A 71,387-nucleotide genomic window follows, 5' to 3' on the forward strand; every position below is an offset into this window, starting at 1 on the left:
TTTTTCCCATCCCTGTATTCCAAAATCCTTTTGAAACTCAGTGTTCTAAACAGAAACAGAACAGGCATGGGCAGTTCCAATGAGAGGCAATGCAGGTGGCCAGTGTGTGTTAGAGATGCTTGACCTCTCAGGTGAGAACAGAGGCAGACGGAAACATTGCAGAGACAGCATTGGTCACCATCACACTGGCGGTTCTTTAGTCAGGTGACAACCAGCCCTGGTGACAATGTAAGCAGGCAGAGGCTCCAGCAGATCCCCTGGAGGGAAGAGCGAAGGGACGCTCCTCTTCAGGAGAACAGGGTGCAGGACGCATCAAAGGGCCACAGATGCATCTCTTCCTCAGAAGATCTGATACTTACAGTTCATCCCATTAAAATCCTTACACACCTATTCAAAGATGCCTTTTCAAGGGTGTTCATCACAGCACTGGTTGAAACAGTCGGAATTAAGGCAACACTAATATTGATGTAGAGGGGATGGGGTCCATTCGTTCTGGTTCATGTGGATGAATGAATGCTGTTCAGTTGGAAAATTGGGTGCCCGGTCTAAACCCAACGTCAAGGAGGCCTCAGGGTGGAAGTATGCAGACCCAATCTCTGCATCCAGGGTCCCATCTGCACGACCACATGTGTGTGAAATCAATATAGATGGAAATTGATCTGATTGTGAGTGTGTGAGATACAGAGATGGAGAGAGACATACTGAGAGACACAGAGACTGAGACATAAGCACCAAATCATTCATGACAGACACCGCTGTGGGTGGGAATTACAAATCACTTCTTTTTTAGGCAATATTTCAATTTTTTGTACTGTGTCTGTATTACTCTACTAATTCTAAAAGGATTAAAATCCTATGCTAATGTGACCCATTCATTACTCATCTATGGAGTACTTAAAGTACATTAATCCTATTTTTAAAGGAATTTAAAGCCTTCTCAGGACTCAGTTCCATGTCAGCTCAGTGGAAGCAGAGGTTCTCCAGGAGGTCGTGTCTCTTCTGAATCAGCATCCAATAGAGGTGAGCAAGAAGTACCCGACTTGGACACTGAAGACTACAATAGATGAGAGAGTCTGTTGAGAGAAATGAAGACCTATATTCAAAGAGAATAATCCCATATTCATGGAGCACAAGGCTTCATTCTACTAAGATGACAAATGTCCACGAATAGATCTAAGGATTCAAAGAATGCCTACCCAAATCCCAGGTGGTATTTTGCAGGAATTGACAATCAATCTAAAATTCACGTGGAAAATCCAGGGGGTCAGAATACATGAGTGAATCTTGAAAAAGAAGAACAAAGTTCGAGGAATGGAAAGTCAGATGGAACCCACGGTTAATACAAAACCTCTTTAAGCTGAAGATAACTGAGATTCAAAAGATGCAGAAGAAAACCTGTCATGGAAGCCAATTCTCTCCTTTCCCCTTTCCCTATTAAGTTAGGTTGATAAAAAAAGCCTTTAACTTTCACCACTTAACGTGGTAGGTACTTTTCTGGTTGGCTCCTGCGTGTGCATAAATAAAACGTTTCTCTCGTTCATCTCCTCTTTACTTCTGTGGGCTCTTTGGGAGGGACTCTGGATTATGGGGACCTGCTCTTTTCTCACCTTCTTTAGTGACATCTTTTGTCCATGGTGAAGTTCTTAAAAAAAAAGAAAAGACTCATTGGCTTTGGGTCAGATTTGGAAAATATATACCTTTGGAGACCCCCTGGAGGAACAAGGGGGTTCAATACTGCCTGGAGAATTCACTTGTCAAAATGCCTAACAAGACGCTATTTGCAAGGTTTTTTTTTAAAGATTCGTATCCTAAAACAAATCCCCTATCTAAACCTCTTGGATGATCAAATATAAAGAAAAAGGAGAATCATGTCTGGCCTAACACTTGCTTAACGAAACGGAAGGACAGAATCAGTTTCAGACCAAAACTAAAAATGCATTTATACCATCAACCCTCCCACTCTTTTGTACACTGTCCTCATGTAATCTGCCAGATGGCCCCCTGGAGAAGGCCCTTTGCCCGGAACTCGTGCTCAATTTCAGAGCTCGGCCAAGCGGGAGGTTGGTCCCCAGGGCCTGAGAGGGGCTATGTGTGAAATCTTCTCTGCTGAGACCCAGTGGGCTGAAGGGAACTGTGTTCTCTGAGGGAGAGAGAGCACACCGAGCCTCTGTGGATGCATCTCTGAGATCCTCCCAAAGGCACACAGCTCTAACTCTGGACACGGGAATTTTTGATTGGCATCTTAGTTGGAAATCTCCTCCTGGATAGAAAGAAGCAGATTCAAGATGTTGCAATTGGATGGGCAGGTCGGCCTCTCGAATTAGTCAATGAGGAGGACACGCAATTCTCTGCAGAAGTAGGAACACCCATCCCTGCTCGGCTGACGTCATGTACAGAGAAACAGAGACACGACTCTAGGGGGAATTCAAAACCCACCAACCTTTCTTACCGACGTCAACGTCCACACTTTATTCTCCTGTCAGGTCTCTGCACAAAAACTGTGGCTCATCCCCAAATATCACATACCCATCACGCTGTACCACTCTGTGTCTGTGTCCAACTCGAGCATTAAGGCCTGTGACCGTTACTGTTAAATCGTGTCCCCCTTTCAGCCCGTCTCCCACCATCATCCCAGCCCAACCTCAGTGTCTCTCTCCAGGTCAGCAGCACTCTTCCCACTTGCTTCCCATCAGTTTACCTTGCCCTGCTTCCATTGCTTATTCCCCATACGTTACCCACAACGGTCTTATTAAAGTATGAATCAGATCAAGTTGTTCCGCTTTGCAAAATACTTTCGTGATTTTCCATTGTATTCAGAAGGATATCCAGTGTCCCTACCAAGGCCCTATGTGATCCGGGCCCTCACCGATCTCTGCAGCCTCAGCTCTCACCGTTCTGCTCCAGCCCATCTTCACCGCCCCGATGGTCCCCACCAGGACAGCTGCGTTTCTAACTCCAAGTCTAGTACTTACACTTCTTCCAGCCTGGGAGGTTTTTCTTGTCTGTTACCTACGTGGCTTATTCTTTTGCTTTATTCAGGACTTTGTTCAAATTATTTACCCTCAGAGAGGACTTACCTGACCAGATTATTTAAAATAGCACGCACATATTTCCTATTCAAACATTTTCTCTCCTAATATGCTTTATGTTTCTTTGTGGCAATTATTAGTACCTGGCAGTACATCATATATTTATTTCCTTACTGGTTTACTGTCTGTCTTTCTTACTAGACCTATATTCATGGAACCACAAATAACTGTTTTAACCAGTAACTTTCAAACCACCTTTAAATGAATTCTTTTATAAGATGAGAATTTCAGAGGCTTCCACGGGTTGCTTAGGGGAAAAAAGAAAAAGGATTCAGGTTGAACTAATTTATTAAGGACCTGGGAGTTGGTTATTTATTTTATACATAGTAGTGTGTAGCTGTTAATCCCAAACTCCTAATCTAGCAAAAGTCCTAGCTGACTACTATTTTTAAAAGAGTTTTTTTCTTTTTAAACTGGGGTTGTTTGAGATCTCTTTTCTTCTTCGTTATTTTTCTTTTTTTAAAGATTTTTTCTTATTATTTTTTTACATTGAGGTACCGCAAATTGAATCCAGCATGTACTCTACCCCTTGAAATATACCATCCCCTCCAAAGGGGATGAATTTGACAATAATTTGACAATACCATATTGAATTAAGATTTTTGTTCCATTTTCCCTTCATAGAGTTTATAACTGAGGGAGAGAGTCAGAGGAAGCCCTGGGCCAACCCTTCCTTCTCAGCGGGTCACTACACAGCAGAGGAGCTTGGCTGTCTCCAGGCCCAGCTCACCTTTCTGCTCTGAGGGCTGACTCAGGCCACTTCTCTTAAAAGTGGCGTGTTAGAAGCAGCAGAAAGCCAACTAGCGAGCAACAATGGCAAAACTGACCCACCTGCAGTTGGACATCATCTGCTTTGAAACGAACCTCTTAAATCTCTTCTTCATATTACTCGATGGTTTTCAAAAATATTCCCAAGGAGATGAATCTCACTGCATTTTTCTGGATTTCTTGGGTCTTCTATGACTTTAACTGCAGGTTTGATTTTCTGCACAACATCTGCAGGGAAGCCAGGCAGACCACGTGAACAGATCCTGCAGGCCGCGGCTGAGGCCTCCGGTCAAAGCATCCTTGTTGTGCAGAGCCTACGTTCATGGGACCAGTTTCATTACTGCTATAATTAGTTCTTATCCAAGTGTCCCACCGGAAATGTTTCTAGATAGAACGTGGCCTGACGCAGATGAGCAGTGGGGATGTGGGGTGCAGATGGCAGAGAGACTAGAAGGAGAAAAGGGAAATGTGTCTTCAGGCTTCAGTTTGGAAGATTTCTGATTTTTATATGAACATTAAACTTGGTCAGGCTGAAGCACCGTTTGCTCTAAGACGGGGTGATGTACACATATCCCTACAACTTCTAAAAAATATGTTGAAGCTGGGCGTGACAGCCTAGGGGACAGACAGCTTTGAGTGACACCTCCATTCCAGGATGCCTATGGTCTCGGGCTCACAAAGAGGAAAAGAATACACATATTTTGCCTCTGTAGTTCTATGTGAAATTATTTTGACCCTTGCCTGATGGTGTAAGATCAGAGAGCATGTAGTCTTTCTTACGTTGCAAAGACGACAATTCTTCTTGATGAGTCAGCACACTGTTTCCGATGGCCCGGGGTCTGTGCCAGACATTAGCTGTCTAGACAAATACCACACAGCCCCCCATCCCTCAAGGAGATCACAGTGTGTCGTGGAAGATACAAATTTAAATAGATTTTCAAAACAATGTGGTAAGAGTCACTTGGCATCATATATACTATATGTTCAGAGGTGCTCTTGCACTGCCTAGGGCTGTGTTCTAGAAGGTAGGGAAGGTGTCAGAGAGGAAATGCTTTCTGCACTGACATCTGACGGATTCCAGCAAATCTCTAGACCAGGAGAGTGCGTGGTGGGGACGGGATTCTCAGCAGCTTGCCTGTCTCGTGCAGACCCCTGGTCATGTCTAAGAGCACTTTGCACATAGGGAAGGAACGTCAGTGAGGCTAGAGGCTGTGAGGAACTAACGGAATCTGAGGCTGAAAAAAAGCAGCAACTAGGTGATGAGAAGGTGTGACGTTAAATCAGGGAGCATGGACTTCCTCACACACGCAGAGTGGAATTCTTTGGGGTTTTAAGGAGGAGAGTGACACAGATTAGTCATTATAAGTGAGCAAAGTGGATTGTTCACTCTAAAGAACAGCACTGGGGAGACTAGCAAGGGGTGTGATTTAATACAGTGGGAAGCAAGAAGCAGGGACATAGTTGGGGGACATTAAGTAATAGAATTGTAGTACTTATGGGGGTGAGGGAGTGGAAAAGTAAAGGAAAACTCCCAGATGTTTGGCACAGAAAAGAGATGGGACAGTGATGCCATTGTTTGAAAAAGTAAAACTAGTTCTGAGAGAGTGTAAATCCAGACAAACAGAGCTTGAGGTTTTTATGGGCTAATCAAATGGGAATGTCTACTTGTCAATTAGAAGTATATTTCTGGGACTGAACTGAGATGTCCATGCTGGAAAAGATTTGACAGTTAATCAGTGGACAGAGAGCAGTTGAAGCCACGGGAATAAATGCCACCCACTGACAGTTTACCAAAGAAAAAGGAAGGAGGGCACTTCTGGTTCAGAAAATATGGCAGACCAGAATCTTGTAGACCCACTCACTTAAGACACATAAAAACGTAGGACAAAATGCCGCCAGTGTTTTTCTGTTTTTTTTTAAGGGCACCTTTATTGTGGTATGATACCTGTACAATAAAATACACATATTTCACATGTACTACTTGGTGAATTTGATAAATGTCTACACCCAGAAAACTATCACCATGATCAAGATAGCTAACATTTCCATCACTCCCCAAGAGGGGCACTTTTCGAATCCCCATATTTATCCCTTCCCATCCCCTTCTCTCCCTGTGAACCATAAGTTTGTTTCTCTATGTCTGTGGATCTGTTTCTCTTCTGTATTTAAGTTCATGTGTGTCTTTTTTTGATTCCACATATAAGTGATATCATATGGCATTTTTCCCTTTTTCTTGTTTACTTCACTTAGAATGACTATCTCTACGTCCATCCATGTTGCTGCAAATGACATTATTTGTTTTTTCATGGCTGAGTAGTATTCCATTGTATAAATATACTACTACTTCTTTATCCAGTCACCTGTCAATGGACATTTGGGTTGTTGCCATATCCTGGCTATTATAAATACTGCTGCTGTGACATTGAGGTGCATGTGACTTTTTGAATTAAAGTTTTCTCCTGACATATGCCCGGGAGTGGGAAGGCTGGATCATGAGTTAAGTCCATTTTCAGTTTTTAAAGGAACCTCCACACTGACTTCTCTAGTGACAATGCAGCCCATCTTGTGAAAGCAGAGCCATGCTCAGAAAGTAACGGGTATTTCTAAGGGCCAGACATGATGCGCAGTGAGTGTGGCCTGTTCAAGAATCAGAGAGCAGTCTGCCAGGGCTGGAGGAGAGTGACAAGGGAAGTGTGGTACAGGTAGGAGTCAGACCATGTGGGGACATGGCAGGCTGGGATAAGGAGCCTGGACTTCGAGTAATCCCTTGGTAACCATGGGGCACTGGTTCCAGGACTCACCCTGAAGTCAACATCCATGGATGCTGACGCCTCTTGTATAAAATGACATAGGACTTGCATGGGACTCATGTACATCCTCCCATCTACTTTTATATATATATACAAACTATTTTTTATTGAGTTATAGTCATTTTGCAAAGTTGTATCAAATTCCAGCATACAGCACAAGTTTTCAGTTATACATGAATATACACATATATTTGTTGTCACTTTCTCTTTCACTGTGTCCTCCTGTGTACTTTAAATTATCTCTAGATTACTCGTGGTATCTAATACAACAAGAATGCTATGTAAGTAGTTGCCAGTGTATGGCAAATTCAAGTGTTGCTTTTTGAAACTTTCTGTTTTTTCAACAATATTTTCAATCCACCGTTAGTTGAATCTGCTGGATAGGGAGCCCCTAGATACGGAGAATCCCCAAGCTCCTCCTTCCCACATCCTATATTTTCACTGCAAGCACTGAAGGGGTCCAAACATAAAAGAGACCCATCTACCTGCTGGAAACCCTGAGAAATTCCGTCAGCGTATGTAGCGCAGGAGAGAAGGCTTAGGGCCAACTAGTGGGAAAGGAGGGCCTGCCTGGAGAGGATGGAGGAAGGACAGTAGTGGAAGCCATCACGTACTCTTACTGGAACTAGCTGACAGCAGTGAGGGACGCCAAGGAACTGGGTACACGTCACGTGTGGGGCGATCCTGGCCACCAGGTGCAGGGTTCACATAACTGGGACCCAGTTTGCAAGATCAAAATAACAAGGAGGCAAAGGGGCTGCCTCAGTCCCAGGATCCTGACAACGGCCACAGCGACGTGACCCCAGCTAATGCGGTTCCCCTAGTAAGCCAGAAAAACGAAACTCTGAGCCAAGATATTGCAGATTCCACTGCAGCCACACGGATAACTAGATCTCTAACCTGACAAAATGTAACCACCAGAAACAGGAATCTTTCCTTTTCTCTTCCTTTGGAACTTTGGACAGGGAGTCACAAATCTTTGACGGGAACCACCTATAAACAAATAGAGAGCTCACTTTTTCAGGAATAAGCATGGAGAAAAAGAGTGGGGTGATGGTTTAAAGCAGAAGTCAAAGTTGAAGCCAATCTGAGTAATGGTAAAAACATGCTACTCAATGAATTCGAGTTATGGCAAAAAGAAGGAGGAAGGTTAAGGAAATCTCTATTAATATCCATTCACCAAAAAAGAATAGCCAGCCATTAAAACACAGCACCTTAAATTAATAATGTTTTTTTTTTGGTGGTGAAAAACAGTGCCTTAATTTAAAACAAGGCTTGGGCCATCAACAACACTCTGAGAGATGTTGATGAGGAGAACATAAATCTGCATATAGATATGTAAGTTTTCCAAGTCCACCGCTCGAAAAAAATTAGTCAATCATGTGTCCAGTTGATTGGGAAATCCCAATAAGTAAATAACTCAAAAGTGGGAAAGACATGGGATTAAATAGTGGTAGTGAGCAATGAAATCCAAGATGTATATACCTATATTTTCTTTGTTAATGTAACAAACTTAAAGCAACTGTCTAAAAAGTAGTAACTGGAGCACACAAACACACACACACAATTTAGAACAACAGAGAGGTAAAATATGCTAAATTTATCATTATTGAGGAACAGGATCTAATAGATTATTTCATTTTTGAGACTCTTATAGGAATACTGGTCCAATTGCATAAAAATTTATGAACTTAGAGATGATTTATAAAGATTTAGAGAGAATTTTCTTTAAGAGGCAATATAGCTTCCAAATCACTGAAGAGAAAATTAACAATAAAAAAATTAATTAATCTAGGTAATATGGAGTAACACTGACCATATTTACCACCCTAAAATAAACCACAAAATGGATAAAATATATGAAGCAATGATTTTTAAGACACGTGGAAACGATCATCCACTAGGACCTTGCCTTGCCACCTCGATACCAAGGCTCCTAGGCCTCCTACTGCCATCACAAAGGATGTCCACCAGGAGGCGACATTTCCTTCCTCTGCTCCTACTGCAGAGCCAGTCCTGAGCAGTCCTTTTCCAGGTGTTGGCAGGCAGCTCCCAGAAGTGCTCTCGTGGGCCTTGGTCCCTTTTGGCCACCAGCAAAGGGATCAAGGATGAGCAGTGAGCCTCCTTCCTCATCCAAGACCTAGGAAACTCTGACTTCTGAGCAGCCCTTCACTCTTGTCTGCTGTCTGGTACTCTCCACCCGGCTTCCCGAGTCCCCGGGACGGGCAGCCTGCACGCTGGCCACAGCCCATCAGAATCTGTTCCCCCGCCAAGAGGCCACGCATGATCATGAGCAGGGCTCCAGGCCTCTGGAGCAGTGCGGCTTGGACTGGGTCCTGGCCCTGGGCGCGCGAGCTCCATGCCCTTGGTTGAGTCAGTCAACATCTCTAAGCTACAGTTTCCTCATCAGTAAAATGAGGACATAATCAATATGGAAAAAAAACAGAATCTGAGGGGGACTAAATTTCTGGTGATTGAAGATAATTTTAATTTTGATTTATACAGCAAAGGACATCATACAATTTTTACTACATCGTATTTCTAAAGGACAGCTTCTACTATTAAAAGTAATGCATGCAAGTACACACAAACACACGTGCAGACACACTGGCTCTGGTCCACATACATCCCCACGAGCACACACACATGGAGTCTTGTACCACCCACACACCCATAACATACACACAGCGACACACGTCCTCAGGTGCACACACACACATAACATACAGAACCACATACATCCCCAGGTGCAAGTGAGCACACACACACACAGTCATGTACCACACACATCCCCAGGTGCACGCGTGCACACACACACGTCTTAGACACTATGGTGTTATTCTAAATCAATTTACAATGAGGGTCACAGTGTCCCTTGTTTTATCCACTCAGAAGATCCTGACTTTGGAGCGTGAAGCAGGAGCCCCTCCTCTCTGGAGATGGTCTTTACCAATTACAGTCTCAGTAGAGCCAACATAACTGCTCTGGACCTTTGGAAGTGCAGGGCCAGAGCATACCTGGGAGCTCACATCCTATACATGTAAACATGTTAAGTGCAGTAGGTTCTAAAGTCCTGCCTTTACAAATAGACGTTCATTATAAGGTGGAAGGCCAGGTTCAAATTTAGAATTCCAAGACACAGTGGAGTCCAGCAAAGAAAGTGAGCGTGTGGTGAGAGCTGATTCCCAGTCTCTGACCACTTGCCTGACCCTTTTCTTCCCAATGCTGGGTCCATCCCTTGCCACAAGTGGCCTTGGATGTTCACAGGGGGACACTCAGAACTCACATCCGGGATCTGCTCATACCCTCCATACATACAGCTGCCCTTTGGCCTCTCTGTGAGTCCTGGGAATCTGAACTTCCAGGAGAGCCGATGCAGGCACTAGGAATTGGTCAGGGGCTGCTGAGACAGGGCGTCTGGGGTCCTGGGTTTCTAGAGCACGGGAAGGAGCCAATGACCCTGTCCCCTTGGCCCTGCTGACTCCACCCCATGGAGGGCGTGGCCAGAGGAAGTGTCAGGGCCAGAGGGACCCTCTGCAGTGCAGGACCCAGGGCAGCAGGCCCCCTTGCCGGGGCCTAAGAGCAGAAGGCCTAAGGAAAGGTCTGAAGAGGCTGTAAGGTATCTTCATTCCCATTAATTAAACAAAAATAAAAGCATACCACATGCGAGAGTGGAAAGGGATTTGTTAGAACAAGGGAAGGCACTTGCCAAGGTCTGGCCATAGAGGGCTGGTGGGCTTGCCAGGTTGATGAGGAACCAAGAGGCCGTTAGTCCCCTCTGGGTCTAAACACCTCCTGAATTCCTCCGGGTAACACTGAAATGCAGTGAGACATGGAACTCTCTTAAGTTGTTAAAATCTTCATGGTGAGCCATTCAACTCTCTCCTCATTCTTGGCAACGAAAGCACGATAAACACAGGCCAGAAACTCATCAGCCTGTTGGTTGGTTCACTATCCGTCTGGCGCCTCCTCTTGTAGGAGCCTTTATCACATCACCCAGGGCTGACCCGGCTCAGGATTATAGCTGATTTTCCACAGGTGGCATCACTTGCTAGTGACATGAAGCAGGCACGTTAGCCACGTCCCAAACACTGAGGCTCCTCCTGGGAGGAGCCTGCAGACCCCCAGTCCAGCCTCTGCACCACGATGTTCCTTAGTGTCACTACCGGTTTGCTGCCTTGGCCTCTAGCTTTGACCAGATCCTCGCCAGATTGTCGATAAATATCACCCATATACCACATCTAAGCTTGCGGTCCAGATGTGACCATGGTTCTTATTTTCTTCCCATCGATGGATTGTTTGATCTTCATGTAATCGTGTCGGCAGGAAGGCCAGTACCGCCCTCTTGAGGCCTCCCCGAGCCGCCTCTGTGTATAACTGTCCTAGCGCCCCAGGGGATCGGGTCTGAAGCCTGGCACTCAGACACGAGGATGTCAGCTGGAGAGACAGGAATCCACTCCTGCCGTGGCTTCTGCTGTGGCTCAATGTGGCCATAAAAACGGATCCCACAGGCCCTGACGTCACTTGACTCACTGCAGGGATGCTCCCACACTGCCGCGTTCCCCCCAGAGACCGAGGGCTTTTGGCTTGTTCTGGAAGGCCCCACCCCCGAGGGGACACTGGGTCCAGTGGAGCGTCCAGCCTGCTTCCCCGCCAGCCCTTAGGGCCTTGGTGGGGCCTGGAACATCAACTACCCTCCCCTTAGGGACTCCTTTGTCCTTTCCAGCCAACAGATCTAGGTCATAAGCACCTTAACTCACCTGAGGGTGTTTTCCTCACTTCAGGGGCAGTGAGGACTGGGCTTCTTCACACTCCTAGTGCCCCAGGTCTGGATGCAGTCTGGCTCTGCCGCCAGTCCTGCAGGTCCCGGCCACACCTCCTGCTGGTCACGGAGTCTGTGCTGTATTCTCTTCCAGGACAACAGGTGCACTCTGCCCCCCCGCCCCGTCCCCATCAGCGGTGGCAGAGGCGGCGGACAGGCGGGTGAGCTTGGGCCTGAGACAATGCCCGGAAACCAGTGCCCCAGAGGCCGCTGGTGAGTAGAGGGACCCCAGGGCAGAAGGCAGCATGGGATGGGAGGCGGAGGAAAGTTCAGGATAACGAGATGAAAGTGGGAACAGATAGCACCGTGAGGACCTCGACCATGAAAGGGAAGAAGATAGACAGTGGCAGCTGGAGCGGTGTTGGCGTTAAAAGCTGCGGGCTTTTTCATTTAATTTTATTAATTACCATTACATATAGTGACATATTTTTATTTGATTAAAGATTAGGTGCCATGTCATATAACAGGATATAGTATATTATTTATTAAATAATACATAATAGTAGATATACTAGCATGTTATGTTCTGTTTATTTATTATCAGATAGTATACAATACATATGTAGTTATTTATATACATAATATATAATTCATGTATCTATATAATATATAACACATAACAATGTAGGATTATGATTAATATGTTTTATAACAAGATTACATAACAATAATGATGTAATATTATCCATTGTATACCTTGGTTCATGACACATTCTCACCTAAGGTGCCTGTCAGAAGTATTTATTTATTAAAATTAATATTATAAGAAACAGTTGTGAACCTATAACCCAGCACCAGAACAGGACTATTGACAGTGACATACTGTGTCCTATCCTGCCCTAGGCCTCTTCTCACAGGAAGCAACCAGCATCCTGAATCCTGGCTTACACTTGCCTTGTGTTACTTTCACACACAATATTTAAGATCAGTTAAAACAAATGAACTGCAGGTACATGCAACGAAGTGGATGCATCATACACTCTATGTTAAATTGAAAAAGTAAGCCCAAGAAGGTAGCCTATAGTGTGCTAAGCTTTTAACTGTGTATATATATGTCAACTAAACTCACTAAATTAAGAACCACTACAGCTAGAGTCCAGGTGGGAGAGGGACAGATAAAAGGTGAGGTGAGCAGATTTGCTGCAGGTGAGCGAGTTCCTTTCCAGTAAGATGTCATTCTCTCTGAAGCAGGAGGCAAGGCCATCTGCTGGGAGTCAGGGAAGAGACAGAGGGAAGCTTAGAGGTGTGCAGAGAGCACAGAATGTTGACACCACTGTGTGGCAAGTGGTGAAATGTGCTCACTAGAGAAATCCTGGAGGATTGCCTGGCAGTGGCAACATGCTGGGCATTGATTTGTAGTCTTAGTAATCTGTGCTGGGAGAGCCTGCTGCCTGCAGGCTCAGAACAAATAGAGCTGGGTGAACTGAGATGGAGGTCGTCCTGGTGAGGAAATGAAAAGATCAAGGTTCAAGGGAGTTTTGTTTGTCATAAAGAGAGTGCTGACTGTGGATGCAGAGCTGGAAGGTGGGGAAGTGGAAGTAAGAGGAACGTGGACAGGTAGGAAATCAGAGGAGTCAGTGCATGATGCCCCAGTGAGGGTGAAGGAGGGCCAAGGAGGCTGGTGGAGAAGCAGCTGGATGGCTAGAGTTGGGCACATAAAGGAGAGAGGCTGGACCTGGGGTGGAGACACGCCCGGGTATGAGCCCGGGGGTAGGGTGAATGGGAGGTGTCTGGCTCAGGCTGACGGAGAAGAAGACCCTACAATGACCATACTGGGTGGTGGAGGGAGAATCAACATTGACGTCTTGATGGTAGGCGGTGAGGCAATACAGAGTTGGTGGTCCAGCTGCTCCTGACTGAGGCAGATGAGCAGGGAGGCCAGGGTGGCAGGCACTGCTAGGAATGGACTGGGTTTTCCAGGTGCTCCCAAGAGAGGAGGAGAAATCACCTCATGGGGGAAAGTGAGCACAAGGAGGTCAACCCAGGCTCCTGATCAAACGGAGGGTGTGATGGGGCAAATCGTCAACTCCAGAGATGGTGGCCCAGGAAGCAGGGACCATGGGTGAAGTGAGGGGACACTCAGAGAAGAGAGGGAGAAGAGTCTTCTGGGTGTAGGGGAAAGAAAGGCCCCAGGACAATGGAGCACATGGGCACAGTGATGAGGATGGACTGGTTCTGTTGTGACACTGCAGGAATGGCTGGATCTTTGTCCTGAGGGCTTAGTTTGGGGGGCTACTTGCCTCATGAGGGCCCCCCTCTCAGAAGCCTGGACAGATGCTCCCGCTCCTGATAGCTCTGTGGCCACCACTGTTCCCGGAAGGGCTCTGCCTCAATCTTCTATCAGACATTCCTGCCCAGTCCCCGACTGCCAGCGAGGGAGCCTGGGCCTCAAAGCCGTTTGCCGTGGAGGGACACAGGCTCCTTGGAGAAGCAGGCTGATCTTATTTTTCTCCGTAACCCACGGCCTAGCAAAGCGCCAGCCTATGGGTGGGCCATTCAGGGGCTCGGATACTTCTTAAATTAACTCAAAGCAGTAGAATAGCAGAGCTGGAGGAAGTGACCACTGAGCTCACAGAGTTCACTGCCAACACCCCCATTCTACAGATGAAGAAACAGAGGCCAAGCAGTGAAGCAGCCTTGGCCAAGGTCACGCTGCTCTTTAATGCTGGCCTGTGTTGGGCATACCAAGTGATAAGCTGCACTGAAGGGCCTGAGAGGGGGCTCTGGGGCCAGACAGCTTGGGTTCAAGTCCCACCCCTGCCATTTACTAGCTGTGTGATTAATGACTGTCCTTCCTGTAAAGTGCCACCTCATTGGTTTGTCATGAACACAGAGTTCCTGGAACAGCAGGACAGAATTCTTTAAAGGTTTGCTGTTGCTTTTGTTACTATTATCACCAAGTGAACCCTGAAATGAAGAACAAAGGCAGCAAGATTTTTTATTTTAAAAGATTTTAAAATATGATGATGACTGTTTGATTTAATCTATTCAAGTTTGCATTTGACACTTATTAACAACTACACAATGGATGACTTTTGAGGAAATGTTACTTCATGTCTTTATTTCTCACTAACTACACAGGCTATTCAACAGAAAGCAATTTTTTTCCAGGAAGAGGGACAAAAAGTTAACAATATCTCTGTACCTCTCGGTTCCCAGTGAGTTGGTTGTGATCTGTCAACCCAAATTTGGGGAAGTGCCCGCTCCTCCTGGGCCAGCTGCACTGCCCAGCGGCCTCCAGGGGGCGATTTACCCCCATACGAATCCAGTATCTTGGTTCATATCTTTGCTTCAGATCCCTCAAGGACTGCCCATGCACCAGGGCCCCATCTGCCCCGCCAGTCTCACCTGCTGGCCTCCAGGAAACTATCCTGGGTCTCAACCATCCTCTGTTCCTATGCCTGTCCCACTACTCTTCACTTTGTCCTTCAAGTGTGGGCCCCTGTGGCTCGCCACCAAGCAGGGGTCTCCCAGTCCTCCACCTTGGGGAACTGCATCGTCCTGCATGGTGCCTAGCGAACCTGTGTGGAGGCAGGAAGAATACAGAACAACAGGTGCTCAGAGGGGCTGCCTTTCCCACTACAGGGGCCCTGGAGGGCTTTCTCCCAGCTGGTTATTCACAGGCGCTGACGCTGTGGAATCTCGATCTTACCAATTTAAAGGGCATCATCACTAATTACAAAAGAAATCATTTTTTCAGTAGCAAAAGGAGAAAAGACTTTGTGCCCCGTGCCCCCATCTTTCTTCCTCCGCCTTCAGAGGTGATTCTCACTCTCTGGGCAAGGGTAGAAAGCAACAAACAGAATATTATTTTTCAATGATTCTTCTTTCCCACTCTGAAGATTGCATCCCAGGACCGATGAAGGCTAGGATGGTTTGGCTTCCCTGTACTGAGTATTCAGAGGCTCAGGGGGGAGGGGGTTAGGGAGATAATTCAGCAATATGGAACCAAACAGAGACATTAAAAAGTTCTACTCTAAACAGAAAGGAAGCAGGATGCTATAGAAATGGGAAAACCATCATTGGAAATGACATAACGAATTACAAGACAATAAACATGAAGATGTAAAAAAGAAAAAGTACATCAAAATACAAAATGGTGGGAAAGGGAGACGGTAGCAAGAAAAGATAGATTTTTTTTTCTTTCTTTTTCCTTTTTCTCATTATTCTTAGGATGTGTTGGAGCCTACGTGATTATCAGTCTAAAGGAAATAGATATGGTAATGGGTTGATATACTTGAAAAATAGGGTAACCACAAATCGAAAGGATATAATAGAGTTAAAAAAAAAAACCAAAAAAGAAACAAACTCTAAATGGCTTAAAGACTTAAACAGACAAGACGCTAAAAAACTCTCAGAAGAAAACATAGGCAAAACATTTTTTGACATATATCTCAGCAGGGTTTTCCTAGGGCAATCCACCCAAGCAACAGAAAATAAAAGCCAAATAAACAAATGGGACCTAGTTACACCTATCAGCTATTTCAAAGCAATAGAAACCATAAGCAAAACGAAAAGACAACCTATGGATTGGGAGAAAATATTTGCAAAAGATGAGACTGAACATGGCTTAACTTGTAGACTATAAAAATAGTTCATACAACTTAATAAGAAAAAAAAAACAACCCAATCCAAAAATGGGCAGAACAACTAAACAAGCAATTCTCCAATGAAGATATACAAATGGCCAATAGTCATATGAAAAAAAGGCACAATATCACTAATTATCAGAGAAATGCAAATCAAAACTACAATAAGTTATCATCTCACACTACTCAGTATGGCCACCATTCAAACATCCACTCACCATAGATGCTGGAGAGGCTTGGAGAAAAGGGAACCCTCCTACATTATCGCTTGGAATGTAGTTTGGTGAAGCCAATGTGGAAAACATTATGGAGATTCCTCAAAAGACTAAAAAAAGACATCATTTGATCCAGCAATCCCACTCCTGGGCATATATCCAGAGGGAACCTTAATTTCAAAATATACCTGCACCCCAATGTTCACAGCAGCATTGTTTTCAATGGCCAAGACATAGAAGCAACCTAAACGCCCACTGACAAATGACTGGATAAAGATGTAGTATTTATATATAAAAGAATATTACTCAGTTGTAACAAAGAAGGAAATAATGCCATTTACAGCAACATGGATGGACTTGGAGATTATCACACTAAAGTGAAATAACTCAGACAGAGAAAGACAAGTAACATATGATACCACTTATATGTGGAATTTTTAAAAAAGATACAAATAAACTTATTTACAAAACAAAAACAGACTCACAGACTTAGGAAACAAACTTAGGAGTTTGGGATTAACAATTACAAACTACTATATGTAAAACAGACAAACAGCAAGGATTCACTGTAGAACACAGGGGAAAATGTTCAGTATCTTGCAACCTATAATGGAAAAGAACCTGAAAAAGAATAGACTATGTATATGTACAACTGAATCACTATGCTGTATACCTGAAACTAACAAAACAGCTGTATATCTGAAACTAACTAAACATTGTAAATCAACCACATTTCAATTAAAAAATAGATAAGCTCTAAATAGCTGTATTCAAAGAAAATCTTCAAATCTTACCTCCTACAAAAAGTAAAATGGGAAGCTTGAGCAGGACCAAATTATACTGAATGAGAGGTTACATACCTTCTCCAGCACGTGGCCCATGGTACACATACATCGTGTTTTCCTTCAGGTAAGAATGGCCCTTAATGCCCTGGGAGCGAGTCCTGCTGGGACAAAGCCTCTGTGGCAGTGGCCTCCTTGTCACCGCTCCATCTCACCAGAAGGCCAGGGTTTTCAGAGGGGAGGGAACACAGAGCTCATACACTTCAGATATATTTCCTGAGAAAAATTGTGGAAAGACCAAATTCACCTGCAGTGCAGGAAACATGAGCACGGCCCCTAAGCAGACTGACAAGCCCGAAGCAAGACGGCCCGATGTTCACATCGGAACCAGAACAAAAACCGTCTGGCCCCAGTTAAACGATCACCATCTCACCTGCAATGAACTGTTCGTACTCAGTGTCAGGGATGTTTCTGTTGAGACTTCAGAGATCAAAAAAGTCAGACCAGGGAATCCGGACCTGGTGGATGTCCAGGCTCTACCAATGGTAGAGGCGGCCCCAAGGGGGTATCACCAGCACCGACTCCTCCATTTTCAGCAGGGTCTTCAGGAGGAAGGCGATATGGATACAGACGCCCCTACGGAGGCTGAAGCCCTCCGGAGGGTTGACATAACACAGAAGGTACCTGGGAGGGAGCAAAGGAGAGCGGGTCTTCAGGGCCAGGTCTCTGCACAGGAATCCCAGCTTAGATAGAACAGATACAATGGGAAGCTCTGCACAGCACATGGCCTAGACTCAAGACACGTTCAGCAGCTTCTGGTTTGTATAGTGGAGGCACTGCCCACCGATCTCTGTGTGGCCAATTATTTCGAGTCCGGGAGCACATGCAGAAGACATCTTGGCATCTGTCTATCAACGCTAAGCACCTGACTAGTACCTGAGCACCCGTTCTCCAGGGGCCCTCAAACTTCTTGGCCTAAAGACCCCTGTACACTCTTAATTACTGAGGACTTCAAAAGGCTGCTGTTTATGTAGGTTAAATCTATCAATAGTTCCTGTGTTAGAAGTTAAATAAGAACTTTAAAAAATGCTTATGAGTTCACTTAAAAATAATAACAACCTACTATATGTTACCATTAATACTCTTAAGCAAAAAATAAGTATATTTTTCTAAACAAAAATCATTAATGAGAGGAATAGTAGTGATTTTAATTTCTGAAAATCTCTTTTGGACTGGTGAGAGCTTAATTCTATCTGTCTCTACATTACCTGTTTTGTGATATCACAGACCAGGTTTTCCCTGGAAAATCCCACAGGAAACTCGGGAGTGCAAGAGTGTGCAAAAGGCAGGTGACTTCCCGGCGTTCCTACGAAAATAGTCTTGCATCTCAGGGGCCTCGGACTCACTTTGATAACTGCTGCCCTACCCTAGGCGAGACTCTCCTACACAAGAGCCAGGCAAGTGTCCTGGCTTCTTTAATGAGTTACCGCAGCAACACCCCTCCCTTCTCTGTGTTAATGTTTCCCACAACCTCCATTACTGCAGATGAGGATGTAATCCTCAACTGAGGCCTCTAATCCCAGAAGACTACCAACCTTGAAAGGGAGGGCCCATCTACCATCTCTACACCCCGCACAGTCTATTTTGAGTCAAGCCCTAGATAACTGCTAATTGACACTGACCCTTGTCTTACTCCTGAGTTTTATCGAAGGAGCCAACATCTGGATGGAACTGAAATTTCCCTGCTGATATACAAGGCTGATAAACCACCCTATTCCAACATCTGATTCTGGGGCTCTTCAAAACACGGGTAAGGCCCCGCTTCATAAAAGACGGGTCCTCCACCTGCCCTTCCCAGGGGTTCTGGGAGGCCGCGGCCACGCAGGGCTACCCGGACTCGCGGTCCAAGCCCCAGAGCCCGAGGGGGAGGAAAGCCGGAGGCTGTGCCCCAGCCCTGTCCCCCCCGCCCCAACCCGCTCCCCGGCACCACAGCCCTCCCCGGCCGCCACACCAACCCGGATCCCACCCCGGTCCATGTCCACTGGCCCCGCCAACGGCACGGCCGTACGTTTACCGTCTGTGAGACGCCGCCCCAGAAAGGATGTCGGCCGCCGACTGACGCGGCCAGAACTAGTGGCCCGGCCAAGCAAGCCGCCATCCCCAGCAGCAAACACCGCCATGGTCCCGGGCAGCTGCACACTTCCGGAGCCCGCTGCCTGCCCCAGAAGCGCACGCCGGCCCGCGAGGAGCGCGGCGTCTGTATCCATGGCAACGCCGCGGGGCCCTCCCCTAGCGCTTGCGTCTGCGTCCTCCCGAGGCTAGACGTGCGAGGGCAGAACTTTCGGAGCCAATGGGAGCCAGGGCGCGGCCAGGACGGGGGTGGGGGGAGGCTTATGGGGCAGCTGGGAGGGGCCGGGGCGGGCGGGGCCGCGCGGACGTCCTCACCTGCAGGTGGCACCGGCCGGAGGCTGGGGCAGTGCTGCCACCAGTGGGCGGGGCGGTGGGGCAGTGGGGCGGGGGCACCCTCACCTGTTTGTGTGCCGGGCTCAGCCTGGGCTCCGGGGCCTCCGCTTGAACCGGAAGTGGACCCAGGCTACCGGTGGGCAAGATAGAGGACTGAGCCCAGGCAGGCACGGCTGGCCAGGTAGGGCACCTGAAGTGCAGATCCGCCAGGCCGGCTGCCGGCCTTGAATACGCGCTGCTAGGCAGTTTCCAAGAAGACGGGATCTGTTCCAAGAGGGGAGGTAGGGCAGGGTGCCAGATGCCTGGTTGGGTGCGGTCTTACAGGAGAGCCACATTGAGAGGGTGCACAGCAGCCCCTGTGTTGGCGGGGCTAGGAATTTGGGGTATAGGGTGGGGATGATGTGTGCCATGCCCTGTGGTCTCCCAAAGAACTCGCACCCCCAAGCAAAGGACCCTGCTCCCTCCACCCTTCACTGCATCCCCTGCCTTCCCCAGCACCACCGCCCCTGCCCCCGGAGTGTCCCATGACCTCTCCCCACACCAGGCACTGTCCCTGTTACAGGTACTTATCTCCTGGTGGTTCCAGCCCAAGGGTGGGGGCTGTATGTGATCAGTTAGGATGCCTGGAGCCTTTGTATGAAACCTCAGACTATAATGCAGGCGTGCACAGAGGCCCCTCAAACAGGATTCCCTGCATTCCCTCCCCACCACGCACCCACACCGCAGCTGCCACACCAGGCCAAGCCTGCCGGAGGACCTCTGTTCCCTCTCCTCCTGTCCCTGATCAAGAGTGCACCGCCCACACTGCTGGGTATTTAGTGGGCCTTAGAAGAGCAGCTGGTATTTTCATGGACAAATATTTGCTCTTTTGGGAAGAGTTGAGTGCAAAGGGATGTAGGGTATGCCTTTTCTGTTGTCCTGGAACTGGTGACAAGGATGCAAACTTAAGTCAAAGCAGTTTTTAGAGAGAGCCGCAAAATATCTTACCCAAAGATCACTGTTCCCCAACAAAGGCAACACCACCTGGCGGGTGGGGTCCTGGTCCCTCTTTCTGGAGGTTGGGCTTTGCACCCTCCAGCTGGGACAGAGCCCGAAACAGCTCTGAACACGCTCCAACAGGCTTTCCCAGCACAAACTGCCTTTATTTTGAATCTGGCTGAAGGAAGCAGCTGAGAAATCTGGGTAAATCTTCCTGGGTGTAACCATGCCTTTTGTGCTGAATGAAAGAGCGGCTCTCCACATGCTAACAGCTTAGAACTGAATGTGTGTCGAAGCCTTCATGCATGTAGCATGTTGGGAACAGCGTTTCATGGTGAGGGGAACTCTATAACTTACATGTGTATGGGGAAGCCCTCACTCCAACAGGGTTTTCCTGCACAAACTGCCTTTATTTCGAAATTGGCTCTTGCTGAGAAATCTTGGTAAGTGTTCTTAGGTGTAGCCATGCCCATTATGCTGGATGAAAGAGCGGCTCTACACTTGTTCACATCTCAGAAGTGAATGTGTGTTGAAGCCGTCATTCATGTAGCGTGTTGGGAACACAGAATTTAGTGGTGAGAACTATGTAAATTACATGTCTATGATGAAGCACTCTCTCGAGCCGGGTATTCCAGTGCATACTGCCTTTATTTCGAAACTGGCTTCTCAGAAGCCCGTGGTCTCCACTGCAGGTCTGTCTCCAAACCCAGGGCCAGCATGGTAACTCTGCTCCCCCTGTCTATTCTGGAAGTTCTAGGTGTCCTCCATGGCCCTTCCACCATTATGTTTTTGGAAAACCCCGCAGATGGAATGGGCCTGAGAACAGGAGAGCTGGATGCCAGAAGTCACTGCCCAGTGTGTGGCTCCTGGGAGGGGCATCTCCTCTCCGTGGGCTCTGATCTAACCTCCCCACTCCCCCACCCCCACCCCTCTCCTCCTGCATTTCCTGATTGATCCCTGGATAATGGTCCATACCAGGAATGACCTGGGAGAGGTTTTATGAGTCTTTAAGTGGAAAAAAAAAAGAAATCTTTAGACAAGTTACTGAAAGTAACTTCCAGCTTTACCGGGAAAGTCCTCATTCCAATGTTTAAGGCTAGTTGACAGGGTGTCAAATTGCTTAACCACTCACAGCTGAGCAAGTGCTACCTCTCTCTCCAGCTCCCTGCAGCATCCACCTGTGGCAACTTGGCCCAAAGAAGGCAAGAAAGCTCTTTACCCTCGTTAGCACCAGCGTGGCTTTGGAGTCAGTGGAGGCTGAGAGAAAGGGCCCCGCCCTGAGGTTTGGGGGGCCTCCAGCCACAGCCAGAGGAGCGGGGGTTTTCAGAGTGGCCCAGCAGGGAAACCAGGCAAGGCCACCTGGCCCAAGTCTTCCCTGCCCAGAGAGCCTCATGAACTGCTTTGGGCCACACTCCCCGTTTGGGCCCCCTGCAAAAAGGTACCACGGGAGCCACACCTGAGAAGGCAGAAGGACAGCCCTTTAGCCTGGGGTCCCTGCAGGTGTGTCCTGTGAGACCTGTGGCCACATAAGTTCCTTGTCTCTCCAGGTCAGTGAAGGGACTGTGCTGGGCATCTTGGTGGTCAGGGACATGGGAACACCTCTAAACTCTGAAGAAGGACAGAGAGACTCTTCCTGGAAGCAAGGATTCCAGGGAGACACCTTGCCCAGACCTGGGGGACTGTGTCCTGAGTAGACCCCTGGGAGGCAATGTGGGGCTGTGGGGTCCTCTTCTGAGAAGGGAGCAGGTGTGTTTTCCGGGGGTGGGGTCCTGCTTTGTCCAGACATGTCCTTGTGTAAGACTCACAAACACCTCCAAGTCCACCTAGGGGTGGCCCCAGAGGTGGGGGTAGAGGAGGAGAGTGAAGGGTGCAGACTTAGGGCCCCCCGAGCCACCCAGGGAGCCAAGGGTCAGTGGGAACATCTTGGGAGTCTAGTGCAGGGGTGGAGGACGAGCACTAAGAACATGCCAAGTCATGCAATAAAGTGACCTGTGACCACGAGACACAGGTGGCCGTACACCAAAAGAGGCAGATAGAAATTTAGACCCAGGATCTGAGAACCTTGAGAGGGGCTGGAGGGTCCCAGGAACCCTCAGGAACAGCTCTTCTAGGGGCACAGACATCCCAATACACACATTTCTCATGGAAGCTTTTTGGGGTGCAAAGTGAGTTACCAGGATCCTGAACTTAGTATGGAATCCCACCCCCTTGTTCATCACGGTTCCTGGCAATAAATTGCTGTCATTTGTCCCTGGACATGCACAGGGGAGCTGACTGCTGTGGGGGTCACTGCAGGACTAGAATCTTCTGGTGTGTGCTCTGTGACCACAGAAACCCAGGGGGATTTCTCAACGGGAGAACCTGGAGACCATGCCTGCTAGGACCACCCTCATGGGATGGCCAAGGAGCTCGTGGTACCCAGGTCACCAAGTGACGAAGTTGTGAGGTTGCCTGGGGTATCCTGGGGCATGTAGATTTCTGAGGTCAGCACGTGGGCCCAGCACTGCTGGATGGTCTGCACAAAGAGGGGCCTGCCCTCCTGATGATGGCTCTTAACACCTGCAGGGAAACTGCTCTCAGGGCTCCTGGAGGTCCATATTGAGAGTGTCCTGCCAGCCTTTGGGGTCACCTTCCCCTGATGCAGAAGCAGACCTCTCTCCCTTGAGGCCCAGGGGACACCTGGTTCAGGTCCCACCTGTGTGCCCTGGACACGCAGAGCCCCAGAGCACTGGCACAGACTGGGTTGTGGTCGTGTCCGGGCAAAAAAGGCCCTGGGAAGGGGCTCATTCAAGGGCAGAGGCCACTCTGCAGGGATGCTGGACCTGGCAGCAATGCACTGCTTCAGTACTCCATTGGGTTGGGTTTCCAAGCTGTGGGATGGAAGGGCCTCTCCTTCCTGCGGTGCAGTCGGGGGAACTAGATCCATCGTCAAGGTCAGCCCTGAAAATGGAGGCTGCGCTACCTCCATTCCTGGAAAGAAAATCAGTCCCCTCCAGTCCAGGTGATTCAGAAAGTCATTCAGCAATGTTCGGGGCCCCCACTTTAGGCTTTGAATTAGAGCTGAGCGGCTTAGGAGGCCAGATCCCTGTCCGTGGCTCCAGGAGCAGGCTTTCTGCTGGGGGACAGGATCCTCACAAACACCTGTGTCTTTGTGGGACACTCCCCTCTGACAAGCTGGGAGGCAGGGTGCGGTTGTGGGAAATCGTGTTTACATGAGCAGAGGGCCACCATGTGGTGGCGGCACAGGAGACTGTGAGAATGAGTCCCACAGCCTTTCTGGAATCAAAAAACTGGCAAATGTGAAAAAGTGCATAATTTGTTTTATTGAACAGGCTGCTTATGTACGTTTGGAGGACCAGGTTCAAGGACTCAGCATCCCTCCAGGACAATAGCCTCAAGAGAAGAACAGACAGAGCAGGAGGAGATCTGGGGTTTCTCCCAGGAATGAGGTGGAACAGGGATTTCTGCAGATTTGCAAGGAGTCCCCGACCACTGAGCATGGGGTTACAGCCCCACGAGACCCCTGTCATGTTTGGCTTGGGCTCTGGCTCTGGCCTGCTCATGTATTCTTCCAGCAGAGTTCCAGAAACTCAGAGGGTGGACTTAGAGGGGCTGCGTTTGGAACCTAGTGAGGAGGTGGAGGGTCCTTTATATTGAGTCCCTTCATCCTAATCACCGTAGCTGAAGCCCAACACCCCCCAGGCCCCCATGGTTGCCGTGGAGGGAGAACAAGCCTGGAAGGCGACCTAGGGGTCCCACTACTGTGTCCTTCTCTTGTCTTCGTTCCCTTTCACCCCGGAAGGTGTGATTGTCTCGTGTCATGGTGGCCTCCACAATGTCCCTCCCAGTAATCTCTCTTCTCCATCAGGTGGGGTTCCCAACCCCTCTCAGCCTTCTCTTCATGGATGCTGAAGGATCAGGCCAACCTGAAGTTCTGAGCTTGAGCAGTAAGGTGGAAACAAAGAAACCAATGGAAAAAAGAAGCAAGTGATTGTGGCAAAGCTCCCCACCACAGAGAAGCTGCCCTGAGTGGAAGGGAGAGTGTGGGCATGCCCGTTTGCTTCCTGTCTCCCAGTGCTCTTAGCTTTCTTATTGCCTACCTGCATGGTTACAACAAAATGATCTGCAAAACTGAAATTATTTACTCTCTCGCTTTTACAGGAAAGGATGGCCAGCCTCTGGTCCGGTACCAGGCAAGAAATTGGAGTTCCTTTCCAGTTTGGAAACATTTTGGCAGGCCCAGGTTTGCAAAGGTCTGTAAGAGTAGTTACGGAGTTTTGCTTTTAAACTTTTTTTACGGCTGTGTATACTTGTGAGATGTGGTTGTGATGTGTAATTCTGAGCCGGGATTTTCTCAAACTGTTTCTCACTTCTTATACCAGACATTCCTAAATTCCAAGTGGAACTGCATATTAAGGAAGCCATGGAATTTAGCAAAAGGATACAGATCTCATTTCCTTTTAAGCATCGATGTACCTCCATCATGGCAGTATTTGTTATGTGTTATTGATAGGGGAACTAAGTAGTAAACAGATTAATAGAAAATAGGGGATTTTAGGTACACAGGTTCATCTTTTCAACATTGTTTGTAATATTTGCAGTTTAAGATGACCATTCCTGAGGAACAGGCAGCCTCTTAGAATGAAATAGCATTTCCTCTGAACCATAATTAATTTTTATTTTGTAGACAGCAGGAAGGGTAATAACACATCAAACATTTGGGGACGTCAAAGAGAAAATGTAACTTTCTGGGAGCGCAATCCCCCGCCTCCCCCTGCCCTTTTTACTGTCCCATTCTCTCTGGAAGGCTCTTTCTTATCTTCTGCTCATGGCTCCAGTAACTCTTTCTTCCTCCTTGTTCCTCAGCTGGTAACGTTAGTTTTATACTTTGAACAAGCAAACAAGCCAACAGAAGAGAAATTTCACAAGCAACTCCCAGCACATCCGCTCGCCTTCTGATGTCTGTGACCTTCACTCTCGGTGCCCCACTGCTTATTAAAAGTGGCATCGAAAGCCAGTTCCTCCAAAAGTCCCCGAGGCCCCATCCCTCCCATCTTCTCTGGGTTGTCACTCCCAAAACCATCCTCTCTTTCACTGCCTCATCTATTTTGTTCTCCTGCTAGTTGGCACCCATCAGTATATAAACGTCCATCCTCTTAAACAAACAGCTCTCCTTGACCCTAATTCACCCCCACCAATTGCCACCCTGTGTCTTTGCAGCAAATTTTAAGGAGTTGTTTAAACTCACTATCTGCATCTTCTCTTGAGCCATCCCCTTTTACACCCACTCTGGCTTTTCGCCTGATCCCTCGCTCTATGGAAACTGCCCCGTCAAGGCCATCAGTGACCCCATGTTGCTAAATATAGTGGTCAATTTTGACTCCTCATCATGCTTGGTCCCTCGGTAGCATTTGACCCAGCTCTTCCATCCTTCCTACCCCGTGTTCCTGCTTCACTCAACCTCCAGCCCATCACTCTGTCTGTTTCTGCTTTTGGCCTGCTGGCTGGTCCTTTGCCAATGTCTCCTGTTTTTTCCAAACATATACTGTGGGTGTTCCCCAGGGTTTGTTCCTGGGCCTCTCCTCTCTCTCTCTGCTATTCCTTTGGTGGAAGCAACCCAGCCTTGGAAATTGGCATGCCATCAATTTCTCGATTTCTCCAAAATTCCCTGATTTCCCCTTTCTATCTGAGCCTTTATCCCTGAGACTCACATCACATTCTTTTCCTTTCATTCATCTTGCTTTCTCATTCATACATATGTTCTACTATGTAATTACTTTTCCAAATTTTGAATCAGTACATATATATCATGTAAAATGCTCAAATATGTATTATTTCCACTAAGATGCTAATTCTACCTTAGAACATTTCTGCACTTCTGTATTTATTTGAATAAAGGGAATAGTATTTCTACAAGCCTCATAGTTAAACACTGTGTTAGTTTGGGGCTATTATGTAACATGAAATAATGGTACATGAACATAGTCGTTTTTCATTTATTTTTATGTAACACCGAGATGAGGTTTTTGCCCTGAAGACTGGTTTTATTGAAATTTTACCTACGTTACGGACAGTCAGTTTATGTGAAAGCCCTCATTTCTCCCCTTTTTTGATATATGTTCCATTTGGATATATATAACATATAACTTGGCATGAAGCAAAATTCCCAAATCATTCACATAATACAATTAATATGTTTAATTATATTTTTTAAATGTTAAAAAGAAAAAGAAAACAGATTCCTCTACCTATTAGGCACTTCTGTGGCAATATGTAACACACCCCTTAACCATGACATTGAAGAACTGAGCTGATACCAGCCCCTTTCCACCTGCTCAGCCCCACCTTTTCCCATCCCCTTTCCCATCCGGAGAGGACATCCCTCCCATTGTCCAGGCCCAGATGTTGGAACCATGTCCTTTCTCTCTCTTTCTTTTACACTCACAGACAGCAAATCCAGCTTGTTAGAAAATTCTGGATATTCTGTCTTAATTAAATACCTGCTCTCTGCTCCCCGCCCTCCTAAGAGCCACCTTCAGCCTTTCCTGGATACCAATAGCCTTCTGTTTCCATCTTTGCTTTCCTACAATCTCTCATCCACACAGAGTCAGAGGGAGCCTGTAAAAACATACATTGGGGGTGGTGGGTGTTGCTCAGTGGTAGGGCGCATGCTTAGCATGCTTGAGATCCTGGGTTCAATCACCAGCACATTCATTAAAATAAATAAATTACTTCCCCCCAAAAAACACAAACACAAAAGCATAAGTTGGACTACATCACCCCTCCCCTCAAAACTCACTAAACGGGTCACCATGTCATTAGGAGCCAAAGTCGTCACAAAGGCCTCAGGACCCGGCGTGCTCTGCCTCTCTGCCCACACTCTCCCCCTCACTCTGGGGGCCTCTGGCTCCGGCTCTTCCTTCTTCCTCCGGATCTATTCTGCTTCAAGTTCATTACTCCGTGAGATCTGCCAGGATTGCCTTATTCCCTCCTGTCTGCCTCCCACCCGACCGCCATCACCCGAGTTTGCTCATATCACTCTTTTTTAAAAATTTTTCCAAACTCTTGCTACCCCAACATGCTGCCTGTTTCCTCTGCTAAAATTCTGAGCCCCCAGTGATGGGGAGTCATGTCTACTTTGTTGACTGATAAAGCCCGAGTGCCTTGGGAACGGTCTAGTTAGGAGATTCCCGTATGTAGTAGGAGCTTATACACATTTGCTGAATGAATGTAGATGCCCTGGTCCAATCCGATGGAGCACTTCTGTGACGTGCTCAAAGAATAACTCTCCTTTCCACCTGAGAGGGAGTGACAACTTTCTTGGTGATTAAAGGCAAGAATTTTTTGCTTTATGCTGTTAACCTTAGGCGGGGAGTCTGGGGGATCTTCATATATATTTTTAAATTTGGTTCACTCTGCAGTTGGTCTTTGGTCTCTGTATAATTTTGAGAAACTCTTTATGAGTGATCATTCTTTGATCATATTGAACAGGTTCCAGGGGGAAGGACCAAGCCTGTCCCATCAGCCATCCTATGTGTCATGTCCTGGGACCCAGTGGATGCTCAGCATGTAAGTGAACCGACAGGAGTGAGTGAAGAGATGGGAGCATCTCATTATTGTGGCGGCTCTCTGTCCAATGCCTTGAGATTTGGGGAAGGGTTTACAAGTGCAGAAGGGAGAGGTCAGGTCCTCTGTGCTTTTCCTGAGTGCCCTGGCCTTACCCATTCCCCCAGCCCCCTCTGGGCAGCCAAGCCAAGGAGCTGGGCCACCAGTGGTTGTGCTGATCAATAATCCACCTTCACCCAAGTCCGGGGGTAGGTACACATTGTTGTAGACACTGGAGTCAGGTCCTTGGAGGAATTCCTCACCGAACTATGTTTTGGACCTTTTATTTTTCTCTAGAACCTCCAGCTGAAGAAGATTGTCTTAGACACATGAAAGTTGAGGACACCTTCTGTCCCCTCGCAACCCAGGTGGGGCTGGGAGTCTGCTGTTTCTATAGCCGGTGGGCTCGTGTTGATTTGGGCATCCCTGTGCCTGAATTCCTGCAGTACACTCGGTGGTAAGGATGGGGGTGCCTGGCAGGGAGGGAAGCGGGTCGGGAGACTGTGCTGGGCTGATGTTAACCTGGGGTGAGCGGGAGCCTGCTGATGCATGGCATCTCGGGGCAGGGAACTCTCCACACTCAAGAGGGGTTCCCACTCCCGCAGGGGCCCTTTGATCAGGGTGCTGGGCTGTCAGGGGACCACAGGGGTCCCAGTGAGGATTAGGGTGCCTTCAGGCAATGGGAAGTGTGGGGTCCAGCGGCAATTGAATTAACTGTGCACCCAAACCCAGCCCCCACCTCTTTCAGCCTATTTCCTAATCTGCAAAACTGGAATGTTATTAAACATCTCGCGGGGTCGTTGATGGGCTGGGACAGACTAGACTGTCAGGAGCTGGAATTCCTCTGTCCCCTGATTGTTTGCCTTCTTTCTGACTATTTGCTCTCACAAGCTCAGTCTCTCTGTCTCTCGCTCTTTCACTTCTAACTTTCTCTCATGCTCTGGTTTCATTTGATTTTCAACCACCGCCCCTCCCCTCCGCCAATCCCCAGATGAGTGAACTTGATTTCTATGTGTCAGTTCCAAATTCCCAGGAAAGATGCTCTGTCACCCTCTGGATCTGTTGTCCAACCCATGAGTTGTGGCCAGAGGAGCGAGTCCCTCTGGGACCTGCAGAGGGTCTCTGCCCAGCCTGCAGCCACCACTGTGGGAGCACATAGCTCTCCGTGGAGGAAGTACTGGCTGTGACCTTGTGTCACTAAGTGTGAATTTATGTCTTCTCTTGAACCACCTTCATCCTCCTAAACAAAGATGAAAATTAAACACTCCCGGGATTTGTGTCATGGAACACTCAGGGTGGGGGCTAATGGGGCTGGAATTTCTGCTGTATTTAAGGGGCTACACTGAATCCCCAACGAGAGCCTGCAAAGGGAACAGCACCGGCCCCACCCGGCACTTAGGGCGCTGAGTCTGCGTGACGTTGAGCCAGGCTTCTGACCACAGCTCAGGGGTCTGGTCTGACCAATTAGCCTTTGAAACCAACCAGCTTTGGATTCCTCAATCCCACCCTGAGGTTTTACCTGAACCATCAGCTTCTGTATCTCTGAAGACAGATGCTGAGGACCCTTCACGTAAGCCGTTCGCACAGCCCTGTTCAGGCCTTTGTGCTGCACGGTCTGCCCGGCGAGCTGACCGAGGTTGGTATTTTACTGATGTTAGAAGTAGTCTGGTTTCCCGATGTACTGTTTCACTGAGCAAGCAACAGAAGCCACTTCTCGCTGATAAAAGCAGAAAAGGGACATAATGTAAAGATACTGGGAGGGTGTGTGGAGTGGCCAGGACCGGAGCCAACCCAGGAGCTGTAGGAGGTGTTAGGGAGCCCCAGGCACCAGGCTGGGAGGGGTGCTACCGGGCCCCCTGCCACCCCAGAAGGGACCCCCCTCCACCCGACCCTCCACCTCACTCACTGCAGGGTCATGTCCCGGCAGGGCCAGGTCACACTGAAGCCACCAGCACACACCTCAGTGGGGGAGCTGGCCCCGTCTGAGCTGCGGGCGTGCCTGGTGTGGGGAGAGGCCCAGTTAGAGGAAGGCAGTTCCTCTACTGTTCCGAGTTAAGGTGCAAGTCAGTGCCCATCACTCAGGAGAGCCGGGCTGGACGGACCTCATTGTGACTGTCTGAGTTCACTTATTACTTTCTATGTTTGAAGGCCCTGGAGGGAGAAAAAGTGAAGGTTCTAGTACTTATTTTGTGTTTCCCACGTACCAGGTGTGGTAAGCAAGCCACTTCAGACAAGGCCCGGAGCAACCACGTAAATAGGCCACGGAGCAAGTCGTGCAGTCAGGCCTCTGTGGTCCCGAAACCCGTGTCCCCATCGGCTCCATAGTTACCAGTGGAAACTAGGCGGATTTATGGGACTGTGTGCTCCTGTGGGGGCTGGGATATGTGTGTTTAAGTCCACATCTTCAGAAACTCGGCTAGAACCACAGACACTGATTGCACAGAGGCAGAGGAAGGGAGGATTCCAGACTTTGGTCCAGCTCGTGTGGAGCTCAGAAGTTCTTCCTCCTGTCCTGAAAATAACACCAGATCTGAGGGAGCTGCAAACCCACTGCTCTTCTTAGATCCCAGAAAACTGAGGGGGAAAGCTGCTCCCAACCCAGAGAGGTTGCAAAGGGAACAGCGGGCAGGCTTGGAGAGTCACAGCTCCCAAGGCAGAACCAGATTTTGTAAGAACCCCGGGGGCAGGCAGATTTAACAGGTCCCTGAGGCCAGCAGGAGGCTCAGTGTGGGGATATCAGAGTGTGACAACTCCAGGGGGCCAGTCAGAGGGGCCCCATGCTCTTTTTCATGTATTTTACATCCAGGACCGTGTCCTGTTCTCAGAATGAAGGTCAAAGGATAACTCCTCATGCTTCCTGCCTGGAAAGGAGAAAATAACTGTATTGAAATACACCCAGAACATTCTGTTTCATTGGGGGAAGCTGTTTTTTGTTTGTTTGTTTGTTTAATGAGAAATAATTTTACCAGAGCCTAACCAACCTGGGAGAAGGGAAATCCCTTCTGTGTCACCCAAATTGGGGTGGGGGAAAAGAGACAAACTTGTAGAGGTCACAGCTCAGGGCACAGGCTCAATGAGAACTAATCACAGGACTGCAGATGCCCTGCTCTTTCCCGCTCCCCCAACACCTTACCTCCATGTCAGTAGGGCCCGTGTGTAATAACAGGAATAAAACTAAAAGAAGTAAATGTCTCAGGAGTGTCTAGGGAAAACCCAAAGACAGCGGGGAGATGAAAACAAGGACACACAGGCTGTTTTAGTCTCTCACACAATTAGCTGTAGCAAACTACACACAGCCCAGCCCCAGTAGATAAACAGACAACCTCACAGAAGAAATTATTTATTTTGGTTCTCTTACCCAGTGCATTCCATGGTGCATCCTCGCCTAGAATTGAGTGGAAACAAGTCCATCTCAGAAGGGACATAACTGAAGAGGGATGGCTTCCCAGACTCTGAGGGACAGAGACAGCACCAGCCTTGGTTAGAGAAAGGTGAGGGGTGGGGTAGGGTGTGGGCTGCCTTCCTACCCAAATAAGGAACCTTCCTGAGGCCAGCACAGTAGGAGGGAGGGCCATGGGGTGGAAGCAGCCAGACTTCATCCTGAGAACTGATGGGATGCCTCAAAGGGACAATTCAGGTGCCCAAACTGGGCCCTGAGTGTGGGAGCCAGTCGGTCTGACTCAGAGCCCAGGACTGAGGTGGGCGCACAGCAGGCCGGTCTTACTTGGCCGGATCCATTTCACTTCTCCGAAGCCCTGTGTAAAACATGAAGCGTGGACGGCCTGGTGAGCACAGCTCTGCCCTCAAGACCGGTTTCAACTCCTCTCTTCCCAGAGAACAGCATCTCTGAACTCGTCCTGGGTGACCTCACAGAGATCACCCTAGTGGCCCAGGCTAGTGACCGGGAACATGTACCTTCCTGCAGGCAACCCCTGACGTCCACTGATGCATCATATACTGGCAAAGAGTGAGTCACTGTGCATTGGTCTAACAGCAGAGACTCTGCCAAAGGCCCAAGAGGTGGTGTGTGGGTCATGCAGGGGTGCAGGAGTGTAAGCAGTGCAAAAGTGTAACTGCTGACAGGGGTGCAGGGGCTGTGGAGGGCGCAGGCATTTCAGGGGATGTGGGGGTGGAGGGATGCAGAATTGCAGAGTGTAGCAGGGGTTCAGAGGTGCAGGGAGTGTAGGGATGCAGGGAGGTGCTCAGGGACGTGGCCAGGATTAGAAGGCAAGTGCACATCCTTGCAGTCAGCCTGACCCAGGCAGGCTATTGCAATGCTTTAGGGCGGCGGCAGCGGCGGTGGGGGTGGCCGTTGGGAGGCTGCCCGGGCAAGCCGGTCGATTTCTTCTCTTCCCTGCAGCCTGGCCTGGGGTGGGGATTGGCCGCCGGAGATTCGCCAGATGTTGGACTCCAGGTAAGCTTGCTCCTGGTAGGTGGGGCGGTTAGGTCAGAGGGCGGTGGCAGCGGCAGAGGGGCGGAGCGGGCCTACCCCTGGCGAACGGGTGGAATAGCTGCTTTGTCCTGGCTGCTGGGCCTGGGAGCGGCCTCTGCTTCCCCAGGTCGCCGGACACTCCTGTCCCACTCAGCTTGCTGAGTGCGGAGTGGGGGCGGGGCCGTTAAGGTGCGGGGCCCACGGGGGGAGGGGGGCTGCCGCGTGGGAGCCGGTCAATTCGCTCCGCTCTTCCCGGCGGCAGAGCCAGGGGCGGCTTCTACTGCCCTAGAGGCGGGACGCGGGTCTCCAGATGAGCTTGCTCCTGGGAGGCGGCGGCGGAGGCGGAAGGGGCAGGGCATGTGTTCCAGGGAGCTGCTCCATTACTTCTCTCCCCTCGGCCTGGCTTGGGGGCGACCTCTGCCTCCGGAGATTTGCCTGAGGTCCGACTCCAGGTGAGCTTGCTCCTGGGAGATGGGTGCGGTGCGGTCAGGGATCTGGTAAGTTGGTGGCTGCGGGGATAGGGAGGCTGCCCCGGGGTAGCTTGTGGATTAGCTCCATGTCTGCACCACGTGGCCTGCAGGCGGCTTCTGCTGCCCCAGGTCCCGGGACACCCCTGTCCCACTTTGCCTGCTGGGGGCGGGAGGCAGGGTAGTCATGGTGCAAGGGTGGCGGGGGTCGGAGGCCTGCAGCGGTGGAGCGGGCCCATTTACTCCCATCTTCCCCGCGGCTCGTCCTGGGGGCGGTCTCTGTTGCCCTGGGTTACGGGACACGTGTATCCTAGTCAGCTTGACCCCGGGAGGCGGGCGTGATACGTTTGAGGTGGTGGAAGCAACGGCGCGTTTTCCCACGAAGCCGGTCCATTTGCTCCCATTTCTCCTCATGGTTTGCCCTGGGGGCGGTCCCTGATGCTCCAAGTTCGCCGGACGTCCATCTCCAGGTCAGCCTGCTCCCTAGAGGAGGCCACTGTGAGGTCAGGGGGCAGGAGCGGTGGCTGATGCGGGGGGATGGGGATGTATTGGGGAGTTGGTAGATTGGCTCCCATCTGCGCGATGGCCTGGTGTGGGAGTGACCTCTCCTGACCCAGATCAGCAGACACACCTGTCCCATTCAGCCTGCTGGGGAGGGGCTCCCTGGGCGGTGCCGTTAAGGTGCGAGGGTGGCGACGTCGAGGGTAGAGGGCCTGCAGGGCGGAGCTTGTCAATTTGCCCTTCTCTTCCCCGCGGCCAATCCTGGGGGCGTCCTCTGCTGCCCAAGAAGCCCGATGCCCATCTCCAGGTCAGCTTTCTCCTGGGAGGCGGGCGCGATGAAGTCGAGGGGAAGGGGCAGCCAGCCGTCGCAGCTGCCTAATGGGGCCACTTCTTCTTTCCCCTGACCTGGCCTGGGGACGGCCTCTCCTGCCCAAGATTCGCCTGACACACCACACCAGGTCAGGTTGCTCCTGGGAGGTGGGTGCGGTGAGATCAGGGGGTGGAGAGGAGAGGGTTACTGCCTATTGCGAGCTGGAGGATAACCTCCCATCTCTCTGGAGGCCTGATGTGGGGGCGGCCTCTGCTGCCTCTCGTTCCCAGGTCACAAATCTCAGGGTCATATTGTCACGGGGGTGCGTTAAGTTGGGGGGCGGCGGGGTGATGGTGAGAGTATGGGGTCTGCCTCTTGGGAGCTAGTGGTTTAGCTCCCATCTCCCCAGCAGCTTGGCCTGGGGGCAGCCTCTGTTGCCCCAGGTTGCAAAGCACAGTTTCTCTGACAGCTTAGCCACCGGAGGTGGGCAGGATGTGCTGAGGGGACTGAGGCAGCCACCAATGCAGCAACGGAGGGGGCTGTCCCTGGCAAGCTGGTCAATTTGTTCCCATCTCTACCTTTGCTTCCCTAGTTTCGCAGGACGTCCTTCTCCAGTTTATCCTTCTCCTGGGAGGTGGGCTCAGTGCATGCAGCCCAAGGTCTGGGCTCTCCCCTTGGGAGGGGAAGAACTCTCTTGTTCTCCTTTGTCTTTATTCTTCAGTGAAGGGGTTACTTGGCCCAATTCTTAATCCTGAGAAAGTGTAGCCTGTGTTATGGAAGAGCTGCTGGACAGTGTGTTTCTAGGTGGGTTTTCACATCAGCTGATGCCCCAGGCAGACAGGAAAGCTATTACTCAGAGCTTCTTAGTGTGGAGTTGGGGGATGGCCCTGCTGTCCTCACCATACTTTTTAAAAATATGTTACTTCCCTCTTTTTCCTAGGTGACATTTTAGGTTATTGGGTCACAGATTGCTGGCACACCCATCCCTGTTCTCAAACATCTTTTAAACTTGGGTGAAGTGATAAGTAGGGGAAGATGATTTACTGAAAGGTAAGAATACGTAAATTTGCATTAAAGCTACCTTCTGTCAATCTTTCTCAAATGATTTTTGTCGGATTCAAAATCAACGACCTAGTGAATGTTGTACTCTTGTGTAAATCATTGATCTTTACATCACATTTGTTGAGTGGTCAACGAGATTTGTTTAGTAGATTATTCCTGAAAGGAAAAGCTCAGGCTTTTGATAATTCCTTGTCTGATGTTACCCAGGCAGTCACAGTAGAAAACACAGCTGATATAAAAGTCCCTCACCTGTCTGAACTGCAAAGCTTCTGGGATTACCGATTCCTGAAATGCAGGTGACTCTTGATGATAATCTGGGGGATGGTTTATATGATCAGATTCTTCCAGTCCTGTAAATGGGTTCCGTGGCCCCAGCCCCGGGAGAACTGGTCATAAGGGCCATATCGTGAGGGGTGGGATGGAAGGCAAGGTGTAAGAGCTGGAATCACTGAGATTCAACACTCGCTAAACACAGACTCCAGAGCCTAGTTGTTCTGTTCTGGATTTGAGAGTTTGTTCAGACATGATTCTTGCCTTTAAGGAGTCACTGCCTGGGTGGAAGTAACCTTTACATAAATCTGAGGAGGATGGAAATTAAGTAGATGGGCTGTTATGGTTCTCAGTGTGCCTAGGCTCGCTCTTCCAGGCACTCATTGGACTAACGAGAGTCATGTTATTCACTCATTCACTGATTTATTACCCTTGAACTGATCATTTGTCCCACAGTAAGTGAAACAAGGGATCAGGAACCTGAGTTTTGTCCCCTCTCCTATCACTGATTGTATCTGTCAGTCGGGCGCCCTGCGTATGCATTGTGAAATGGTGGTATTTCTTGCCCAATGGGGCTGCACTGTCAGTTCTGAGAATCAGGGGAGACACGTGGGTAGGAAAGCACCCTGACACACATGGCCCCCCCACCCCGTGAGACAGCATTGTCGATGCTCAGGTGACCCGATGTAGACCGCGCTGCTAAACCTGAGCATGGTTAGTGATCTTGGTGGCTATGAAAATACAGACTACCGGTCCCTACCTCTGGAGGCTCTGAGGGTGTGTACCCCAGAATTCTGCATTTTTAAAAGGACTTTAATTCTGGTGAAGATGATCTGAGTGTCCCACTGAGAAACACTGGTGTTCGAGGCACCAATATTGAGGATTCTCAGGGAGCGATGTCTTTTCAGGATGGTCCTAGGGCCCTCACTTGAGACTTTTGCCTTGGGTTTAATTGTATGTGTTCAGAAGTGATGTCTCTCACTTCCAGTGCTTGTAAGCGTGATCTGTGCAGGGATTTACTCTCAGTAGATGGCAAAAACTATGATTCTTCAGGTCACCGAGCTAGAGTGTGAGCGATCTTTTATTTTGGTGTTCTTTATAGCAATGCAGAGTCTCCCGAGAAGAGATTCAGACTTAACAGCTTTGTGTCAGACTTTGGAAGACCGCTGGTGCCCAAGGTGTTCTCTGGCAGGACAATGATGAATCTAGGTCCCTCTTTCCCTGCTACATCAATGAAGTGGAGCACTTGGACAAGGCCAAAGCTGGTATCTCAACCATTGCCCTTGACAGTGATATTCGGCTCCAGGAAGCCTTCAGATGCAGCAGGTGGCCAGAGGAGGAGCTGAACAGGCTCATGAAATGTGACATCCCCAACTTCATCAATACAGACCAGAACTCTTCCGTTGGGGAAGATGATCTCCTGATTTTGGAACCACCGATTGTTCTAGAAAATAAGCCATTTGCTCAGACCTCACACAAAGACTTGAATTGAGAAACGTGCTTTGTCAAGTGTCTTTCTGAAGATGTGAAGTCTGTCTTTGTATGGCAGGAATTGCCCTTTCACAAAATTGTATGTGTTTGTGTCTGAGAGAGGGAAGTGGAGACAGACAGAAAGACAGAGACAGAAGAGAGCCCCTCAGAAGAGAGCTAGTTAAGGTGAGTTTTTGTGCCTTTAAAAAAAAATTTGGGGTTTTGGGGGGAACAAAGTATTTACACTGTTTCATTCTCCTACTTGGAAACCTGGCCCCATCCTCAGTGTCAGTGGCCTTGAATGGGGTTGGCACGGTGCGTTTCATCTGGCGCTGTCACTACCACGCTCTGCCTTTAGCATGTTGCTTTGCCTGTCAGGGCTGCCACCCTTTTAACCTTAAGGCTAGGAGTCTGGGGTAGATGATCCATCTCAGCTCTGCTGTTTTGAAAATTCCTGATGGCAGCATAAACCAGGCCCTACCTCCTGTCTCTTGCTGGGGCACCCCTCAGGTCTGTGCCTTCTACTCAACCCTTTACTGAGCCCAGTTTTATCAGGAGCCCAAGTGCCTACCGGGATGGAAGGGGACTTGTCTCTCGTGGTCACGGTGGCCGACATTTCCATTGGTTGTGCTGAAACAGCTCTTCTGAGATCCCCTGGCCACCCTTGCTCAAACCTGAGGACAACACTGTCGTTTCTTTCCTAGGAGGAGGATCAATGCATGGTGCACTTTATGACAATCCTGTCCCCAGGAATGCACGGAAGTTTTTCAGCTGAGTGAGGGGAGGTGCCTCTGTGTCCCTGTGTCCCTGTATATCTGTCTGCTCACACTACCCTGCCACCGGCTACTGAGCAAGAAAAGTGCTATTCACCATGCTGTGTGTTTTGCAGATGTGTAGGTGATGGTCGTCTGGCTTGTGTGTGTGGGCTTGGAGCTGGGATGTTGAAGGGCTTATAAATACCTCATCAACATGTATTCAAGGTGGCCTGGTGCCACACAGACTTGATTCATGAAGGCAGCAAGCCTGAACACTGGTTTGGAAACAACTTGGTTTTGATCAGTCACACTGCATGCATGACTCGCTGCTAATCTCTGGGTGGTTTTTTCATTTTAGATTTATTCACCCAGTGTCTTGCTTAAGCTGAAAAATACTTTTATTTCACCAGAATATTCTCTGATTCTTTGTTTTCACACATCCAGTTTTTTAATTCCTTTAAAAATTGTTCTGTGTTTATAATGCCTCCTGATTTCTATCATTTCTAGTTTCCCTGTGGCCTGAGCCATGCACCAGATTTTATGTAGGAACTGTTCCACCAAAAGGAATCCCCTCGCTATAATATCTTTTGAGGAAAGTATTATTCTTTAAGACCCTAACACTAATTCGTAGAACAAAGCATGGAACATTTCTTGTAGTTAATATATGTTCATGCAAAAAGAAACTTGATATTTTCATTGAAGAATGTTGATTTTAATAACTTTTACTAATGTGAATATTATTATTCATAATTTAAGTAACCAAATAAAACCACAGTTATTTATTATTAAGATTAAAAACTATTTACATGGTCTCTCAATTAGAAGACTGAAGTGTATTTAAAAATGGAAAAATACCCATGATGACACCATCTTTTTTATTAACTAAATATCAAGAACTGTGCAGGGTTATGATTTGACCACCTGCAAGCTGTCAAGTTAGCATGAGGTAGTTTGTGGATGCTGCCAGAAGACAGGAGACTCCCCCAGGATCAGAGACTAAGGACTTCCTGCCAGCACAGCAGGCAGCCAGTGGTTCATGTTCATGTTGGTTCCTGAGTTCCTTTCCTATTGCTGTTGTAACAAAGGACCACAGACTCAGTGGTTTAAAGCAATACACATTCATCTTCTCACTGTTCTAGGGTGCAGAAGTGCAAAGTCAATGTCAGTGGACTAAAACCAATGTGTGGCCAAGGCTCCGTTCCACACTGAGGCTCTTGGGAGGGATTCATCTTCCTACCTTTCCCAGCTTGCATAGGTGCTCATACTCCTTGGCCCAGGGCCCTGTGTCACTGTGACTTCTGCTGCCACTTCACATCTCTGTCTCTGACTAATCTGCCTCTCTCCTCTAAGGACCTCCGTGATGACGTTTGCTTTCCCACAGTGATCTGCCATCCCAAGGTCCTTGACAGTCACACCTGCAGAGTCCCTTTTGCCATGCACAGTGACATATTCCCAGGTTCTAGGGATCAGACCATGGACATATTGGGGGCCATTATTCTACAAAGTTCTTCCCTTTGGCTCCACTGGTTCTTGTCCATCCCACATGCAAAATGCATCCACCTCATCCCAACACCCTCCAGAGTCTCATTTACTACACCATCAACTCAAAGTCCAACATGTAGTCTAAGTATTATCAGCTCAAAAGCCTAAATATTTTCATCCTCATCGCCTAAGTCAGGCATGAGTGAGACCCTGGGTGTGATCTTCTCTGCTCAAAATCCTGCAATGGCTTCTCATTTCACACAGTGAAGAAGCGAGAGTCCTTATGGTGACCTTACAGGTTTCCTCCCCCTCCCCAAGCTGAGCTCATCTCCGGTTTTCTCCCTGGCTCACTCTGCTCCAGCAACACGGGCCTCCCTGCTGGCCCTTGGGGACATCAGACTTGCACCCACAGGCCTGTTGCCCTGGCCGGTCTCTGTCAAACTCATATGCTGAAGTCCTAACCGCCAGGACTACAGAACATGACCCCATTTGGTAATAGGGTTGTTGCAGAGGTCATTGGTTAAGAAGAGGTCATTAGTGTGGGCCTTAATTCAGTATGACTTGTGTCCTGATAAAAAGGGGCAATGTGGACACAGAGATACGTGTACATGGGAGATGACGTGATGAAATGTGGAGAGAAGACGGTCGTCTCCAAGCCAAGGAGAGAGGCCTGGACCAGCCTCTCCCTCCCAGCCCTCAGGAGGAACCAGCTCTGCTGACACCCTGCCTGCAGACTCCCCGCCCCCAGGGCTGTGAGACAGTGAGCCTCTGTAGTTCCCATCACCCAGTGTGCGGTGCTGTGTTAGAGGAAGCTCAGCAACTAGCGCCCCCTTCTCAAGGTCCTCAGTGAGGCCTGCTCTGGCCATCTCATTTTAAACTGGAGACTGCCTTCCCCTTGTCTCTGCCCCAGAAACCCCTCTCCCTGATCATATTATTTCTATCACCTTCTAGAATACCATATATTTCACATGACTGTCACGACTGTAGTTTATGTTCTGCTCTTCCTCAGTCCTACAGGGACAAGGATCCTTATTTGTTCACTGACGGACCTCAGGTAGCTTGACCAGTACCCGTGGCACAGCAGTCAATACAAATTGGCCGGATGGAAGGAGGGATCGTTCCTTACATTCACAGGTGAGTGAACGAAGATTCCGGGGGATTGAGTGTTTTGCTCAGGCACAGAGCTGGTAAGTGTCAGGCCAAGGGGGGTTTCAGGTACCTATGAACCTGTGGGAGTCTTGAGTGATTCCCTTTCCATTGATTAGTATTTCTCAGGTGTCTCTTTTTCTGGCTCTAACTTTTGACTTCTTTCTGGTATTCTTCTAAGCTTTCAACCAGTTTTAAGTTTTAATTCTGCTTTGTCTCAGGTAAACAAATGAAATCTGTAAATCTTTTAACTCATTATTTCATCTAAATACAGTGTGATTAGTGATGATGTTGTATTTCTGGCCTCTTGTTTTGTGATTTCTATTTGCTTTGCGCTGCTTTTCTCCTGCCGGTTATATCCCTTGCGGTCATGGTTAAGAGCATGGCGTGTAGAGGCAGCCTATCCGGGCTTGGTTCCCTCCCTTGCTAACCATGTAACCGGGATATGTAATCCCTTTGAGACTCACTTTCTTCATATACAAAAAGTGGTACTATCCACCTCAAAGACTGTGAGCATTAAGTGATAAAATGGATGGAGAACTTAGAATAGTGACCGGCGTATTTTGCATTCTTCATTTTGACTTCTTTATTTTTATTCTCTTTTTAAACAATTACTTTAGAGATTACTGTTGAATTTTAATGAACACCCTAGATATTGAAGATTAAAATGTTACTTAACCCATACATTGAATTTTATATACCAAATGATATCTGTATTTTGTTTCCATAAGTTCTGTTTAGCTCTATAAAAAAATTGATCTGCTTTCTTTTACATGATGTCCTGATTGTTCATTATGTTACATAAGATTCATTTTATCTTTTAATGATTCAGTCATACTTATTTTATGCTCTCTCTTAGATTGTTTCAAAATTTTAGGCTCTGGAATATTAATCATCCTGTGTTTTACGGTGAGCTCTTTCTTCCCTGTGGCATTTATTTTCTTCTGTTTAGAGTTGTGTGTCTGTGTGTGTGTAGAGTTGTGGGAGTTTCTCTATAGTGAGTACAATTTTTTTCCTATGATTGTCCCTTACATCCTGGTTTATAAAGTTTCCCTAGAGAACAATTTTGTGTTGCTTATCCTAAGGCTCCAGGTGATATGATCAACGTTGAATTATATTTTTCAGTTTGGGAATTCCGGAATCTTAAGTGGAGTATCAGTATGGATTCCACATTCGAATAAAGCAGGGGCGTGGAGATTATATTTTTTTAAGGGAGATTTTGTTTTTCCCTAGAGAACCGGCTGTTTCACCCCTTTCCTGCGTGCACAGGTGGAGAACTTTGAGTCTTCCTTTCAGTGAAGAGTCAAGTCGTCCAATACGTCTTATGCAGAGGTTTCTATAAAGGAAGACTTCTACATCTGGTATGGACCCTTTTTCTTAATGGACATTGTATCCCTATTTATGTGCAGATGAAAACCCATTCCCTCCAGGGTGCTGTGGCATCAGCTCACAAGATTACCATTTTTGCGTTAAGTGTCCTCTTTTTATTGTCACCTGGGAACTTCTCTCTCCATAGTTATCTCTGTGTTACTTTTGTTGTTGTATTTTATCCGGCATTACTGAAAGTTTTACTTAAAAGGGATCCTAATTAGCTCTGTTTACCTGTTTCCAGAGCTGAAAGCTTCAGTTCTAGAGTATCTGTTTGATTTTTCTTAAAAATACATTCCAATATATTTCTCTGGTGAAAGTCTTGACCCTGTTATCTGTTCTCCCATCATTTCCTTATTTTCTTGAATATATTAAAAGTGTTTTATAGCCTTTATTGGTAACTCTGATGCCTACATCACCTGGGGGTTTGCATCCTTTGTCTAATATTTCTTATTCTCATTTTATCCATCATATAGTCTTGACATGTTGCATGTCTAGAAATTCTTTATTACATGGCAGACACTGCAAATGAAAAATCCATATCTTATCTTCCTTAAGAGGTTTTCTACCTTCCCGTTAGGCAGACAGGGTGAGAGACTGATCATCTCACTCCAATAAGGCCCGGAGTTGCGTCGACAAAAGTGCCTTTTTTCTTAACACAGCTTTGAGGTATACTTGGCAAAATAATTTTCACAGATTTAAAGTGTACAACTTAATGCGTTTTGACATAAGTATATCCCCAAGGAACCATGACCACATTCAAGACAGTGAACATACCCATCACCCACAAAACTCTTCTCCTGCATTTTGTTGTCCCTCCCTCCCTCCCCGTCTATTCCCCTGGAAACCATTGATCTGCTTTCTATCACAACATACTGGTTTGCATTCTCAAGATCGTTGTATGAATGGATTCATGCAGTATCTACTCTATGTTGTCTAACTTCTTTCATTCAGTGTAATTATTTTGAGAGTCATCTGTGTTGCTGTATTAATAGCTTATTTTTCTCATAGCAGAGTATTGCTTAATGCTGAGTTTTTCCTGAATAGTTTATTGCGAACAGTGTTTGGTTAGACCATCCTTTGTTTCTCCATTTACTTCTTGATGGATGCGTGGGTTATTTCCAACTTGAGCTATTATAAATAATATTGCAGTGAATATTTGGTTACAAGTCTTTTTATGGACATACACTTTTATTTTCTAAAGCATCAGATGAGAAATATCTGGGTTATATGGTAGATAGGTGTTTACCTTTTTTAAAGAAACTGTTAAACAGTTTTCCAAAATGGTTGTGCTATTGTAAATTCCTCGTGGTATGTATCAGTTCTGGTTGCTCTACTTCCTTGCCAGCACTTTGTAAGGTCGATCTTTCTAATCGTATACATTCTAGTATATATGTGAACTAGTATCTCACTGGTGATTTTTAAAAGCATTTCTATAATGACTAATGGCATCTTTAATCAGCATCTTTTCATATGCTTATTATCCATCTAGATATCTTTATTGAAGTGTGTTTTCTGGCCTCATTCATTCATTCAGGTGTTTGCATTATTATTGTGTTTTGAAATGTTTTTATTCTGGATCAGACACAAAGAGAGACCTTTACCAGACATATGATCTGCAAATAGTTTCTGTCTATAGCTTGTCTTTTCATTTGCTTAGCAGTGTTTAGAAGAGCTTTGAAGAGTCTTCATTTCTGTAAAGTTCACTCTATCAGTTACTTTTTAAAATAGATGATACTTTTGGTGTCATAGCAAAGAAATATTTGCCAAACCCAAGGCCATAAAGCTTAAGCCTATGCTTTTTCTACTAGCTGTTTTATAGTTTTAGATTTCTTATTAAAATCTATAATCCACTTTGAGTTAATTTTTGTATATTTTGTGAGGTGTGGATCAAAGTTCATTTTTTTTTTTGCGTATCACTGTCTAACAATTCCAGCACTACTTGTTGAAAAGATCCTTTTCTCCACTGCATCCTTTTTGAGAATCAATTGTCTATATAAGTGTTTGTTTAGTTCTGAACTTTCTATTCTGTTCCATTATTCTATTTTCCTGTTTTACACCAACAGCATACATTCTGATTACTGTAGCTTTATAAAAAAAGTCTGAAAATTAGATAGTGTAAGTCTTCCAACTTTGTTTTTCTTGTTCAAAGTTGTTTTGGATATTTGGGATCCTTTGCATTTTTATATGAATTTTACAATCAGTTTCTAAATTCCTTACATCCTGTTCTACCAAAATTCCACCCATGTCTTTGGCCATCTCCAAAGCCGCATTTTCAGAAGTCTCTCTAGTTCCCAGGTGAAAGGAATTTGTCTTTTTTCTGGCTCCATTCACATTTCATATTATTTGATTACATTTATTCATATTTGGCTGTATGTACTTGTCTGATCTTTCCAGCCATATGGTAAATCTCTCAAAATTAGGAATCTTGACTTGGTTCCCTATATCTTCTGAGAAAACTAGTTCTATGCTTTGCAGCAGTGAGCCCTGCAGTAAGAGGTATCTGCAGCACACATCTAGCTCATTGCTTGCATATTGTCAAGAAATCCTGCAGATTTAGAATTGTTTATTGATTATTGTCTCCAAGACGTCTCAGTCTTTCTTATTTCTATTGTTACTGCTGCAGTTTCAAAGAGCAATGGCTAATTATTTTCCAAATATCAAAACATACTGTAATTGAGTTGTGATGTAAATTATGTGCTGCTGTGTCTTAAAAACCTCCTTAGTGTTCACAGGCTCCTTCACTCATGGAAATTTTGGGAGAATGACATATCCTTAGAGATAGCACTGCTGACTTTGGCAACCTGAGCAGCAGTATCTGAACTCACTCCTGCTGTTTTTCTAGTGTCCCATCTAGCCCTCCTCCAGCCCTCCATGGGGGGACATGCAGTTCTGCCCTTGAAAAGCCTGTTGCTTCTCAAGAAGACTTCCCTATGAAACATAATCATGTCCTTCTTGTGGGGACATTCAGTCCAGAGATTTGGCGGCAGGGAAAAATGTTTAGTCTGCTTTTGGTAGAGCCTAAACTCTTCCATAATTATTAGAAGCAAATCCAATGAGGAAACTGTGTTGGCATCTAACAAATCAGCATAAATGTCTGATGAGGCAGATCAGCTTCCCCATCCCACTCAGGCGTCATGTTGATGTGACACACAACTTGGCTAAAATTTTCTCCTCTGTGCAATGTAAGTTTCAAGACATTATGAATGGCTTTTTGTTTTTCTTCCTTGGTCTTTCCACATTCACTGTGTCTGGTGAGATTATATGAATCCTGCTTATTTTCAGCCCAGCAATTACCCCTTTTAAAGGATCACGTGTTTAAAAGGCTAGTGGACAATTTGTTAGAAGATAGAATTCCTTAGATTTTGGTCCTGGAGTTGAATCTTGGTTAGGGGTGAATGAAAATTCCCATTAAAATTTTAAATTCAGTGTTACAAAGTTTTAAAAATAGTTAAATATTAGTCAATTTCATTAAACACTTTAGCAGTTATTTACTTTTAAGCCTGTTTCTGGGGCAATTTTTTTAATGATTCCCTCTCTTTATTGATTCCCTCTTTATCAGAATCCTTGAGAGGCCCTTGTCATCACTGTCAGTATCATCATCATCATCATCATGGAACTGATTCCTCTGGACGATTCTAGGAAAATAAAGAGATCGGTGGAGTTATTTGTAGGTCAGTGTGTGAATATACAATAAGAACAGTTATCAGACATTAGATGCAAGAAATCCACTTTATTTAGAGAAGAATTTGGTCATGAAATCCTAATGTGGTGAATGAAGGTAGCAGTGGGAACAGAATAGTCAGTGGAAAGGAGGGAGTGAGCGAAGTGGGGAGCATAGATCCTTGGTTAGCCGATCATCAAATTGGTGAGAATGAGGGGAGTGTGTTGGCAGAATCATGTCCCTCCCCCGCCACAGGTTAGCCAACTGTGACATGTTTCTGTACATGGTAAAAGGGATGACAGATTATATTAGGAGAAAAATCTTAGAGGATTTCTGTCTTCTAAATTGTCTATTAGCCTTTTAAACCCGTGATACATTATTAAAGATTAGTGGAGGGCCACAAATAAAAAGGATTCATATAATCTCACCACACATACTGAATGTAGAAATACTAAGAAAGAAAAACAAAAAGTCATTCATAAGTGCCTTGAACCTTAAATTGCTCATGAGAGGAAATGTCACACAAGGTGAATGTCACAGCCACATACATAATGCCTGAATGGGAGGGGAGAAGGGGATCCTGAGATGAGACAATAGGGTGAGTAGCCAGGATTGTCCAGGTGGGCCCAATGTAATCACAGGGGTCCTTAAAATGGAGGACATAGCCCAGCTGAATTTAAACTCAGAGGGAGGTGTAGCCATGGAGCAGTGTTCAGAAAGGCTGCTGGCCATGAAAATGGAGGAAGTCGTGGGGCACAAGCTAAGGAAGTTGGGTAACCTCTGGAAGCTAGAAAAAAAACCAAAAACAAGGAAACATTCTCTTCTAGATCCTCTAGAAGGAAGGAACCCTGCTGTTAAGTTGAATTTAGCTCAATGAGAACTGTGTTGGATCTCTGACCTCCACAGCCATAAGGCGATAAATCTGTGCTGGTTTAAGTTGTTAAGCTTATGGAAATTTGTTACAGTGGTAATAGAAAAATAACATAGTGGGCGGTAGTGCAAGGGATTAAAGGTCTAGGCTGGGGTGTGGAGAGGATTCTGACATTTATACTGAAAAACAACCAGGTGCAGTGGGAAGGTGTCTTAAGGAAGACCTACCTGGCAGGGCTGTTAAGATGACTGTTTGGAGTGAGGAGAGCATTGGATTAGAGGAATCAATTAAATCTCTATCAGAAAAATAAGGAATAAAATAACAGGGCTTCAGTGTTAGTGGATGCAGGAATGGAAATGTGCAGAGGGATATAAACATTACTTTGATATTAGCTACAGGTTTGATGACTGCATGTTGGGGAGAGTTAGCCGATGTGTGGGCTGAATGCATCCCCTCAAAATCCATATGTCAAAACCCCATCTCCCAGGGTGATGGTATGGGAGGCGGGGCCTTTGGGAGGTGATTACTAGGATAAAGTGAAATCATGAGAGTAGAGCCCTCATGAATGGGATTAGTGCCGTTATAAAGGGTCCCAGATTGCTTGCTTCTCTCTGCTCTCTGGCCCATGAAGATAGAGGGAAGACAGCCATCTTCGAGCCATGAAGGCTATTCTCTCCCAGATACATTGACCTCAGCCTCCAAAACTTAAGGAACATGCTGGTTGTTTAAGCCACCCGACCCACGGTAATTTGTTACAGCATCCCAGACTGACGAAGACAGGGGAGAATGCCTCTGAGTTTGGCACTGATTGCCCGGAGAATGCTGAAACCCAGGGAAGTGGGCAGCACAGACGTTTACCCATTTAATCCTGGCAACGCGGTACGAGATAGAGTCTACATATTTCTCGCTATTTAAAAGGGAAGGAAAAAGAGGCACAAATAACAACAACAACAACAACAACAACAACAATAATTTTTCCAAGATTCACACAGAACCCCCTGGAGGCAGAGTGAGAATTTATACTCAGGCAGGCTGACCCCAGAGCCCCTGCTCATAACTACTAAGTCAGATCACATTGCTTATGTGGATCAATTTTTTTCAAGTGTGATATGAGGGTACTGTGTCCAGTAACTTATAATTTCAAAATACCTCACTGTAAGGGAAACATTAGTCGCAGGCTTTGCAAACCACAGAAAGCTAGACATACAAAAATAACTCGCTAGGGCAAGATAACCAATAATGTTTTTAAATATTATACTTGCTGAACTTTTGCAATAAAATGTGTATTTATAATTCTGTCTGGCTACAGAATAACTTCATAATCCTGAATGTGGCTGGTGGCTCCCATGGTGGGCAGCACGGGCCTAGAGAATTTAAGTAGCTTGTGCAGCCTCGCCCAGGAAGCTTGTGGTGGGATCAGAGCTATAGGCTGGGACTTTTCCTTCCTATCCAACAAGTCCCTTATGGAGGCTTAGAAGCTTCTCCTTTGGTGCTCAGCTGTCTATCCGTACATATGACATCTTGTCAGGTGTCCCAGCCTGCTCCTGAACATCAGCCAGAACCCACTTCTGCTCTTTTCTGGCCAGGTAATACATTCTAGCAACTTCCATTGACTTCTTGGCATCAGTTCTTACCTGGAAGGGTAGTGGCTAGAGATGTAAATGTGTCCACATGGCAGGGTTTTCATACACATAGCAGGAGTTGTCAAGAGAAGAAAACGTCAGGAAGACGAGTGGAAGCAGGTCATTTAAAATACCAAATGGGTACTTTCAATGTATGTTTGTCTTTCCAAGTCCATACTTGTTCTGCTTGTGCATTACAGGCCAGTAAATCGGGAGAGCAGGTTTTGCGGCAAGAAATAGCAACTATAATTTGGAAAGCCAGATGAGAAGATGGAAGTCAAATGTCCTGGAAAACCATCTCCCAAAGTCAGAATTCAGGATCTTTTTATATTAAAAAGGGGAAGCAGGAATGCTTGGTTGTTGCAAACTTCGTTTATGAATTCTTTGTTGTTAGAATCTTTTGTTCTTGCAGCTCTTCACCTGGGTCAGATCCGTGTAAACCTCCAACAAACAAATGTTATTTCTATTTTGTAACTTGTTATCTTTATACGAATGGAAAAGTGTTAATTTCCTTTAAAGTCAGAGCCTTGAGGATAGGGTCTCCTGTATATTTCAGGCTTTAGGCAACATTGTTTTACAAAAGGTGCAGAACGAACAAGACTAAACCTAGGAAAAAGGGCACAGGTTTAAAGTCAAACAAGTGAAAGAAGTTTTCCCTCATCCTCTGTTCTTTCAGCCCTCCCTGGAGATGCCACTGTTTACTATCCTTTTTGTGCTTTTCCAGATATGCTTTGTATATTCCCACCTATGTATGCAAATTCCTTTAAACGTTTACTTATTTTTAACTTATAGGGGTTTAAATCCTCAAGTGCCTTCTGCCCGGGTAATAGAAAAGAACAAATCTGACTCCATACTAGAACTTTTCCTTTGACTTTAACCCTGTACTCTGTCTCCTAGGCTTCATCTTGCTTGTGAAACAATGTTGCCTAGAGCCTGAAATATACAGGAGAGCCTATTCTGAAGGCTCTGACCTTTAAGTATATTTAACACTTTTTCATTCATAAAAAGATAACAAGTTGCAGAATAGAAAATAACGTTTGTTTTGCTGGAGGTTTACAGAGATTTGACTCAGGCGGATAGCTGCAAGAACAAAGGATTTTAACAAAAAAGAATTCCTACACCAAGAATTTGCTACAACCAAGCACGTAGGAAAGGAGCCTGAATTCTGACTTGGGGAGATGGTTTTCCAGGACATTACTTTGCCATCAAGGTCTAGAGAAACTTGGTGTTCCATGCCCCAACACCTGGTCTCCCAACTTACTGGCCTGTCCTGCACTGAGGAGAATGAATTTGGACTCAGTAACACTCCTATCTACCCAGCAAGCTGGGCACTGGAAATGAGGACAGCTCTCCCACACCCAGGGACCTACTGTGAGCCCTTGATGGTTCCCCTAGGGTGGGGTGTGGTTTAATCAGGCGGGATGGGGACTATGCACCAACACTCAGGCAGTATGCTCCCTTTGGGGCTCTGATTTTATACCTCCCGCTCCCCACCAGCTCAAAACCTGGGATAGTGGAGCTAAGGCAGAGATCTTGCCTGCCTGTTTCCCAGCGTGTAAAAGGGGAATATGTACTCTTCCCAAGGTAGTTCTGAGCGACAACACCCTCGGGTGCTTGGTTCCCAGAGCAACAGGAAACACTTCTCCGCGTGGGGGCAACGGACGTGATCCCATAGGGGTTCTGCAGAGGCCTCGACTGAAGGGCTGGACCAGGGAGATAAAATTTGAGCTGCGGGCCTTGAAGTGTTAGAGAAGGGTGCAGAGGCAGGACTGCTGCCTGTTTCGGGGTGCCGCCGGAGGTAAAGCTTATTCTCTCCATCTCTGCTACTCCCCTCCCCTCTCCAGATCCCTCCGTTCTCTCTGCACCTCCTGCCCATGTATCTCCCTCCACTTTTCCCCTCCTCCCTTCCCCCTCCCATTTTCTCCCTCCCTCACTTCCCCAGCTTCTCTCGCAGAAACCAGAGGGTCGCTGGCACGACTGTGCATGCGTAGTCGGTGCCAGCTGGACCGCGGGTTGGAAGCTCCAGCTCAGAGCCGGGGATCGGCCCCAAAGGCTCCTCAGTTCTGTGGCCCGTTAGGCCTTTGGCTTCTGCCCGGGGCCGGGACCTCCGGCTGTGGAAGTGCAAGGTAGGGGCTCCCGGGAAATGTTCAGTCTGCTGGGGGAGGGTGGTCCGCGTGTCAGAGCCCGCGAGGGCGCGAATCAACGTGTGTTCAGCTGAATTGCTCGGGCCAGGCCCCTCTGCCCCAGCGCCTCGGTCACACCTGTCCAGGGCCAGGTGTGCACCTGCCGCCTCTCGCCCCAGCCGGGCTCCCCTCAGTCCGCGGCTGGCGTCCCCTTCCCCTCTTCCGCCTGCGAGAACTCTCCTCCCGGGCTTCCTCTCCTCGGCCGCCGACCCGTCCCCACACCTGTGCGGGCTGTGTCCCGCGCGGGCGGGGTCTGCGGACCCGGACGGGGGCGGGCGGCTGGGGCTGGCCTCCGAGCCGGGCTGCCGGACGCGTCCCCCACCCAGCTCTCCCTGCCCCACGACCCCGGGGCTGCCCTCCTCTCCCTTTCCCGCTCCCTGCGGACAAGGTCAGTGGCGTGGGCGCTGCTCCCTGGGCTGAGAGCCTCAGGTTGTAAATACCAGCCTCTCCTGGTGGAGTTGGCAAAAGGGAGCGTCAGTGCTAAGGGAGCTTCCGTCTCCTCCCTCAGTGTTTCTGCCCCAGGTAATTTCCTTGAACAATTTCAGGTGTTATGATGGCGGTGCTTGATGATGTCACGTGTTTTTATAGTGCGAGGGATTATAGTGGTGAAAGCAGGGCTTGGCTCAGCTAAAAATGAGCTGAAGGCATGAGGCTGTGACATCCTCCAGGCTTCCCTCTCCAAGGGTGAAACGTGTGACCGTAGATTTTAGAAAGATAGTTACAGTCCCTAACTAGTCCAGCCCAGCTAGTGTGTGTTAACAGGAACAGCACCACCAGAGGCGTTGGAGTCCCAGGGACATTGCAGTCCTAAAGAGCTCCTGGCACAGTTTGGTTTGTTTTGGCTTTTTGTTTTTCTTAAATTGTGCAGCAGACTAGTTGTATAGAGGGGAAAATAATTGTCAAGAAATATTTTTTTTCATATAACAGCTTTATTGTGATTTTGTTCACACACCATGAAGTCCATCCATTTAAATGGTACAATTCAGCAGCTTTTAGCATATTCACAGTGCTGCAACCATTATTATTCCAGAACGTTTTTTATCACTTCAGAAAGAACAGTGGAAATCAATGACCTATCCACCCTTCCCCAGTGGTGTTTCTAAAGAAGTTTCTTGGCTGTTCCTGACCATAAATTAACTCGTTACATTCCATGAAAAATCTGGTAGGAATTCTAATAAGAATTACATTGAATCTGTCTATAAAAACAGGAATAATTAATGTCTTTATGGCATAAACTTCTTCTATCGATGAATATATCTGAGACCCTAAATTTTCATCTGTCCAGAGCCTGGCCCATGGGAAGTCCTCACAAATTGTTGGGCTTGTGAATGATGAGATTCTATACATTCTTAGTTGCAACTGTAGCTTTTCACAGAAGAGAAAAGTAACCTCAGTGAAGCCAAGTGACACTCTGATGGTCAGAAAGGGTGACAGTCAGTGCTGGAGTGATCCAGTGGACTTGGTGTTTGCCACCAGAATTCTCCACCACCTACAGCTAAGGGGATTACAGTGTTCTTTTATTTTTTTAATGACTTGCTTTTATTTTTCTAATTATTTTTATTGAAGTGTAGTTAACTTACAATGTTAGTTTCAGGTGTACAGGAGAGATTCAGTTATAAACAGATGCATATGTATATACATAAGTTTTAGATTGTTTTTAGTACAACTCATTACAAGAACTTGAATATAGTTCCCTGTGCTATATAGCAGGTCCTTGTCATTTATTTTATATTTATTAATGTGTATCTGTTAATCCCCCCTTTCCTGCCTGCTAAACACAGTTTGTTTCTATGTCCATGAGTCCATTTCTATCAGCATCGTTTTTCCTAGTTAATATATGCTGCTTGGCGGCTTTCAGTTTCAGTAATTCCATCTTATCTGTGGGCGTTTTACTTCTGGTGGGCCTGTATGTGGTTTTCACACGTGGTAACAGAGATCTGTATTTGGGAGAACTCCAGGCCTCGTGTAGTCCCTGGTACAGAGCACCCACTGAGCTGATGCTTGAACTGGGAAAAAAACACAGTAAATGTTAGAATTTCCACTATGATTGAGACTTCCAGGTTTCTATAACCTCTTTAGCCCACCTAAATTTTGGCTGCACCCAATACTGGATAATTTGGTGGAACTTCATGGTATGGTGGTGAAGAGACAGGGCCTTGTATGCTTCTTCTCTTTCCTTTTTTTAACACTCATTCTCCTGGGCCTCCCAGATCTTCCCACAGTGGTGCCCAGGGCTGGCTTGGTGCTGCACTCAGGCAATATTTGTTAATAAGGCCCTTTCCTCATCTCTTCTCAGCGTCCGTTTCCTTCTCTGCACAATGAGACCGTAGACTAGGTAAGTGCTTTTCAGTTTCTTTTAAAGCCATGTTTCCTTTGAGAAACAGAAAATGCAAATCTCTCCTCCCATCCCAACTGTTCAGATTTTGATACGTCCTCCAAGGAGTGACAAAGTTCTTTGTGGAAAACTGATGTGATTGTGATTCCAGGTGGCACAGAAAAGACTCTTCAGAGATTTATTGCAGGGAAAGGGCAGGAAAGGGGCTGTATGTCACACTTTCTAGTGTGAGCAGTGGAGAAGGGGATTGGGTTTAAATACAGTGTCTGATGTGGCCTCTTTCTAATCTTTCACAATGTGATAAACTTCTCTCCCTCAGTTTATTCATGTGTCAAGTTGGGGTGATAGTATTTTAGGGTTTTTGTGAAACATTATACACATAATCCATTTGTGTCTCTTTAGAAACAAGAGCTGCTAGGGCGTCAGTGATTTCTTTGAAAAAAAAAAATCTTGTCCATAACACTCTGTCTGTGTGTATTTTGAAGTTCCTGGAGGGTGAGTGTTGAAACTAAAGTCCATCGTCGGACAGGTGGCCCTTGGTTCTCTGTGCCCCAGATTGCCCCCTCCTCCCCAGTCCTCTTCCTCTCATTCCAGGATGAAGTTCCCTTGTAGATTTACACAGAGGTCTTGTGGAAATGGCTTTTCATTTTATTGTTTCACAAAGGAGGGCTGCCATCATGATCTCTGTGGTCAGGTTTTGGTGAACTGAAGGCTATGCAATTGGGGGTTTCTATTTAATAAAAAGAAAAATAAATTACAAATACAAACTTAGACCTAGGTTGGTGAGAAGGGCTCTTGGAAGTGGGGACCACTAGATTTGTTAGCTTCAGTTGCAGTGGCCTCTGGCCACGAGGACCCATCCTCGTGCTCTGAATTTGGAGGGACCAGTGGATTCAGTGGGAAATTTAACTGAGTGTATCTCATGGTCTAGGGATTGTTCTATTTGTGCTGTGTGTTCCTTATTTGAGACAGTGAGCTCATTTAACCTCAATATCCTCTTTAAAATATTAGACTTTTAATTTTGTGATGTAATGTAGATTCCCATGTAGTTGTAAGAGATAATATGGAGAGGACCTATGAACTCTTTGCCCAGTTTTCCTTAATGGTTCGATCTTGCAAAATTCGGGTACAATTCATTACTGCCTCACTAACCCTTTGAAGTTTGTGTTATTGCCTTCATTTCTATTCACGATTAAACTGGGACTTAGAGAAGCACACAGGCCTGCCCAGGTCACCCACATGGTTAGTGCAGAGTTGGGTGAACTTGGGCTTGGGATTTCTAGGCAGTACCACTATGATGGTCTAAAGCAGGGAGCACCATTCACTTTGCTTGTTTATTCATTCATTCAACAAACATTTATTGAGTAACCTCTGTGGGTCAGATGCTTTCATAGGGTTATCTGATTCCTCAGCAGTAATGAGAATCAGGTTAAGTTTTCTTTTTTTTAAAGAAAGTGAGAAGATATAACCCCCACCAAAGGTAATATAGCTCATAAAGGAGCGATAGTAAATTTCTACAGTCCCCCCTTTTTATGCAGGTGGTACCCTAGGCATTTTAATTTGCAAACTTGCGTAATCCAGATATATTCTTGTAAGGCAAGGATTTTTTTTTAATTGAAGTATAGTCAAGTTTACAATGTTGTGTCAATTGCAAGATGTTTTTTGAAATTTGAATTAAAAATATTTTTTGAGGAGGGTAAGTATGATTGTTTATTAGTTTCATTTTTGAAAATGAGGTACTGGGGTTTGAACCCAGGACCTCGTACATGGTAAGCACGTGCTCTACCACTGAACTGTACCCTCCTCCCCAAGGCAAGTTTTCTTACCCATTATTCTGCAGCTTAGGAGTTCAAACAAATTGGAATTGAAATCCTGATGTTTAGATCCCACTGTGGTTCTTTTCTCTATATTCTACTTAAAGGGGTTTGGAAAGCTGTTCCTTTGTTCATTTCTTTATCCAGCAGTTTTGAGCACTGACTTTGCATCAGGGTCTGGCTAGGTACTTGGAAACAGAAAACAAGAAATGACACTGCTGTGCAGGCGCAGCAAGCCTAGACCAAAAGCTGGGTAATGTGATCCGAGCTACAATAGCCATGTGCAGACGATGAGGACAAACTGTACCCCCGGCTTTGCTTGGGCTTCCCTTGCCTTCTGGCTGGTACACACGAGGTCACTGCAACCCAGAGGGGCGCACAGCCCACAGAAGAGTATGTATATCGATCTCTTCTCACCTCTCTGCAGGGACTGCAACATGAGCATCCCTGACTACGTGCAGTGCGCTGAGAACGAACAGATTCTCCCCGTGATGGTAAAAGCCGTTGGGATCATCTCAGAGGAAAATTTTTTTGCATCTATAAGCAAATCTCCTTGGTGAGCCAGATCAGCCCGTGCGGCTCCCAGTGGGCACTCTGTATCCACTATAGGCACCACTATGCGCCCGAGAATGAGTGGAGAAACTTCCAGACACATTGCAAGGTCGTGGGCCTTGTCACCATTACCGACTGCCTCTCGGCCAAGGCCTTCGAGAAGCTCCACGTGCAGAGGAGCTGTATGGCACCTCGTTAATGACTCTCAGCTCTTTGGCTTTGTGCTGTATGGGGAGGTGGCCGAGCAGACGTGCACCGACGTGGCCTTCAATCTACGAGGCCTGCAGGCTGGTGGAGAAGAGGATCGAGGACTTCACTGAGTCACTCTTCATCATTCTGAAGTCCAAGTGGCTGGATAGGGCCCCCAACAAGTCTGGAGACAAGATCCCCCTCCTCTGCACCTTGTTGGAGAAGGAGGACTTCTTGGGACTGGACACAGAGAGCAGGTAAGCCTACCTGTAGGACCGGCCGCCCTGGCTGTGTGCCGGATTGCTTCCCTACATCCAGGAAGGGATCAGCAAGGAAGAAGGCTGTCTTGTAGCCAAGGGTGGAGGAAGGTGCAGCCCGCCGATTTACAGACATTTCAAAGTGAATCCACCTTTGTTTCAGAGAGATCCTTTTAGGGTTAGTGTGGACACTTCCTCCCGTTTTTCAGCCAGGACCACTGTGGGACCCCTGGAGTTTCTGTCCAATAGAGTAGCAACAGCCACTGATGCTAGGAGCGCTGAGGAGGAGGCTGGTCTGAGCTGACATGTGCTGTAGGTCAAATGCACATCAGACGCTGAGGCTTGTCTAGAAAAAGGAATGTATTCTATCTTGTTACTTTCTATATTGATTACATGTCAAAATAATAGTATTTTACATACAGTAGAATAAGTAAGATCTGTTCTTAAAATCAGTTTCTAATATTTGTTTTTTTGTTTGTTTGTTTAATTTTTAAATGTGGCAACTGGGAAACTTTCTTTACATGGATCTCATCTCATTTCTGTTGGGCAGCCTGTCCTGGGACAGTCTCATCCCTTTGCTTATAGATGAGATGCTGAATCCCGAGACGCAGAACGAGGCGCTGGTTGAGCTGCAGCTGGAGCCAGTGTCTGCTGCCTCCCAGGCCCAGCACCTGCAAGGCTCAGGCCCTCTCTCCTTGCCCGACAGCCACCATGCCAGGTTAGGACATCAGAAACACCGCCAGGGACTTCCGAATGAACTCCTTATGCAGGGAAAGTTGTGTCACGGAGTATAGGACAGAGCAGGGAAAGGTTCCTGCTCACTTTGCCCCTGTGATTAGGTCAAAGGCCTCACTTTGCCTCGGAAGTGCAGACGAGCTCTTCTGGGCAGCCTACCCCCTCACCCTCTGCTCTGTTTCCCATGTGTCTATCGTGTTGTCCCTCGGGCAGTAAAGGTTGAGATGCCTTTGCCGAGAGGTGGTTCCACTTTGCTGGGGAGAGTGAGGGAAGTTGTATCCCCCCGGCCTACGGCCTCGGGCTTTGAGTTTGGGGAGCGCTCATGGCGGTCCCAAAGGTGACGGTCGGAGAACCTGGCACGTACTGCTGGGCCCGCTGTGGAGGCGGTGCTCTGTGATTCTTGATCATACCTAAGATCAGATCCTACTTTCTGGTTGTTGGTCAGTTGGAGGAGAAGATTCCAGAGAATTGATAAAAAGAATGTCCAGACCAGCCCTGTGTGTGAGAGGCACAGGGGACCCGAGTCCCACCTGCGTGTGGTGTCTGGCGAACTCTGGATGAATTTTCAGTTCCTCCCCGGACATGCCTCTGTGGCTTAAGGAAGTGGCAAGGCATGTCGTGGCCATGATCTGTACTTGTCCTCACAGGGCCCTGTGATCTACATGTCTGCACTCCCCTTCTGCTCCTTGGAGATTAGGTGGCAGGTTTAGGAGCCTGGGCACTGCTGAAGGCACAGCTGCCAGCACCGGGCTTCTCCCAGACTGACTCCATTCACCTCACCTGTCACCTCCTGCTGAGCCCCCAGGCATTAGTCAAGGTAGGTACATCGGTGCAACGTAAGCAGGTACCACCTTATCCCCCTGCACACACTGGTGGGTGAGCAGTGGAAGCCTGGAGCCCTGCCCCAGCCCCCTGGACAGTGCTTCCTCTTTTGTCATAAGAGGCACTGGTGACATTTTTGCTCAGCAACTGCTTGGCTCTGAGTCTGTAGACCCACCAGAGAATGCCAGCTTGTTTTTGCATTTTGAAGTCTGCCCTTGGGATTTGGCGGAGTAGCTGGATGTGTGCTTAGCCCATAGTGGTTGACACTATCCCCATTGTTTACCCAGAACCTCGTGTACCAGGCATGGCTCTCGGCATCAAAATACAGCAGCGCATTAAACCTCCCTCCAGGTGGGTCTCTCTGTTTTGGTACAATAAGCGCCCAGCCAGCATCTGAACGTCAGTGAGATAACGCGGCCAGTGAGCTCGGGTCAAGCACGTTCTTCTCCAGTCAGTTTTACTCCATTGTTGCTTTTACTATTCCACAGTCATTAATTTATATAGCAATGCTTTGGTGCAGGATCAGAGCCTAATTCTCTCCTGCTACTCTTGGTGGCAGTGAATAAAACTGTCCAGCCTGAAATGCGACAACATTTTGTAGCTCAAAAGCTATCTAGATGCATGTAGGTGGAGTTTAGGTTAGGGGAGCTGATCACGTTGGTGTCCCCGGCAGCGCCGCTCCCCACAGTCTCCTGCCTTCCCTGGAGCAGGAGGTTAGCGTGGGTCTCACCGTCCCCGTGTCCCTGGCCTCACACACTCAACTAAGCTCTTGTACAGGCTGTCAAAGTCATTTTTGTTCTTCTGTGTTTCTAATTTTCGCTTGTTCCTCTTTTCCTTTTTCTTTTTTTCCTTCTTCTCTTGTACTGCCCAGTGAGGATGTTGTTACGTCTGAAAAAGGTGGGCTGTGCACACCCTGCATTGGAAATAGCCAGATCGCCCACCGTACTGTCTACATCGCTTTAAAAAGCAAAAACTTAACAGCTGACTTGATTCATGTATTATCCTAGTCATCTATTTATTTTGTAATTTTTTGGAATATTTGCTTTCTTAGCACATTACCCACTGGTGTTTGATACCTGTTAAAATCCTTGCTTTGAGGAACCTGTTTAGTCCTCCTTATATTTGGTGACAAATGCGCCCTTATTAAATTTGTCTGTTTTCAAGAAGTGAGATGTGAATTGATTTAGGCTGCTGCTGAGGGATTCTTTTCATGGAGTATTTAAATTGGAAAGTCAAAGTCTGCAGCATCTTGCTTGATTCGGCTTTTACACAAACGTGCTCGGCATGTGGTTCCTGGCTGTCGCTGTGTGACGTGCGTGACGGCGTTTCCAGGCCGGCGGTCACTGGTGAGGAAGTGGCCGGCTCGGGGGTGAGCAGCTGCAGGGGACGCTGTTTGAGGAAGCAGTCACTTTTTTTTTTGCATTCAACTACCCCGTGCCATTTAGTTAACTTTGCCTTCATAAAGGAGCAGTATCGTGTCTAAAATCCATGCCACTCTTTTGTTCCCTTTAGGAGGCTGGTTTCTCTGAGTATCAGGACTACATAGCCTTCTCCGAAGAGGCTGGCTCACCTGGTGGACAAATGGAGCGCTAAAGGGGATCGAAGGCTCCACTCTGTTTCAGCCAGTGGGCATTCAGAGCCGGGTCTGTGGTTTGCCTCAGCAGCCGTGCTGGCATCCCTGCACCGGCCTTTATTTTAACCCATGTTGGCAGTAAATAGCTGACTCCGTGTCTGTTGCAGCTGACGTCCACCACTGACGGCCGTGTCGTTAGTTTGTGGTAGTGAGACACCAACACCTCAGTCAGCCGTGGAGGAAGATGCTTTGGCCGACCTAGGACGTTGCATTCTCACCCCCACCATGGTTCATCTCACCCGGGGGAAGGGTTTGGCCACCACCATCATGCTGACCATGAGACATTGTTTCTCCTTTCATGCTCTGGTCCAAATGTGGACACTTCATTTTTCACTGAATTTGTCTCGCTTGGGTCAGGACAGAATATCTGAATGGGTCCATCACATTCTGGGTGGGGAACAGAACAGAAATAAGTGTCGCAAGTTGAATGAGTTTAGGCTGTCTGGGTTGGCAAATGCAGGCTGGGATCTGTGATGACTGGGCTGTGCCCTGGACACAGGCCTTTCCTGTGGCTCCTGAGAGCCCAGGGGTCGGAGTGAGAACATCCTTGCCTGGGCTCCTCCATCCTCTTTTGCTCACTGGCAGCTGTGTCTGCTCACTAGGAGCTCCCCAAGACCTCGGGCCCTTCAAAGCTCAGACCACGGACAAACCTTGAGTCCCTTCTCCTGGGCCTCCTTTGTGAGAATCCAGTGCCTTCTGAGGTGACCTTTGCCAGGAGATGCCTCCCCCTCCAGGGAGCACCCTTCAGAGGACTGTGACTCACTGCACACTGCTGTGAGGTTGTGGGGTTCCGGCCGTGGTCCCTGCAGAACCAGACATGAGATGGGCTTAGCGACGGAAATAACAAGACTGATTCCAGGGCAGGGCCGGGGGGAGGGAACAGGGGAAATTTAATGTGACCTCAAACACCTAGATGTGTGCTGGGGCTGTTACTAAATTGGGAAGCCTGGGAGATACCTGCCAGGAATCGAATTCCAGAGTAAATGGTGGACATGAGGCATTTTTTAGATGCCATTTGTCATCCAAGTTAGGACTTCAAAGAGGCACTCGGGTCTATGAGCCTGGGGATCAGGTGAAGGTGCCGGAATAGCGATACACGTTGGGATTCGTCCTTCTTAGCTGGTGTTCACAGCCTTACATGTGGGTTAGCACTTCTCCAGAGGTGCAGACTGAGGGTGGGGGAGGGCAGGGCTGTGCCTCGGTTGGAGGAAAGCCCAGACCATGCAGCTTTGGTGTGTCAGTCAGCGGCGTTTGGGATTTTCACAGCAATGCCATTTATCCTTAAGGGGCCGGGTGGTGGGCAGGGCCAGCCAGGAAGAAATCTGAAGGGAGGTTCGTGGCCACGTGTGTGTCTTAGGACGTTGCAGAGTCTGCAGGGTCCGGGAGGGTAGACTACTCAGAAGCTGGACTTGGAGTGGGGAGTGGGGAGAAGGTAGTCACACTTAACTTTTGAGGGAGGGAGGGAGGCCTAGGGAGTCCCCACCCTACCGGACTCGATTTCCCATGAGCAGAAGGCAATCATACAGGATCTGAAATGAAAAGGGATGGATGCTGGGAGGGGAGCCAAAGTGGAGAATGGTGCTTGGACTGTTCTAGAATAGTCTCCCTGTATAATAGAGTTAAAACAACCCAGACTCTAAAGAATATTGATAGTAACTGGGGAGGAGGCAGTTTTTCTGGCCTCCTAAGGGTAAGTTATATATCTGGGGATACACAGAAGAAACGGGTAGTTTCTTGCTGGGGCTTGATCCTTACCAGAGGCAACAGTGCAAGTTTAAAGGGAGACAAGGGCAGCGGAGGGAAACTAGCCAGGCCCTGTGTCAGGTACCAGGCGGCCGCCCTACTTTCGTGTTGCATTCAAATCCATGCCTCCCAGGTGTGCGGTGGCAGCCCCGTTTTGCAGATTGGGAAGCCTTCTCAGAGGGGTTAAGGAATTGTTCCGTTTAGTGGCTAGTAAATGCTGGAGCAGGATTCAAGCATGGCCTTGTCAGACTTCAAGGGCATGTTCTCTCTACTAATTCCTGTTGTACCTGGAATGGTGAAGTGAGTCAGTTTCGGAGCCTTTCAGAAAAAGTACGATTTAAGTGCCTCAGGACTGTTTCACAAAGCTCAGCGTTCTTTGATGGTTTGGAAGCACTGCAGTGCTTTACACCCTACAGATGTAAGGTTTTACTCCTTTGACGATAACGTGGTTGCAAATGACGTACAGGTGCAAAACCAGACTTAGCAGCTTCTGAAGGGAAACTCTCCAGTTCTCCCTTGATAGGCTGTCTTCCGCGGGATGTAACTCTGCTGCAGCTTAGGCCTGAGGTTTTCGTATGGAGTGAGGGTTTGATAACCAATGTTAACATAAAACGATCAGATGGAGAAAATCGACGTTGGCAATTTATTTTTGGGTTTCATTAGAAAAGATGCATTGTTGGTTAGTAGCCCATATAACGTATGAAATTGAGTACAGAACATTGCATTTCTTACTTTCTACTTACAAATGTGTTCTATTGTAAGGTTGTCTGCTTTGAAAATTCAGCTCAGACACTAGGGCCCCTGTCAGTGTGTTGGTGTGATTGCATTTACACAGTGCATGTAATCTGGGCTTCCACAGCCCCAAACACTGCAGTGCAGAATCATGGGCTGTAGCAATCACTTAGTTACGCAAATACTTCTGAAACTATATGATTCCAAAAAACAAAAAAAGAGAGAGAGAGAGATTGCCTTTATCAAAGTTCCTTTGGAATTTAACAGCATACTGTTATTGAGCAGCTCTGGCTTGCTTTATATATGAATATATACATTTCTTTGCATGTAACTTGGTTCTTGGACTAAAACACCAAGCTCTTGCTTTCCATGAGCCACAAAAATCGTAGCCAAATGACACATGTATGAAACATTTTATTCTTTTTTTCTGAGAAAGGATCCTTAAATTTGGGACTTGGGCTCTGATTTTGCTTTTTGCTCTTCCCACCCCTCATCATCTCACTCCTTTTTCCCACGTGGCCTCCAAGATGTCATGGTCTCAAAGGAGTGGGTGGACAAACACCAGTTGGTTGCCATGCAGTGCTGCTGTAGAAGAAGCCCAGCCACAAGCTAAAGGGTATTATCAGAGAGGACTTCCTGGAAGAAATGGGCTCTACATTCAGTTCTGAGGACAGACTAAGAGTCAGCCAGGAGAAGGAGTCAAGAATGTGGCTCATGTGGCAAGTGTAGCCCGGGCAGAGGCCTGGAGGCTTGTGGTTGGGGACTCGTGGAGACTGCCATCTGTGGTCCAGGGTGGAGGGTGCCCTGCTGGGGAGGACACTGGAAAGGGCCTGGGAGGAGGGCTTTGGAGGATCTTGGGTTTTACTAAAACTGACACAGGGAGCAGTGAAGGCTGTCAGCAGGAAGTGACCCTCAGGAAAGGTACTTCTGGTTTTGCTTCTGATATTCTACAGAAAGAAGGGCCGGGATGGGTGAAAGCAGGTATGTCTCTCCCTTTGAGACCCACCCCGTCATTCATTTATTTATAACACGTGCACTTCTGAGTGTCTAGGGTAGAGAGGGTGGACCCACATTAGTAAGCAAAATGCATTAGCTTCTTGGGAGCTTAGCAGTGTCAGAAGTTGACTTAGCCTAGAATGTTCTAGGAACAGAGGAACAAAGTGGGGAGGTTGGAGGGAGGGAAGGCTTCCTTGACAAACAGTCAAAATGAGCCTGGAGGCAAGTGGGAATTAGGAGCAGGTCAGGGGGCCCCTGAGGTCACTGGGGACCTGGGTACTGAGGTGAGGCTGGGCAAGCAGGGTCAGGGGTGGGGCTAGAACTCTACCAGGGAGCCTCTGAAGGGTTTGAAGTGGGGTTGATGTAATCAATTTTGTGCTATGGGAAGGCTGCCCTGGCTCTCTGTGTGTGTGTGTGTAGCGGGGAAGAGGAGGAGGGTGCCACCAACTGGAGGGGTCATTAGAAGACTATTCTCAGGCTGGGAGACGACCAGTGGGAGAGGTGTGTCTGGGCTGCTTGGGGACGGCAGGGGCAGTGTGTATGCCAGATTTCCTTATGGGGCGGGCTTGTTAGCGGGGCCACTCTAGCGATACCTTGTGGCTGGAAGAAAACAGATGGAGGCCGCCAGGTGGACTTTCTTCTCTCCTTCCCTGCCTTGTGTGATGATCTTAGCTCAGCCAACATATGGAACAGAAAAGCTAAGTTCCAGGGTAGCCAGGATTTTATTGCACTCGTTCGAGTGAGATCAGATAGGACATAAGTTTGTGTTCATATCTGCATGTTCACTTAGCTAGAAACGTCCCGTGTTTTGGATTTCCATAGGGGTTTTTATTCTTGATAAAAATTGCTTTCTTGGTGAGAGGAAATTTAATACAGCTGTGGTTTTTCTCAAAAAGAAATCATACCTTTTAAGAAATATAATATTCAAAAGAATCGGAATATTTAAAAATGATAAAGTAAGGTTTTGGTGTAGTTTCTTTGGTTTCTGAGTTAATGTGGAGTTAGAGCCTTTGCATTACTTAATAGCACATACTTGTCAGTATTTAAATAGCTGTTAGTGGGCGCACCAGGCCCCACCTCTCAAAGAATCGCTAAAGTTTGCTCTGAAATAGTGAAGTCATAAAGCTATTATTTGCAGAAGCCAAACAGTTGGTTTATAATCTGCAGCATAGCTCCCCTTATAAAATAATAATAGGATCAACATTAAGAAAGTGGAAGATAATTGATTTTCTTTTAAAGCTGAAACATAAACTTTCTTGTGCTAATGTTGCAACTGGAAATTTTGAAAAGAAAAATCCTACTCTAATAACATCTACATGGAATACATATATGCCTTTCACGTTTGTAAAGTAACTGCGCAGTGGTTTTTGAAGTCAGGACCATTACACCACAGATACTGGCAGTGACGGTTGCTGGTTTTCAATGGAAGAACATAAATTTGCCTTCTTAGCTTTTTAATTTTTTTGTAGTGAGTGGGTTGAGTAGTGCTTTGTCAGTATGATTTTGGGGCAATTTGGGGGCATAAGTCATGCACCAGCAGTGATATATTTCCATGCATTTTACTTTCTGGACATCAACAGGGCACATCTGGGGTTGGTACCTGCAGGCTGGGATGCTGCAGGACTCCCTGATCCATCACCGTTATGTCCTGGAGCTGCTGCGGTCAGTGAATTGTTTTCTGTGTCTTGGAGGTAAGGTGGTCTGATGCAGATGATCAGATGTGTACTTAAAGTACTATTACTTGAAATAAGAGAAACCTAGAAAAATGGCTCTAACAATAAAGGATAAGGGAGAATTGTCTGAGCTGCTTGAAGTGGGGAGTCTTCTCAGGTGACTTCCTCACAGTGATCCCTTTCAATATCTGCCCCAGCCCTGCGCGGTAGACCTGCTGAAGCAAGCAAGCACTTTGCTCAGAAACGCAGTGAATTTCCTTGTGCCTCTGTTGGTTGTCTTTTTTTTTTTAAAGCACATCTTTGCCTTTGTTTAAGTGCCATCCCTGCCAGTCACCTCTTACACTCATTCTTCTGGACCTGGAACATACATAGCTGCTGAATGGATGAACAGAATGTAGTATCTCCATGTAGTGGAACATTACTCAGACGTAAGAGTGAATTAAAAAAAATAATAAAAGCGAAGATGAAAAAGGCCTCCTGCTCTGGGAAGTCCACCCTGACTGTTCAACCCGCCCTTTTCCCTTTGAAACCCAATCCCTTATACTCCACTCTACTCTTTTTGATAGTACTTACCACCTTCAAATAAACTTGAACGTTTTCAAAAAAAAAAAAAAAGACAGAGATGCTGATACCACTTCAACATGGACGAGTCTTTATAACAGCATGATAAGTGAAAGGAGCCAGACACAAACGGCCACATATTGTTGATTTCAGTGATCTGAAATGCCAAGAAAAGGCACGTGCAGAGGCAGAGAGCAGGTGATGGTTGCAAGGGGCTGGGTGGAGGGGTGTTAGGGAGTGACTGTTAGTGACAGGTGGTTTCTTCTGGGGTGATGAAGTGTTCTGGAAATAGATGGTGGAGAGGGCTGCACAACCGTGAGTGCGCAGAAGGCAGCTGAGCGCTGTCTCTGGGAGTGCCTGTTTTTGGGGCGGCTTTATTTTGTTCTCATCCTGCAATGTGAAGGGTCATCTTCTGCTGTGGCCGTTCTACTCCTGTGAGTGGTGAGGCTCAGAGACTTTGCAGAGTCATGTTTCTTTTTTCCCCCTTGCTGAGTGTAGGCAAAAAATGTTTAAGCCTGAGAAAGTGCTCCATCTGCAGATATGTCTTTAGGGTTTGTATGGTGTAAAAATCTTGAGAGCTTTTTAATCTTTGAGGACAGTCTGTGGGGGGAAACAGCCCGTGAAGCCTGGGTGAGACCTTGAAAATCTGTGCTTCCCTCCGTGACATGGGTGGGGATTTCACCCCCGTTCAGGCAGTGAAGGGCCCAGACCCGTGAGCAGAGTTGACAATCGTGAATATTTACGTGTATCCGCTGCTTCATCTTGGATATTAATTTCAAGCTGAGTCAGTTTGTGGCGGCAGCCTCATCCTACGTCAGGAATTTATAGTATCTGCTCTTTGAGGTGAAGAACTGACAGACTTGATTATTTAACTGTCTCGAATTGATATCTCAGATTTCTTTGTCAAAAGCAAAACAGCAGAAATACAGACATCCTTTAATAACAATGTAACGTGAAACGGGTTTAGTCTCTATGCCTCAGTGGCCTTATCTGCGGGTGGAGATGATAACACTGCTTCCCTCAGATGGTGAGGGGGGAGTGAGAAGCACAATGGAGTCCTTTCACGAGATGCTCATGAATGACCGAATTTAGTGCTCTCAGCCTGGTGAGGTCTCAGGGGCAGAGATGTCAGAACAGAGCAGTCCTAGCCGGAGCTCGATCCACGTTGGCAGCTGTTACGATCAGTATCACCACTGTGGGTTTTCAGGTAGTTTTAAGACTTGGTAATATGAATTCATGAATAATGTTAGAAGACTAGACATCTCAGATCCAATTAACATAGTTCTTAAGATTTCCTCTGAGAAATGGATGGTTTCTTCCCCATCTTAAATCTGAGATGAGTCTCTAAAAAATTCTGTATTCCTCCATCTTTTTGCTTTAATTCTCCATTTCTTAAAAACAAAGTTTTTAAATGGAGTTAATGGGGACTGAACTGAGGGCCTCATTCTTGCTAAGCACATACTCTCCCAAATGAAGTATAATCTCCCTCCTGATTTTTTTTAAAATTTACTTTCTTCGTATTCAGAGGTCAGAGGCCTCTAATTCTTTATCTGGAGACTTGTCCATGAACCAGTAAATCTATAATTAATGGACAAAACTTAGTTTATTTAAAAAATCCATAGAATATTCTGCAATCCACCCAAAAGGAAACGCTGATTGACTTAAAATGTTTCTCCTTTAAGGTGATTTCTCCTTTTTGGTCTATCTTAGTTTATTAACAGCCATCCTCATCATCATAATGACCAAACTCGCTGTGAGTGGACACCTATCTAAGGCTAAAATGCTTTCCTCATGTTTTCCTTCATAGCAGGTGTTTGGTTGTAGGTATCAGTGTCTCCTTTTTTGCAGCTGAGGGATTGAGAGATGGGCCAGCTTGTCCCAAATCACACGCAGCTGGCGGTGGCTAGCTCGGTGCTGGAATCCAGGCTGCCCAGGATGCATTCTCAATTTCTCCTCTAATCAGCCTCCCGTTGAGTGGTTACCCGAACCCCTGTGAGTCCATAAATGATCGATTTTAGCGATCTCAGCCTGATGAGGCCTTCAAAGGAGAGACACCAGTGAGAATGTGAGATAGAGTGGCATAAATTAAAATTGTACATTTCACAAATGTTTTATTCTCAAGTAATGACTTAAATACTTTATGTTTTCTTTATTTTAGTGCTATGTAAGCACTAAAAAAGACATTAAAAATGATTATAGTGCAAAATAGGAGTGGGCTTTGAAAGTCCAATCATTGCTAATGATATTGCTTGTTTTTCTCTAGTGGTGCTTATTGACTGAAAAATTTACAAAGACTGAAATGGTTTTATGTAGTCTTAATATGGAAGAAAAGATTGTCAGTGAGTATTGTAAATAAAATCCTGACTCTTTTCTTTCCTGATGATGAATATGTTAGTTGTTTTCATGGCTTAAGTACATTTCGTCATTTGTGAAATTTGAGTAATATCGTTTACCTTGTCTGACTGTGAGAGTTAGACGCCTTGTATACAAAGCACCCAAGAGGTGCTTAATAAAACTGTGCTGTCACAATGACAGATATTTTAGAGGGATCAACTCTGAATACTAAATAGTGTCGCTTATTTCTGATGCATATTCAATATGTATATATATGATATATGTGAATATGCCTTAAACTAACAAGGATTCAGTTTTTTTTTAGTGCAGTATGAAGTTTTAATGAAATCTGTATCATTCTAGTGAGACAGGGACTAGTTAAATTGCCTTAAGCAGACGACCTTGAAGATTATTTACACAGAATGTGTATTGTTACAACTCCGAATTCATGTTGCCGTGTAACCATCCACTCAGACTTTTAAATTCGTGGGATTCTGACCAGAACCATTAAGTTTAGAAAAATCCACATTGATCATTTTCAGGGAATAAGCTTCTCTATTTAGTGATTAAAGAAAATTTTGATTTTTTTTCTGCACTCAACAGGTTTTAAAATATAAAATTTTTATTTGAAATGTCACTTTTTTAATAGAGAGAATTAAGTTCATGCTGTTTTAATATGAAAATAAATGTTTTTGTATTTCAACAAACGTGTTATTTCCTGGCTCTTTGAGAAATATTTTGCAAGATACTTAGATTACCTACTGTTGGAAAAATACAGACTTGACTTTTATGAATATTGGCATAGTACAGATCTGTTGGTTTTTTCTACAGTGCAAGACATGAGGCCTAGGAGAGATTTGCTGCTGATTGCCAGGAGGAAGATCTCAGTCTCCCCTCCTGTTAAATTAAGTAGCTGGACTGAATTCTTTCCTCTTCTAAGATGAGTTTCCATGAGCCTATGTCTTTTTTTTATATTCAGGAGTATTAGCAATATCATATTAAATACTGAATAACCCTCCCTTCCCCCCGAAGCAAAGTGTAGTGTGTGCTAAATAAGCTTTTAGTTATCTGATTCTCCTTTCTCACCCTACAGGCAATTTTTGTGTTGCACCATTCCAGGCAACCTGGAAGGTCTCTTTAGCGATAGGTGGCTCTATTGCACTTTCTAACGGTCTTAATTTTCCTGTTTGTAAAAGAAGGCTTAAACAAATTTATTTTATTTTGATTTCTTTGCTTAATGCTTCAGAATAGCCCAATGTCCATTATGTCTGTCTACCTGGAAAAATTATTCTGCTTATATCTTAGTTTTATTCTGTCATCTCGCTGTGAACATTTTAGACTTGCTGTGCAAAGAATGGCAAAATCGGACTTTTCTTCCAGTGTTAGAAACCAGTGAGCCGGGATTTTATAAAACAGCTAGAAGCGGCCTCTGGAGAAACTTAAAGGTAAAAAGTGTGTTGAGTTCACTGAGTATTGACCCTGCCGCTGTGTGTTAATTGGTGGTAGGAGATTTGGTGCATATACGAAGGGGTGAAGTGCTTTGACTTGGGTTTGGGTGCACGCGCTGCCACTGAGCCACGTGAGCCTGAGTCAGTTTCTTCTGAGTTTTCCCCTTGCATGTGATTTGGGGATGCTCGTATCTGCTTTGTAGAATTGTGAGAATTAGTAATTATGTAAAGTGTTTACCACAGTGGGTTTGTCAAGAGGGCTCTTAAACTTATAGCTACTGTTTTGTGTGAAGCCATCATTTGAGAGTCTTTGGCAACTACTAAGAAACAGGAAAATAAGAAAAGCTGGTTTTATGATGAAAGATATTTGAGGAGGTTTCATAATTTCTGTACCTATAATTTAGCATCACCAGAGTCAGAACTGTTACACAGTCGCCATGAACCAACGTTAAGCCACAGAATTTTTTGTTACTTCATATATGTTGGGGCCTCAGGGGATCCAAGTTATACACATGTTGTCTCCAGCAGCCAACTGAGAGATGACACAAAAGACAAGGCAGGCGATAAATGTCTTCTTTGTTACTGATGAAGCCACATTCTCCATGAACTTCAGGGCTGTGGGAAAATGCGTGTCATGATACTGTGTCACAGAATTAGAGACTCACCCTGTCCCAGCTTTCTCTGGGCCACAGCGAGCCTTCCCTTGAGAGGACCTGCCCCTTCATGCACAGGGCTGTCCTGCCATGGATCTGAGCATCCTGGGTGCTTCCAAATGGTGGTCAACACTGGAGGGAAAGGAAGGGTTTCACATGCCCTGCTTGTCTCCCCGGACTCACACATCACTCTGTTAGTGTGATGAGGTCTAGCCGTGGGCCAGAGGTCAGGGTGTGAAGGGAGAAGTACTCTCTATGGCCCAGAGGAGTGGGAAGAGGCATCCCCTCCTTCAGTTTAAACAGGTGGTGGGATGGAAAAGAAGGGTGCACCCCAAGTGTTTGTAAAAGGAGAAATAAGGATTTTATTTGGGACTTAATCTAGCCAGGAAACACAGAAGACGATTAGAAAGGAGACTTGTAAACCACTGTATTTTTAAGTTGACATTTGTTGAGAACCAAAAATGTGCTACATTCTTTTCTGAGGGTTTTACAGAAATGAATCGTTCAATCTTCTCAACAAGCGAGTAAGGAAGGTTTGATTGTTATCCCAGGTTTACAGTGTGGAAATTGAGGCACACAGAGGGTAAGTAAGTTTGCCATGGTCACAGAGTTTGTAACTGGCAGAGCTGGTATTTAAACCCTGGCTCTTTGGTTTTGAGGCTCCCAGAGATGGGCTTTGGGTGTTTAGATGTATCTACATCCCTGGATTTCTGTACGTCTGTGCATCAGCCCAGAAAGGACAGAGAAGGGAGAGTTACACAGGTGCTCAAAGTCGTGTCTCGGCCACTGTCCAAGAAGAGTGCACCGTGATTGCCGTTAATTGTTTTCCAGGCAGAAGATCTGTTTGTATAACAGAAATTTAGTCCATTGAGTTAATCTAGAAACCCTTCCTGCTCTGCTTCTGTCCACGCTTGCCATGTGACTGCCCGGGTTTTGCCGTTGAGGAGAAAATGTACTCATGGTTGAACTCTGATATCGCAGGCTGGTTCATAGTTTCACGTCTTCTGTTACATTAAGTTAAGTTTCTGGTTTTCTTGCATCAATGTCCCATGAGTTTGGTTAATGTGAAACCAGTCCATGGGAGCCCAGTGGTAATGACGGTATAATTTCTTAGAACGTTGTGGCACTTCTAGCCGTGCAGACCTGACTGGAGGATGTCCGCCTTCCTCACTGATTTCCCGCAAGAAAACGGTCGTCTCCAACCCCCGGATATGAGGCTGGGAGCTCTCTGAGTAGGCCAGTCAGAGTCCAAGTCCAGCAATCAGAAAATGATGAAGTACCTGGAAGTGGGTTTAATAGAAGTAAGGGGCTTCCAGGTAGTCTGATGTGTTGTTCGAATAATTTGGTGAAAAGCTGTCCACTGTCTGTGGTTTAGCTGCTTCTTTGCTGTTGAAAAGTCTGGATTAGATGAAGGGATTTTAAAAAGCAGAAAGGAGTGATTTCAGGTGGTACATCCACACCGGGCAGATGTGATTGGTGACCGCCTGTGTGAGGCATATAGAGAATTTTACAAACTTCATAAAACAGTTTTAAAAGCTCTGCCATCTGAGTGCACTTCATATGGGGTCCAGTTCATCACTGGTCGTGCTGTGAGGGCAAGTAACTGATGATGGCAGAAAGAATATGGAGGCATCAAAAAGGTCTCAGTCATGTTCCCTCTTTAAAGGATGGGGCACAGTGTAATATATTTGAGCTGGTTTTTCACTGAACAATTTTTAGTGTTTTCTGGGACTCCCCAGTTCCCCAAGGTTCCATGCAGCTGGGTGTCCCCTAAGTGCAGCTCTGTCAGCGCTTGCCCTGGGGTGACGTGGTGTCACAGGGAGCAGGGCAGTCAGCGTCCCCTGCTCCTCCGAGCTCTGTCTCCTCATCTGCAGTGCCGGGTTTCTCATCCGTGTCTACTTAGCAGGGTTGATGAGAATCACACGTGATGGTTATCAGGTGTGATTTGTGGTTGTCTCTGTGATTGGTATATAGTCAATATTTGATAGAAACACTAGTTTTTTTATTGTAATTACAGCTCCTCGATTGCAGTGGTTTTTAGTCTATTTTTTTATAACTATATTCTTATTTTAAATATGACCTTATGTCTATTTATTTTTTTGGAGGTACTGGGGACTGAAGCCAGGACATTGTGCATGCTAAGCAGGTGGTCTACAAGTGAGTAACACCCACCCTCCTTGTCTGCACTTAAAAATAAATATTGCAATACACAAAATAGATCTTAAACACCATCATGGGACCTAGTCTCTGTATAGGCAATTGAACACGTATACTATATCAATAAGAATATATGTTGTTTGGACATACATTTGTGAATCTGTTAATGTGCTTAAAGATGATCACAGCTAGTGATAAACACGAGACTTGGATCCAGTACTTCTTAGGGTCTGTTTTGCCATCAAGGAAAATTACATTCTACAGAGAAGGCTAATTGGGTCTCTTTGATATTTGGATGGTTTAGCAGATGATCAAGGCTTTCAAAAGCTGACAGTTTTGTATTTTAAACAAACTACAAAGTTATCTTCTAGAAGTTGTAAGTCCTAAGCTTGTGAAGTGCCCAGTAATCCAGGGGGAATATGTCTGTGTCTGTGTGAATGACTGTGTGTGTGATTTCAGGAAGGTAGAAAGAAGTTCCATATAGACTTCTGATATATTTCTCCTCTACTTTAAGATGGATGCTTATATTTACACAAATAACTTGATATTCTTTTGTCATTTGGCATATTGGTGGAAATAAGTCGTTCTCATACTTATTTCAGAAGGGTTGGGAAGCATGAGCTAAGAAAACGGGAGGAGAAAGAGGCAGGGAGGCACTTCACACTTCATGCATAATATGAGAAACAGTAACTTTTCTCTTTTCTTCTAAAGCAAACTGGCACTGAATTGTAACCTGCTATTACTCAGAATTGCTTTTCTGATCAGATACAAGTGCCTCAGATTTTTCAAGGCAACATGAATGATGAAATGTGTTTTAGCAGTTATCTTTAAAAGTAGTTTTATTTTTTCAAGTAAAAGGCTATAGCCTGTTTTTTCTTCCAGCGTTACACGAAGTTCTCATTGATCCAGGTACATGATTTATGTGCTTAGTTTCTGCGGGTTTTTTTTTTTTTCAGTGCTTGTTTCATTGTGGTGTGAATGAATGTTTAAAATTTCTGGATTTTGATCTTTAGAACATGCTGATTTATC

At 46.5% G+C, this 71,387-nt stretch overlaps 5 long non-coding RNA genes across 6 annotated transcripts; 4 read left to right on the forward strand and 1 right to left on the reverse strand.

The window, feature by feature from the left end:
• Positions 1-14,741: 14,741 nt before the first annotated feature.
• Positions 14,742-19,361, reverse strand: LOC140693139 (uncharacterized). The gene is made up of 4 exons (XR_012068835.1): positions 19,150-19,361; positions 17,509-17,759; positions 17,154-17,351; positions 14,742-15,010 (listed from the first exon to the last, which is right to left on the reverse strand). It is a non-coding gene; the product is annotated as an uncharacterized lncRNA (long non-coding RNA).
• A 10,214-nt stretch (positions 19,362-29,575) lies between these two features.
• LOC140693166 (uncharacterized) lies at positions 29,576-32,924 on the forward strand. Its single transcript, XR_012068877.1, has 5 exons — positions 29,576-29,757; positions 31,484-31,612; positions 31,956-32,088; positions 32,482-32,535; positions 32,816-32,924. It is a non-coding gene; the product is annotated as an uncharacterized lncRNA (long non-coding RNA).
• Positions 32,925-33,364: 440 nt separating this feature from the next.
• On the forward strand, positions 33,365-36,487 carry LOC140693162 (uncharacterized). Of its 2 annotated transcripts, XR_012068872.1 has the most exons (4): positions 33,365-33,490; positions 33,808-33,979; positions 34,772-34,881; positions 36,266-36,487. It is a non-coding gene; the product is annotated as an uncharacterized lncRNA (long non-coding RNA). The 2 variants fall into 2 exon arrangements; XR_012068871.1 differs by lacking the exon at positions 33,365-33,490 and having other exon boundaries at positions 33,708-33,979.
• A 309-nt stretch (positions 36,488-36,796) lies between these two features.
• LOC140693172 (uncharacterized) lies at positions 36,797-41,377 on the forward strand. The gene is made up of 4 exons (XR_012068884.1): positions 36,797-36,819; positions 37,338-37,526; positions 39,880-40,004; positions 41,250-41,377. It is a non-coding gene; the product is annotated as an uncharacterized lncRNA (long non-coding RNA).
• An 8,106-nt stretch (positions 41,378-49,483) lies between these two features.
• LOC140693193 (uncharacterized) lies at positions 49,484-54,411 on the forward strand. Its single transcript, XR_012068909.1, has 3 exons — positions 49,484-49,667; positions 52,021-52,059; positions 54,301-54,411. It is a non-coding gene; the product is annotated as an uncharacterized lncRNA (long non-coding RNA).
• The last annotated feature ends 16,976 nt before the right edge of the window (positions 54,412-71,387 follow it).

The sequence above is a fragment of the Vicugna pacos genome, unplaced genomic scaffold (assembly GCF_048564905.1).
Source record: "Vicugna pacos unplaced genomic scaffold, VicPac4 scaffold_19, whole genome shotgun sequence".
NCBI lineage: Eukaryota > Metazoa > Chordata > Mammalia > Artiodactyla > Camelidae > Vicugna > Vicugna pacos.